The 72,089-nt window shown below is 37.9% G+C and overlaps 1 protein-coding gene across 1 annotated transcript; it reads left to right on the top strand.

Annotated features, from left to right (window-relative positions):
• Positions 1–24,167: 24,167 nt before the first annotated feature.
• Positions 24,168–66,438, top strand: triqk (triple QxxK/R motif containing). Its single transcript, NM_001171803.1, is given in 4 exon segments — positions 24,168–24,269; positions 37,504–37,574; positions 46,653–46,738; positions 65,841–66,438. Coding segments are annotated over 3 exon segments (255 nt in total). The 5' UTR covers positions 24,168–24,269; positions 37,504–37,513; the 3' UTR covers positions 65,949–66,438.
• The last annotated feature ends 5,651 nt before the right edge of the window (positions 66,439–72,089 follow it).

Below are 72,089 nucleotides of genomic sequence, written 5' to 3'. Positions count from 1 at the left end.
TACCTATATTGTTTGCGTTGGTATCACATCGAGATACTCTGGCTACAAATTGCTGCGGTGGAGGAGCATTGCCAAGTAAAGCACACAGACATCTGTCTCAGCCGCATATGAAAATCGTGTTAAAGGTTGTCTGCACCTGTGTAAACAACAAAAAAAAAAACTTTATTTCCAAGAAGAATCGGCGCAGCTGGGATCCATTTCAGAATCTGCCAGATAAAACGTTCGTATTAAACTATGTGACTTAAAAAAAAACACAACTTTTTATTTGCTATTAATGCATTTATACTCATTTTTTATTTATAGGGAAATGCAGCCCTTTGCTGTACGTATCCAAGTATAACATGGATCGAGAGAAAAAAAAACTATGTCTTTGGATGGAGTCCAACAGCATCTAACAAACATTTGGCAAAAAAAAAAAAAAGATACTTTAAAATAGATGTTAGGCTTCCACTCATAATGTGCAATTACATTTTGCAGTAAAACTTTTATATTTGATAACATTAAAGTGTAGTTAGATTTTATGGTAGTTTAAAGGCCTTCATATATTTCACTTTTTTTTTTTTTAGTTTGCAACGATCATAATGTTTTGCTACTTTACATTGTTGTTTCTCTTCTGGATAATTAGCACAGCTCCTTTTTAAAGGGAAACTGTTGTTATATCAGTGTATATTGTGCTCGTTGCCTACCTTGCCAAATTAGCCATGAGCGAGGTATCTGCAATGATTTAACTGCTGGAGACTGGAACCTCACAGCCAGCCAGTTTCTCTTATGGAACAAGGCTAAATGAGTGTCAGCCAAAATATGTGCTGATGCAGCAAGATGCAACTTTGTGCCAGTTGCGGGCAGATTATATTCTCCTGAGGTGCCTCTTCCAAGCACAGAGCTACAGCACAGACACATGTATCTATAACTGACACATCTATCTATCTATCTATCTATCTATCTATCTATCTATCTATCAATCTATCAATCATCTATCTGTCTCTCTATCCATCCATATCTATCAATCTATCTATCATCTACAGTGGCTTGCAAAAGTATTCGGCCCCCTTGAACTTTTCCACATTTTGTCACATTACAGCCACAAACATGAATCAATTTTATTGGAATTCCACGTGAAAGACCAATACAAAGTGGTGTACACGTGAGAAGTGGAACAAAATCATACATGATTCCAAACATTTTTTACAAATAAATAACTGCAAAGTGGGGTGTGCGTAATTATTCAGCCCCCTGAGTCAATACTTTGTAGAACCACCTTTTGCTGCAATTCCAGCTGCCAGTCTTTTAGGGTATGTCTCTACCAGCTTTGCACATCTACACACTGAAATCCTTGCCCATTCTTCTTTGCAAAACAGCTCCAGCTCAGTCAGATTAGATGGACAGCGTTTGGGAACAGCAGTTTTCAGATCTTGCCACAGATTCTCCATTGGATTTAGATCTGGACTTTGACTGGGCCATGGATAACACATGGATATGTTTTGTTTTAAACCATTCCATTGTTGCCCTGGCTTTATGTTTAGGGTCGTTGTCCTGCTGGAAGGTGAACCTCCGCCCCAGTCTCAAGTCTTTTGCAGACTCCAAGAGGTTTTCTTCCAAGATTGCCCTGTATTTGGCTCCATCCATCTTCCCATCAACTCTGACCAGCTTCCCTGTCCCTGCTGAAGAGAAGCCCCCCCAGAGCATGATGCTGCCCCCCCATATGTGACAGTGGGGACGGTGGGTTCAGAGTGATGTGCAGTGTTAGTTTTCCGCCACACATAACGTTTTGCATTTTGGCCAAAAAGTTCCATTTTGGTCTCATCTGACCAGAGCACCTTCTTCCACATGTTTGCTGTGTCCCCCACATGGCTTGTGGCAAACTGCAAATGGGACTTCTTATGGTTTTCTGTTAACAATGGCTTTCTTCTTGCCACTCTTCCATAAAGGCCAACTTTGTGCAGTGCACGACTAATAGTTGTCCTATGGACAGATTCCCCCACCTGAGCTGTAGATCTCTGCAGCTCCCCCAGAGTCACCATGGGCCTCTTGGCTGCATTTCTGATCAGCGCTCTCCTTGTTCGGCCTGTGAGTTTAGGTGGACGGCCTTGTCTTGGTAGGTTTACAGTTGTGCCATACTCCTTCCATTTCTGAATGATCGCTTGAACAGTGCTCCGTGGGATGTTCAAGGCTTTGGAAATCTTTTTGTAGCCTAAGCCTGCTGTAAATTTCTCAATAACTTTATCCCTGACCTGTCTGGTGTGTCTTTGGACTTCATGGCGTTTTTGCTCCCAATATTCTCTTAGACAACCTCTGAGGCCATCACAGAGCAGCTGTATTTGTACTGACATTAGATTACACACAGGGGCACTCTATTTAGTCATTAGCACTCATCAGGCAATGTCTATGGGCAACTGACTGCACTCAGACCAAAGGGGGCTGAATAATTAAAAATGTTTGGAATCATGTATGATTTTGTTCCACTTCTCACGTGTACACCACTTTGTATTGGTCTTTCACGTGGAATTCCAATAAAATTGATTCATGTTTGTGGCTGTAATGTGACAAAATGTGGAAAAGTTCAAGGGGGCCAAATACTTTTGCAAGCCACTGTATCTGTCTCTCTATCCACCCATATCTATCTATCTATCTATCTATCTATCTATCTATCTATCTATCTATCTATCTATCATCTATCTGTCTCTCTATCCATCCATATCTATCTATCTATCTATCTATCTATCATCTATCTATCTATCTATCTATCTATCTATCTATCTATCTATCTATCTATCTATCTATCATCTATCTATCTATCATTTATTTATCTATCTATCTATCTATCTATCTATCTATCTATCTATCTCTCTAACTCTACAGCTACATCACAGACATATATATCAACAACTGGCACTCACAGCTTCAGAGCCAATCGCTATCTATCTATCTATCATCTATCTCTATCCCTCCATCCATCCATCCATCCATCCATCCATCTCTCTCTCTCTCTCTCTCTCATCTATCTATCTACAGTATCATTTGTCTATTATATATCTATCTTATTACTAACTATCTATCTATCTCTATCCTTCCGTCTATCCATTTCTCTCTTTCTCTCTATCTATCATCTGGCTATCGTATATACAAGATAACACCTCAAATCTAATGGCTGCAATGAATTCAAGCATAAAATTCCCTTGAAGTTGTAGTAACACCTCAAATTGGCTAAATAGTTAAAAATTTTAACTAGGGAAGTTCACATTGACTTTTACAAGCTTTTAGAGGCCAAAGTTTTACATTCACTTTTTTGTGTTTTTTTTGCTTAATACATATAGAACATTTGTGTTTTTTTAATGATTATTCAGTTTTCACACAAAAACATTAACGTTAATAAATCTGCTCCAGAAAATATAAATATAGATAATTTGGAATTGCTTGGCTTTCTGCACAAAATAAAAAAACAGGGGGTAGAAAAATTCTCCCAAAAGGACTGATGTAGTGCACCTTGCCGTATTATTAGTGTTCCAGGTAATGCAACACAAGCGTCCCTGTGTAGCACTGTCCCTGCCTAAGGAAATAAAGTGGCATAGTTCTTGCACCACACATTGCCTTGGAGCCCCAGCTCACTAATTATTTGCAATCGTGTATTGGCCTCGCGAGGCATTTTCGGCGATTTGCCGAAATCGCCTGCGCAGCGTGTGCCATCCCACCGGCGACTTACATTTTTGCCGGTGGGATGGTAGTTCGCGGAGATTAGTCGCCCATGACAAGGGAGATTTGTTGCGGGTGACTAATCTCCCCGTGTGCCAGAGCCCTAAAGGGAACTTAAAAACTGAACGAAAGAAAGATCTATGAATTCAAATGTATGGAGTTATTTAACACATTAAGACAGGGCCTTAATTTGGGGTCAGGTTTCATGTCACACTATCTGACCTGACTGAATCCAGACCCCTGGACTATTTATAACCCACCCTAATAAACCTTAATTACTTTTATTATCTTCACAAGTTATCTCTATCTATCTGTAACTTCCTAACTTATTGCTTATGAACACTTCTCTCTGATCTAACAGTATAAATGTTGTGCCATTCCAGTTCTCATTTGTATTTTGCCTGATGAAGGGGCCTTAGAGCTCCGAAAGCTTGCAATGTATTTTTATTGTTAGCCAATATAGGTATCATTTCTACAATACTCTTGTATTTGTGTTTTAATTATTATTAAAGGCCCATTTGGAAATTCTAAAAAAGCCCTAGATCACTGTGTTAGTACCACAAGTGCAAGTGCCTTTTTAGAACTCATGGGGCACAGAGTCTCTGTACTGACTGAACTAACACAGCAGCCTGGTATTTTTTTGTCAGAATTTCTGAAATGTAAACCATTTAAAGCCTTTTAAATTACTTAGAAGATAACTGGTTATGCTCAGTGTGGCAGGTACACTCATCCTGCATGTCCGTATATTTAGACTCCTAGCCATAAAGCAATAGGGATGTAGCGAACCTCAAAAAAAAAGTTCGCGAACCTGTTCGCGAACTTCCGCCGAAAATTGCGAATATTCGCGAACTTTGCGAACCCCATAGACTTCAATGGGAAGGCGAACTTTAAAACCTAGAAAACCCATTTCTGCCCAGAAAACTGATTTTAAAGTTGTTTAAAGGGTGCCACGACCTGGACAGTGACATGCAGGAGGGGGATCAAGGGCAAAAACCTCTGAAAAATTGACACACGCCGTTTTTCGAAATGATCGGTAATTTTGCGACTTTTTCGTATTTTCCGGCGCTTTCGTAAAGTTATCGTAAGTTTTGCGACTTTTTCGGAGCTTTCGTAACGTTATCGTAAGTTTTGCGACTTTTTCGGATCATTCGTAACGTTATCGTAAGTTTTGCGACTTTTTCGGAGCATTCGTACCGTTATCGTAAGTTTTGCGTTTTTTTCGGTGCCGGCGAACCCAAATTGCGAACATCATGAAAAGTTCGCGAATTTGCGGACTTGCGAACACCCGATGTTCACGCGAATTAGTTCGCCGGCGAACAGTTCGCTACATCTCTATAAAGCAAGGCAAGACTGCTGCATTTTGCCTATAATGTTGGAAGTACAGTATAAGAAGGAATATACATGAGGGCATGTTGTGCAGGAATGGTACTGTCTGGAACCGGCCCTAAAACACAAGATTAGTGCTATTAATACAGGACCCCAAGAGGTTGTCTGATAAATGCTTTGTGTAGTTACCTACAGTTTTGTGTAGTAAACCGCTGTTTTGAATAGTTACCTGCAGTTTTGTGTAGTTACTTGGAGTTTTGTGTAGTTACTTGGAGTTTTGTATAGTTACTTGCAATTTTGTGTAGTTACTTGCAGTTTTGTATAGTTACTTGCAGTTTTGTGTAGTTACTTGCAGTTTTGTGTAGTTACCCGTAGTTTTGTGTAGTTACCTGCAGTTTTGTGTAGTTACCTGCAGTTTTGTGTAGTTACCCACAGTGGGCTTTCCGAAGATACGCAAAGGGTGTGACAGAAGAGAAATCCAGGGAGTGAATCTTCTCATACTCTCTGCTCTGTCTTTGAAATACATCAGTGCCGATAGCCAATCAGAGCTGATCACTGTCTTAAGGAGTGCATTTTAGCAACATTCTATCTAAATTCTTAGTGGCTGTGGGCACAAAAATGATCAATGATGTCCTTTAAAAAAAATTTGCAAAAGAAAACAGAATGAAATTCATAATAATATGAAATATAAACCTTAAATAGAGTATATGAAATCAGATCCTTTAGAATAAATAATGGCTATCCAGTCTCTAATGTATACATGAACTGTATACACAGAAGAACATTACAAAAAATGGACAGTAACTGAGAAACAATGATATTTTACACAAACAGTAAATGGTTGCATTTATATTCACATCCCATGTACAAAATGGTTTTCTTAAGAAAAGCAGGTGCTCGTAAAAGATCTATCATAAACTGTAAACATAACATCATTTTCTGCATTTCGAGATACACAGTAGCATTGGCAACATTTATATCAGTCCACAACTCAAAGCAACAGCACTTAGCTTTTATCTGCCCAGGGCAGTTATAATAATAAAAGGAAACCTCTTATTGGATACCATAAGCTTCAGTACTTTGTCCCCTATTTTCTTAGCAGGGAAGAAAACCCTACTACTCATATAGGACAAAAAGCTCTAGGAGACCAAAATTCAAGCTGACCTTACTGTGTTAATATTTTAGTGTAATATTTGTAAATATTACACAAGTTTACAGATTTTGAATCCTATATATTCTAATATATCTTTTGCATCAGGATGAGCCATTTTTTTGAAAGGGTGCTGCATTTTTACTGTGGGCACAATATGGCGCACTATGAATATGTCTCCAGCTCATGTCATTTATCATTCTGTTGTCATGTAACAATCCTGTGCTGAAATTCAAAGGAATGGAGCAACATCAATCCCGTTATTGATCGGAAAGAAACATCTGCAGAGTGCTAAGCAAGAATAAGCTTCCATTGCCTTAGGAAAAGGAATAATATTAGCAGAAAGGGAATTTTCCCCCACATGCCGAGTATTTCACTTGAGTAATGATTACGCTATGGTGTGATGGTGCCTACAACAAATTAATGTGTAAGTGTATCATTTCGGTTCCACACACATCTTACAGTTACACTTTGCAGGGCTTGGGCACTCAGTGGGTTGTAAGGAGTAAAGAAAAAATGGAGGGGGGGGAGGTTTGGAGGTGTCCTACGTTCTTAATCAGTCAAGACTCATCCAAAGTGCACCCAAATGGCTTTGTTTGTTTTTACAGTGAGATATATATGTTTTAGTAGTAGTTCTTCCTTAATCCAACACTTTTCTTCAGCAAATAGTATAACCATGATACTTGGTAACTGCTTATTCCCAATTTATGCTAGAATAACTTGTTAGGAACAGTCACCACAGATTAATGGATTTCTTTTATAACATTATATTACAGTTGCTTGCATTACTTCTGACCAACCATAAACCCCTAAAGGTAGTCATTTAAGATGACATTTTGGGCCCTTCAGACTGATTTGTAAGCTTATCTAAACGTATATGGGGCCCAACCAATATCTGGCCAAAAATCCTCCAGGTGTAAATTGGGCAGGTTTGATTATCCTGTTGGATTGAGGACCACATCAGCTCATTGATGCAGTCCATGCTACGGTGACTTGTTTTCCTGTTGTTGTAATCCAATCGTTAGCCCAATATTGCCTGGCTTAGGTAAACATATTAGGAAAGATCAGCTTGTTTGGCAACCTTGCCAAATGAGTGGATGTTATAGTTTATGGCCAGCTTAACAACTACCTGTTTATCACCTTACATAGACAGAGGTGGGGATATTGCATATGACCTAGAGATCCTAGAAATCTGCCAGTGTGTGTGGCAGTAGAGATGGAATGAATCTAAATTTTGGAAAATCCTCACATATTTTGCAGGATTCAGCTGAATTTTGATTCGAGTTTGATTCGGCTAAATCCAAAACCATGGCAACAAATCTGGATTTTTCTCTGTCTCATTTTTTTTGTCGACTGCAGTCATGAAAGAATAAAAATCTTGCCACCTAAAATCTACTGAGATGCATGTTTTAGAAATCAGGTCAAACACAAGAAGCAAAATTTAATTGGCAAAAGGCAGTCATGAACATTAATAAACCAGCCCCTTAAAGTCAAGTGAAACATTTTTTGTAGATAGATTATTATAATTTTTTTTTTAACTATCTCAAATTAAATTAGGTAATTAGAGTTTGGATTTGATTCTGTATTTGGCCAAATGTTTTGTGAATCATTCAGTAGCCGACTAAATCCAAAATGTATGGATTCTGGGCATCCCTAGTGCAACACTGTAATAGATTTAGTGGCTTATTTATCTAAGCATCCATTCTGGGACTCAAGCTTTGCAGAGTTACAAGACACAAAATTGTGACTATATTTTAGTTTTTAGTATTACTAAAAATTGTGTCCCTAGGTATCTGTCAGTAGCAGAATTTGGGTAGCAATTGTCGTCCTAGTCCTATGCTAAGCTTGTCATTGTGCCAAGGAACAATAACATAGACACATCTTATCTCTCCTTTTACTCCAATGAAAGCAAGAAAATGAGATATAGTGTACTATAACCCAGCCTTATTCTAAAATATATAAACCAGCTGGTGCCCCAGATCTGAAGAGTAGCACAGCTGTGCCAAAATGTTCTTTATTTGACTATTGTCACTTCTTGAAATGAAAAACAGATGATAGCTGCAAGGTCACCCAAAGAAGATCCAGTCCTCGTCAAGTTCATCCTTGGCAACCAAGAAAAATTGAGAAATAAAATGCATAAAATGATGTTGCAATCTCTGTAAGAAATAAAAAACCATGAATTAGGAATAAAAGAGAAACGCCATTGATCGCTGCAGAATGCTATCATAATGCTTCTCACAGCTCCGTGTTTCCGTGCGGCATTTTACAGTAAACGTTGACTGCAGGAAATGCTCGCGTACAGCAAAAAAGGTTACTGAATAAAGTCAATAACAGTCTTGGAGGTTAGCTAGTTGAAGCACCTGTGGTTATGAAATTAATCAGTTTCTTCCTATTACAGAAAATTGGAGGGGAACGTATTGACACGTCTTCATCTGCATGTCTCATCAGCGTTGTCCGTGCCATTTAGTTACAAAACCCTGGAGGCTCTCCTCTGCACAGATTCTTATAATACTTCAATTAAGGGACACCAAGCTGCCAGACAGACAGCAGAGCATTTATTTCTTGACGATTCCTTAAGTTGTGCCACAGGCCTATCATTAAGAGAATATTTTTCACAGCAGGCTGCGAAGATTCTCATGCCATTAAATGGAATTGAAAAAGCATCAATTTGTTGTTTCCACCTAACACAGATATTTTTCATTGCTAGAACAGCCATTAAAAACAATCTGTTTTATTGCAACCCAGAAAAGATCAGATGAAGTACAAACCGTGATTTATAGGAAGTATAATAAGTATTAAACCTCTTATGAAAAAGAAGCAGCTGGAATAAATATTTAGGCAAAGTAATAAAATAATCTTCCTTTTTATACCTGCATTTGGCGGATTGGCTCAGGCAAATCCGTTGACCGTACTCACCCCCCCCCCCAAAAAAAATGATAAATCCAATTAAACAAAAGGCAAATATAAAAATAAATCAGGTCTATTTGAAATGCGTAGGACGCCAGAAAATTGCAAAAGGCTGACGAGTATTAGAACAAGAAGAAGTGGGGGCTTATTATATTTGCCACTCTTGCTTTTCAGCAGTTAACAAACAGCAGCGTGAAAATCTGATTCAAAATATAAATCTCAGCAGCCATAATGATACGCAGAAAGAAAGCAGCAGGTTATTGACCTAAAGGAAACTAACACTGCAAAGGAAGCTATGGGTTCCAATTGTTGTGGAACAACAACAACCAACAATGACGTAAAATTCTGCAAAATCAGGAGATGATCAGCCCCTAAAGTTGTAACATTATTTAATTTTTACCTCTTGTGTCTCTGAAATTTACAAATTTGTAGACAAAAATAATGTCTATCTATCTATGGTCGGTCACTGTGCTACCCAGTGCATATGTAGTGACTTTTTCTTAGGCCTGGCTGTACACACTCTTTATGTGCTGCCCGCGACAGGCACCATGGGGCTGATTTGTCAATCTTCGAATTTAAATTTTGACGCAATTTGAATTTTTTTTTTGCACTAAAACTCCCAAATTCAAATTGCAGTTTCCAAAACTCGAATGATCAATATTTATTAGATGCAAAAAATTTGAAAACTTGAACCTGAAAGCATAGCATCTAAAAGCTTGTAAGTTCATAAAAAAGCCATAGGAAATTATCCGCAGCAAAATGTAAGCATTTTTTTTAGTTTTTTTTTTTTTTTATATTTTTTTAATTTTTTGAGTTTGTAGACCAATTGAAAAAGATGCTACAAATTTGATGCATTTTCATTTTTTTCATGGTTTTATTCAATTGAGTTTATTCAAATTAAAAATATATATTTATTTTAATAAACAAGCCTCTACGTTTTGCCCTGTTCTCCCATAGGGGAAAACAGAACCCCCAAAAGTAGTTTCTATGGCAATGTCTTGCTGGTACTTCCATGTCAGCATTGTATATTTTTACAATCTATGACACTAAAAGGGACAAGGAGGAATAAAAACCCTTATGTTGTATAGAACATTTAACATATTTAATATATATTATATTTAATTCCCAGACTCCTTCAACCTAATATTTATTTCTCTAGTGAAATCTACTAACCCAGTGATGTCACTGATGACTAGTTGACCTCCGACAGTATAAGACAGTTGGTTGAAGCAGTGCAATAAATCAATAAATGTCAGTTTGAGGGAGCACGCTAATAAAACAATATTTATATACAGGTATGGGATCCGTTATCTGGAAACCCATTATCCAGAAAGTTCAGAATTACAGAAAGGCCATCTCCCATAGACTCCAATATAAGCAAATAATTCTAATTTTTAAAAATGATTTCCTTTTTTTCTGTAATAATAAAACAGTACCTTGTACTTGATCCCAACTAAGTTATAATTGATCCTTATTGGATTTTTAATTATTTTTTATTAGGCCTAAGGTATGGAGATCCAAATTACAGAAAGATCCCTTATCCAGAAAACCCCAGATCCCTAGCATTCTGGATAATGGGTCCCATACCTGTACTGTATATATCTATAAAAGACTATATGATGGCATAGATTTGAAGATTTTACACAATTTCATACACAAATGAAAGTGGACTGAGGCTGCAGGACAAGGGTCTGCAAATCCTCAGTGAAATCTAATATCCTTACATTTAATAGCATTGCTGCATTATCTGATAATGCATGTTACTCTGGATGCTTCCATGTAAAGGGCAGAATGGTGTTGGAGGTACAGGTGCTGGAGGGTTACCCTATTTATCTCTGGGAAGTATTACTTAAAATAATCTCCTTATCAAGGACAGGAATGACTGTCTCGGAGTGGTTTGTAGTCTGTTTATAATAGTTTTATAAAAACTCACATTAAGCTGTGCAAAATGATTTATATTGGAAAGTTGGTGTAAAAAGTGGTGTTAAATAAACATCATATGAAAAAGGCTGTGTATTCTGGGCATCATAAGCTCTAAAATTCAACATTAAAGAGAATGTATTATGGCATTTCCAGTGGTGTTTATTTTCTTTTGTTTCTGTCAAAACACAATGGGCTCTTTATCCAAATTCAAATTTGTGAGGTTTCAGAGTCTTTCTTTCTTTGAATATACTCAAAAAAAAAAACTCATATGTTTACTTACTTATTAAAAAAAACTTGACTGAATAAAATCATTGAAAAAACTCAGATCTCGAATATGTGAGTTTACAAGCTCAAAAAAACGTCAGCAACTCAAATTGAATAAATAGTTTAAATCTTGCCCAGGACAGCTCCCATTGACTTCTAGACGACCTTTTAGTTGACAAAGTTTGTGAGTTTAAGCACAAAAAAAGCATTGATAAATCAGCTCCCTGACTTTTGAAAGTTCATGTGGCAACAAAATGTGGGGGGGTACAAAATTCCGTAACAAAATAGTGTTAGCAAAAGGCATATTTTTGAAAAAGCGTTTTTATACACTGAATTTTATGCTGTAATGTCTGGAGTTCAGATGCTGATGTGCAATGGATTCATACCCTGTTTTTACACAGGTTTATAATATGCTGCTATGTTATTTATTAGTAAATATGGATGCTCTTCAGCAAAGCAGCCTCAAGTCTGATTGCCCCATGCAAAGCACACAGGCAACTGACTAGCTTGTCTATCAATAAAATTGCCATTCGGTTAGAAGTCTTCAGTACAGATTTTTTTGTGGTGAGATAAGCAGCAGTGAATACATATCATTAAGTGACAAATATAAAAACATACATACTGTACATTTAAAGCTCTCTCTTTGAGATGATAGCCTTCATAGGATTTAGATATAATTTAAAAAAAAAAATGGTTTATTGTACAAAATTTCTGTGTTCCCCAGGACCTTTGTGTATATATGCATATTTAGGTCTCAGGCCTACAGCACCAACTGGTGCAGCTTCGCTCTACCATAAAATGTGGAACCCAGACTGCAGCACTGCAGCACTTGAAAAAGTGGCTTCTTCAGTTGAATTCATTTTGCTTTACACTTATTTCCAATTTAAAGAATGTGAATATTTGCTTGAGTGTTCCTTGGTTTTAATATTCACCCTCATAAGGGGCATATAATAAATGTATGTATGTATGTATAACTTTATTTATAAAGCGCCATAAGGGTACGCAGCGCTGTACAATCTTACAATATTCACAATTACACACAGGGAGGACAAGTGTATAAGTATAAATGTATAAGTATAAATACAAAGGCAATAAGTGCCATGTGGTATGAGACACTGTAGGAAGGAGGACCCTGCCCCGTAGAGCTTACAATCTAAGTGGTTGGGTAACAGGCACAAATTGGAAGGTAAGAGTGCATCAGGTATGGGCATTTGCCCTTAAGCGCAGGACTGGGCAAAATAGTCTTTTAGTGCTCCAGAAGATAACAGCTGACTTTTTCTTAAAGAGAGTGGGTGAGTGTTCCCTACGGAGGGATTCAGGAATAAAGTTCCAGAGGTAAGTGGCAGCAAAAATAGAAAGATTTAAGACGACAGAGCACAGTGGGTGTGGATGGTGTAAAAAGACAGAGGCTCTGAGAGGAGCGGAGGAGACGACCAGGAATGTGCAGGGAGACCAGTGAAGAAATGTAGTGAGGAGCAGAGGAGTGAAGGGCTTTGAATGTTAGCAGAAGGATTTTGTAAGCTATCCTTTGCTTAACAGGCAGCCATGCTAGAGAGCAGGTTCCCTCTTAGGAGAGAGCAGGATGATCCTGGCAGCAGAGTTTAAGATTAATTGCAGGGGAGAGAGGTGGGAGTCTGGGAGGCCGGTTAGTAGGAGACTGCAATAATCTAAGCGGGAAAGGATAAGGGCATGGATTAGTGTTTTAGCTGTTACTTGTGAAAGGAAGGGGCGTATCTTGGCAATATTGCGGAGGAAATATCGGCAGGTTTTGGCAGTGTTATTAATTTAAATATATTTATAATGCTACCATCAACAACAAAAATTCATATGTAACCAGCAAGTAGGTTGCTAAAGGTAGGTGGGTGGGAGAATAGGCCATTCTACTTTTCATTATTTTATCTTTACAGCACCTTGATGTCATTTTGGCACCTTTTCTAGTTATAGTATAGTTATCTAAAGGCTGTATAGTGTTTTTCAATATAAAAAGGAGTGTTGGTCCTTGGATGAAAACTTAGAGCTATATATCCTGAGAAGGTCTGAGTTCAGACTGAAACGTTGAGCACACAGTAAATTTTTAAAATGTTTTCTAAGTTCCTATGAGTCCTGGTCGTTTTTTCTTGATCTACAATTCAGCACCCAAGTGATTGTATTTTGGTTGGAGCGTGCCTTTTTGATTATGATTTTGGAACTATATACAAACATATAGATGCATATTTATATATATATATATATATATATATATATATATACAGGTATGGAATCCCTTATCCGGAAACCCCTTATCCAGAAATTTCCGAAGTAAGGAAAAGCCATCTCCCATAGACTTCCGGCTTTAAATGCAAATTATAATAGTGGATTAGATTAAGAAAGAGAATCTATAAGTTATATCCCACTGATAGGTCCTGAATCAATATATGAACAAATAACAACATATTTCAGTGAAATAATAGAGCACCCAGTGGTGCAAGGCGCGTTGGGAGAGTGGGTGCCATGAGGCACTGGGATGCACCTATCCATTGTTTGGTATAGTGTGTTTACTGCTTATTTTTGAATTGTTTGTTTAATTTTGAGCCAATAAATAGTTTATTTATTTCACTGAAATATGTTGTTATTTGTTCATCTGCCATCGACTCAATTATAAGCAAATTATTCTAATTTTTAAAACTGATTTCCTTTTTCTCTGTAATAATAAAACAGCCCATTGTACTTGATCCCAACTAAGGTATTATTAATCCTTACTGGAGGAAAAACAAGCCTATTGGGTTTATTTAATGTTTAAATGATTTTTAGCAGACTTAAGTTATAGAGATCCGAATTACGGAAAGATCCCTTAAGTGGAAAACCCCAGGTCCCGAGCATTCTGGATAATAGGTCCCATACCTGTATACCAGTTGGGGAAATATTGACCATATTTTGATATTTTTTTTTCATGCTGCACTGAATCTAGGATTTGGCTATAATATCGGGTGCATCTCAGAAATTTTTGCAGGGTGAAAGACTTTTGGGCTTTTTTATCAGTTTTCGATTTTGTGAATTTGAGTTTGTTTTTCTAAATTGAATAAACATGCACACCGAATTGACACTTATTTACCAATAAGGAAAACTTGCTCAAATAAAAAACTCAAATATCTTTAATTTCTTGAGTTTATGAGTTCTAAAAACTCAAGAAATTCAAGTTTGAGAATAAGGCTTGACTTTGCCCATGACAACTCCCATTGACTTCTATAGAAACTCACAAACTTTTACATGAAGTTTTATATTTGATTTTTTTCGACACTTGAGTTTTATGAACCATAACTCGAATTCGAGTTTTTTAAGTGCAAAAAACTTGAATTGAGGAAGAAAATCAAACTCGACTGTTGATAAATCACCCCCTTAAATCCATGTGACTTTAAATGTCTGGACTCTGGACAAATGAACACAACAATCTTTTTGTGCAAAGATCATGCAACTTACATTTTGAATGGGCAAAACTGGATTTGAACTCAGTTTGGAATTTGGTCACATCTATTGTGGAGAACTGGGTAGATTTATAGCACTCTTCCAAAACTATTTTTTTTTCATTTATTAATCAGTTTTTTTGGTACAAATATTTAACATTAAGAGAAGTCAATACCTCAGACGCCTATAAGAACCCCATCAGTATTAGGCTATGGGCAATATCTATGAACAAAATAGCTTGGTTTTTGGCACAAATAAACACTTTTTGCCACTAGCCAGAGTGCTGCAGTGTCAATCTTTTAGGCTATGGGCAATATTGTACACAGTATTTTTTTAAATAAATGAACACAGTCAGAACTGCTTTTTGTCACAGGTTGTTTTGAATCATGAGAACAATCTGGGCCCAGGCTAGAGTGAGTTTCTTGGCTAACATTTTGGAAGCAGTCATTTTTATCAGTGGAAAATATACAGTAAGCTGTACAAGTGACACATTTTCACAATGGATGATGCTGCCTCAGGCCAAGTCTCCCATATTCACAAATGCAGACAGTGGCTTACTTATGCAATTACACGCTGTAACAAATGTCGTGTTGCAGCCACCTCAGTAATGGTAAATTACATTTTCTCATTTGGAACAATATAATAGATTTCTCGGTACAGTGATTTATCATGTTTCAATTAAGAGCCTTAGGGAAAGAGATGACCATTTTACTTATCAGCATGTTTCAATAAACTGTTAATGTGACCCTAATGTCTACAAACACTTGTACATAATCAGATTCAGAATTATGAATGCACTGACATTAATCGCTATAGCATTAATCATTGCTTCTCAGGCACTGTATTTTTATTGAATTGAATCATATTATTTTCCAACAACCAACTGAACATTAAAAAACATATTTGAAACAAAATAGGTCTGGCAACAGCCAACGAACAATAGCCGATAAAGAGTTTCTTACTGGCCCCTAGTATTGAACATTGGTAATATTGTAACCAATCAGCTAATACTTTTTAACATTGTATAACAGAATACTAAAATAGACCTCTCGTTGGTTACAGCACTGTTTGCACTGAAAAATATATCATGTATTACTAGGCAAAGTAAGTAATAAAAAAAGTAAGTAAAGTTAGCATCCATATTAGTACATGTATGGGATCCGTTATCCAGAAAACTGTTATCCAAAAAGTTTCTAATTATAGGAAGGCCATCTCCCATAGACTCCATTAAAGCAAATAATTCTAATTTTTAAAAATGATTTCCTTTTTCACTGTAATAATAAATCAGTACCTTGTACTTAATCCCTTCTAAGATATAATTAATCCTTTTTAGAGGCAAAACAATCTTATTGGGTTTAAATTATCTTTATTCTGATTATTTTTTAGCAGACTTAAGGTAAAGAGATCCAAATTACTGTAAGACCCCTTATCTGGAGAATCCAATGTCCCCAGCATTTGGGATAACAGGTTCCATACCTATACTACTTTACAGGGGGCTGCAATAACAATTGAAGTCTGTGATATAACACTGTATTCTGGATATAAAACATTGTGATCAATGGTTATTTGTGCATGTTGATCTTGCATGCTGAAAATACTGGGCTGATAAATACATATTTAACTATCAATATCAGCCTGAACACCCAACTTTTTCCCAGATTGTTTGAACCATGTTCTAAAACTATTCACTCTGATCTAAATCATAGATGTTACAGTTCAGCAACAGACTAAATGCAACCAGTTAGTCTAGCTGATCCTGCACCATATTGCATAATATCAAATGTACCTTAGTACCCAAAAATCAATCACCCATTATCTATTACTGGTAGAGGGGAGTTAGAATAAAAAAAATACATTTTAGGGGATATGATAGTTATGATAGTCAACGCCAAAATAGGGGCATATTTTATGCATTTTACACCTTGGTCTTCTGTGAGTACGTGGGGGCACAGGATTGGAATGGAGCTCAAGAACCTGCACTTTCTAAATCAGGGATCCCCAACCTTTCTCAATCGTGAGCCACAATCAAATGTAAAAAGGCTTGGAGAGCAACACTAGCACCGTAAAAGTCCATGGAGGTGCCAAATAAGGGCTAACATTGGCTATAAGGCAGCCTCTATGCACACTATCAGCTTACAGGAGATTTTATTTGGTAGCACATCTTGTTTTTATTCAACCAAAACTTGCCAACAAGTCAGGAATTCAAAAATAACTCCCTGGTTTGGGGGCACTGAGAGCAACATCCAAGGGGTTGGTGAGCAACGTGTTGCCCCTGAGCCACTGGTTGGGGATCACTGATATAAATGAATACAGAGGTACCTGCATTCGGCAGTATTGTAGCCAAGAGTAGATGCATGTAGACATCCATATCCTGCCCTCCACCCACTCCCTAATTTGCACATTCAGAGCACCACCAGTTAAAAGTTCTGTCCTGGTAACACAGGCATGCCTTGTGCCGGATAGAACTGCTATCTGTGTCTTGCACTAGATTTGTAAGTCGCTGTGAGCAGGTCGGACTGGGATTCAAAATAGGCCATGGCACTTCATGTACACAGAGGCCCAAACAGCCTCCCACCAGCACAATAAATAGTGACTGTCTGCCTTCTGGCATTTGCCAGAACCCAGATTAATAGTCCCGGCCTGGCTGTGAGATGCAGAACAAACCCAGAAGCAAGTTCTGGATAAATTACATTTTAGGGGCCACAATTTTGCACTCCTTAGTCTTCTAATTTGCATATGGGGCATATTATAATGATCCTTCTTGGCTGACGTAGGTTAATGGATTAAACTTTGCCAAAATGACTAAACCCAAGGCTGCTCATTTCTGTACCCCTAGTCACATTTGTGGGTCTATCAACATTTTTGGATAGAAACTGCTTATTGTCACATAACCAACCAACCAGTTTATTCTGAGCTTGTAATAAGATAATATAATATTTTGTCTTTTAGGTAATGTTAAAAAACCCTAAATAGTATGTCAATATGTTTCTTCAAAACTTAATCATATGTATAAAAAATTGCAGATTTTGAAAAGGCCAAACCTATAACTTCTGTACTGGAGGCTATGGGATTTTATATATGAGATTATATTGTAACCGGCAAGTTTAAAAGTATTTGAAAAAATTTGCCTATGTACATCACTAAAATGCCCAAATTCCCTACAGAATCAAGAAAATCATTTTAGCTTTCAATAACCAAGTCAATTATTGCTCTGGGTAATACAAAAAGGAATGCAATTACCTAAAGTGAATTTAGCAGCCTGAGAAATGAAATACACATTTCTCTCTCTCTCTCTCTTAAAATAAATGTAGCATTTCCTCATCACAGGCTCCTGTATAGTATTAAAATGTCTTTTAGATGGCGAATTGTCTGCACAACCTATTTGAGATGTGAAATATATGTGATTAAAGCCTATAACAATTACATTTTATGGAAGCACTTTCATGTTCCGGACAAAAATAGCATGTTAAGAGCAATTAGACTGAAGGAAATTTTTACAGGGTTAATTTTATCCACGTAAACTTCTTGCACTACAGAATAAACTATAAAATGCTGATGTTAGTAGTACAGTTTCAACATTTTAGTTTTAAGTTCAGTATATGACTGTTTCTACTCCTGATCAGAAAAACAAAGGTATGGAATGATCACTATCCTGTTATCATAAATATTAAATACGGCAAGCTATCGACATTGCTGCAACAGGGAGGTATATGAAAGTCTCCAGAATTTTCATTTACCAAAATGTTTGACAAGGGTTTCAACTTTCATATTCACTGAATAGGTTTAAATTTACACCCAAAGCAACTAATCAGAATTGAGTTTAAAGGGACATATTGTGAAAAAAAACAAGAATGTGCCAATGCACTATTCTCTATCAAATACAGAAGGAATGTGCTTAAAAAGAGAGTAGTCTTTAAGGCTGACTGAAAATTTCAGAAAACCCTACTAGTCCAACCCATTTGTTCCACTTCCTGCTTTTCCCTTTCCCAGGCTGTGCAGGGGGGCCGGCAGCATGCAGCCCACTTCATTATAGAATGGGAACCAATCAGCAGCTAGGTTGATCTAATAGGGAACTAAAGCCTGTCTTTGCTTGTGGAAATGCAGGACTGTAACAGGCTATCCTTCTCCTCCTAGCTGCTCACACTGGCCCCGGGAATGAAGGATTTTTTTCTGAGAGAGGAAGTCAGATACCCAAGAACATGTTTAAAAAAAAGGAGACAAGAAATCCTGTATTTCTTTTGATAGAGGACTCAATGCAGGGTTTCTGTGAGAGCTTATGGCTGTATTTATATAGACCTTTCTGATAAAGCTTACTTGGTGTTTTCTCCTTTAAAGGAGAAGGAAAGTCATTTTGGCATTTTACTGGCAATAGATTTGCCACATTAGTGCCACCTAGAAAGCTATATTTATTCAGCAGAATGCTTTACTATCCTATACTGAGTAAAGAGCCCAAGAAGCTCCCTCTGATAGCAGCTGCTATTTTAGCTTGGTCTTGGTAGCTTCCTGCTGCAGTTATAGCCTTTGGAAACTCAGATCACACATTCCTAAGAGAGAGAGGGGGAGTGAGTTCTTATGCATTCTTATGGGAGGGGGGAGCAGGAGAGGGGAGGGAGAGTGGAGAGAACTGAGCAGACTCGTGCTCCAAACCTGAAGGAGCCTTAAAAGATAGGAAGTCTGATACCGAAGAAGATGTTCACAAAAAAGGAGAAAAGAAACCCTGCGTTTCTTTTGATAGAGGACTCTTAGTTTTTACCTTACCTTCTCCTTTAAGTTAATGGCATGGGGCCGGTTTCATCCTGCTGATAACGTTATTGTATCTGACTACTGAATGTAAATCTGGCTTCTAGCTGATACTGGACTGCTCCCAAACAGTTTTAGAACTAACCACAACCATGTCACTAAGATCTTATTAAAGAAACAAAACCAAAACTCTTTCATGCCAATAAGCCACAGACCTTAAAGTCTGACATCTGTTTGGGGAAGCTGTTTGAAGTTAATGTCATAGAAGACAACATCACACGCAGTAGTCAGAACTATTTCATGAGATCAGATTTTGTCAAATTTAGTTATTGTTTATGATGCTGCAAGAAAATTAGACAATACTTGTTTTGAAAAAGCTTTTTAAATACTGCCTAAAGTATGGTTATTGGATCTTCCAAGTGTATGGAGAGAAATCTGAGTAAAAGATTGATTACAGAGTAGTTATCAATGGAAAGTCCTCTTAATGCACTGAACTGATAAATGGCTAACCACAATGTCCTGTATCAGTGCTACTTTAATTTTAGTAATGAGATTGGTGGTTTGGGATTATTCAAGGTTTGATGGAATTTAGTATAGAGAAATGCAGTGGGATTTCAAAAATGTACATTTTATTTTTATCTTTAATGAGATTTTGCTAAGTGAATCCTTGATGGAACTTGATCGGAGCATTGTAAGTAAGAGGTTTAACAGCCTTAGTGAGCTAGGCCTAACTGCATCAACCAAGACCAACAAAAATCTGTTTATTAACCCTTATTTTGAATATGCAGTGCAGGTCTGATCCATTCCACTTAGAATAAAGCATTATGGAACCATGAAGAATCTGGAGAAAGGCAAATAATTAATACTTCAAACAAAGGATTTGGTGAGAAAGATCAGATGGCCACGCTAATATTGTTTTATAAAAAGGACAAATTCCTTCATAAAGATGAAAGTCATCCTTTCTAGTGGTCCTAAGAATAATAAGAATTATTTTATTCATGTTTTTTTAGGCTGGCGAATACCTGCCCTTGTACACACCTATATCTGGATTGTGTGTGATTGAGCACTGGAGAATTATAAGTAACATTCATCATGTTGCTCACTCCATATATAGTTAAGGAATAATGCATCACTATCTGATGCCATGGGAGTCTCAGGTTGATACAAGCTTCAACTTCAGTCTACTACAAAAATGCTGCCAGGAGTATATCTGGGGTATGTATGTATGTATGAACAAAGTTGTATATCTTTATTTATAAAGCACTTTATTACGCAGCGCTGTACAGTAGAATACATTAATACAAACAGGGGGTATTAAGATAATAATAGATAAATACAAAGTATAACAATAAATAAAAGACACCAAAAAATGAAAGTGTATCAAAGTAGTAAATATATTATGTACTATTACCCTGCACTGGTAAAAGCTGTGTGTTTGCTTCAGAAACCCTATAGTTTATTACAAAGCTGCTGTGTAGTCATGGGGCCAGCCATTAAAGCTGGAAAAAAGGCACAGGTTACATAACATAACTCTGTAGATTCCCATTGTTATCTACAGAGCTTTTCGGTTATGTGTTATAAATGGCTGCCCTCGATGCTAAACAACAGCTTTGTTTATATAAACTATAGTAGTCTTCTGAAGCAAATTCATACTTTTACCAGTGCAGTGCAACAGTACATAATATTTTAATTACTTTAAAACACTTTCATAGTTACATAGTTACATAGGGTTGAAAAAAGACCAGAGTCCATCAAGTTCAACCCATCCAAGTAAACCCAGCACACACAACCTATACTTACCAATCTATACACTAATACTAACTGTAGATATTAGTATCACAATAGCCTTGGATATTCTGCTTGTTCAAAAACTTATCCAGGCCCCTCTTAAAGGCGTTAACAGAATCTGCCATTACCACATCACTAGGAAGGGCATTCCATAACCTCACTGCCCTCACCGTGAAAAACCACCTATGCTGCTTCAAATGGAAGCTCCGTTCCTCTAATCTAAAGGGGTGAGTTGATTGTTTTTATGGGAAAAAAGAACATCCCGCATCTGCCTATAATCCCCTCTAATGTACTTATACAGAGTAATCATGTCCCCTCGCAAGCGCCTCTTTTCCAGAGAAAACAACCCCAACCTCGACAGTCTAACCTCATAGTTTAACCCTTCCATCCCCTTTACCAGTTTAGTTGCAGTCTCTGCACTCTCTCCAGCTCATTAATATCCTTCTTAAGGACTGGAGCCCAAAACTGCACCGCATACTCAAGGTGAGGCCTTACCAGGGACCTATAAAGGGACAAAATTATGTTTTCATCCCTTGAGTCAAAGCCCCTTTTTATACAAGACAGCACTTTATTTGCTTTAGTAGCCACAGAATGACACTGCCTGGAATTAGACAACTTGTTATCTACAAAAACCCCTAGATCCTTCTCCATTAAGGATTCCCCAACACACTAGATTCACATTCAGTAGATAGTTTGCGTTTATATTATTTCTACCAAAGTGCATAACTTTGCACTTGTCAACATTGAACCTCATTTCCCAGTTTGCTGCCCAGTTTTCCAGTTTTGTCAAATCGCTCTGCAAAGGGGCAGCATTCTGCATGGAACTTTTAGTTTTGAACAATTTAGTGTCATCAGCAAAAATAGATACAGTACTCTCTATGCCCACCTCCAGGTCATTAATAAACAAGTTAAAAAGCAAAGGACCAAGGACTGACCCCTGTGGTACTCCACTAACCACACTGGTCCAATTAGAAAATGTTCCATTTACCACCACTCTTTGTACTCTATCCTTCAGCCAGTTCTCTATCCAATTACAAATATTATGTTCTAGGCCAATATTCCTCAATTTGATCATTAACCTTCTGTGAGGTACAGTATCAAATGCTTTAGCAAAGTCCAAGTAGACGACATCAACTGCCATTCCAGCATCAAGGTTCCTGCTCACCTCCTCATAAAAGGCGACTAAATTAGTCTGGCAAGATCTGTTATGCATAAAATCATGCTGGCACAAACTAATAGTATTGTGAACTGCAATGTATTCAAGTACCCTATCCCTTATTACCCCTTCCAAAATATTTCCTACTACTGACGTCAGACTAACAGGCCTATAGTTTTCAGGCTGAGAACGGCATCCCTTTTTAAATAACGGCACCACATTAGCAATCCGCCAGTCTCTCGGCACCTTGCCAGACCTCAACAAATCCTGAAAAATTAAGTGAAGAGGCTTGGCAATCACAGCGCTCAGCTCATTTAATACCCTGGGATGAATCCCATCCGGTCCTGGACCTTTGTTTACCTTTACATGTTCAAGTCTCTTTTGAATTTCCTCTCGAGTGACCCATGCGTCAGTAGCTAAATTACTAGAATTGGGTATATTAAAAGGGAAGCCTTCATTAGCTGGCTCCTCAGATGTATAGACAGATGAAAAATAAGGGTTTAAAATTTCTGCTATTTCCATTCTCATCAACCAACTTACCCTCCCTCCCCCCGTGATAATAAGGTTCCCACCCCTTCTTGCTTAATTTTTTTACTGTTCACATAATTAAAAAATAATATTGGATTCTTTTTACTCCTAGCTGCAATATCCCTTTCCATTTCTATTTTAGCTTGCCTGATAGCTTTTTTGCATGCTTTATTTGCTTCCTTGTACCTGATGAAAGTTTCTGCTGTCCCAGCTAAGTTGAATGCATTAAAAGCACGTTTTTTCTTACCAACCTCGGCACTAACACCTTTATTCAGCCATAAAGGTTTTGCTTCATTTTTCATTGTTACTGTTCCTTTCTGCTCATTAACCATTTTCAGTAGAGATGCACCAAATTCTGGCCTTTTTCAAAAGATCCAAGTGCCTGGCTGAACTGAATCCGTAAAACCATGTGACCTATAGTCACACAAAAAAAACCTCTGTATTTTATTTCCACACATTTTTAAACCTTCCTTACCCTAATTTACACATGCAGTTAGGGTTCGTTTTTGCCACACCAAAATAGTGGATTTTTGCATCCCTAATTTTCCGTAGCAATTATACAGGCACATTTGGATGTTTTAGCAGAATAGGTGTGGTATTTAGAGGCACCTCTACAAATGGTCAAAACGTCCCCCATGTTATGCAGATCTTTTTATCTCTTTCTAATTTTCAAATGTTGGGAAGTATGTGTTGGCCCTGGGAACCAACGAGAACGGCTTCTTTCCATAGTTTAAGCCACTGTTATCTGTATGTATGTATGTATAACTTTATTTATAAAGCGATACAAGGATACGCAGCGCTGTACAGTCTTACAAAACACAAAATTCCACACAGGGAGGACAAGTGTTGTAATAAATAAGTAAATACACAGGGAGTAAGTGCTTTGTGGTATGAGACACAGTAGGAAGGAGGTCCCTGCCTGCTTACAATCTGCAGGTTTTGCTGTAACTTTCATTGCACAGTTTTTACACAAAACACGTAATTGCCAGTGTAAAGCACAACACATTTTATGTCATTAATATCAAGTAAACACCATATCACATCCACTGTTTGCCCCTTCAATGCTAATATCTGTTGCAGTGATTACTCCGCAAGTTTTACTGAAGAGTCCGGTTTAGAGTTAGCCGCCCACTCTGGACAGCGCAAAATCCATAGGTTCCTTCGCTTGTCTATCATTACTGACCGGATGTGGGGCATGCTAAACGTGGCAGAATACGCGGAACAGGGGCTGAAGAAGACGGAAGTGGGGCAGCGCTGAGTGCCAGCACGGCGGCTCTCTGTGAGATTGAGTTAGAAATATGCGTTCTGGTTGAATATCATATAATTTTAATTTTTCTCCAAGAAACAGTCAGAAAAGTGAGTGATATTTTTTTGTATAATGTGTGTTACCTGTGTCAGTGTGTTGTGTAACTAATAACCTGCCTGGTGTTTTTCTCCCCATGTCAGTAGAACCTTTGCAGGCATAGTTTTAGTATTTGCCATTCATTTTATCTTAATACTCTGGTCTTTGCCCCCTGATGCAACTTTAATTTAGGCAATGCATGTATTGGGTATAATGCTGGCGTGTCTGTAATGGAATGCTGGGAATACAGTCAAAGTATGGGATCTTTTATCTGCAGCACTTAGTATTCTGGATAGGGGATCTTTCCATAATCTGGATCACCATACCTTAAGTTTATTAAAATACATTTTAACATTAAACAGACCCAGTAGGATTGTTTTGCTATCAATAGGGAATCATGTTTCTGCTTAGTTACCATCAAGTACAAGTTAATGTTTTATTATTACAGAGAAAAAGGTTATCCTTAAAAATAAAGATTGTATGTTTAAATAGAGCTCTATGAAACATGACATTCCCAGTATTTTGGAGCTTTCTGGATAAAAGGTTTTTTAAATAATAGATCACATGAGTATGCCTTATTCATGTTACACCTGCTCCTGAATATTTGTTAGACGTTACTCTTGTACATATATATGTATCAGGAAATCATGCAATAAATAAATGGTTAAATGTTCTTATTCATGGGTTGTTTAGGGTACAGGGATTGTACAGGGCTCCAATTTAGGTAAGTGTCATGTAAATTGTTTGTATGAATAAATGATGCTGTTGACTCATTACATGACACCTGGCAGTGCAACATGATACCCATTGCAGGGAATAGTGTTCCTCTGCACACGTTGCACCACGTTGAGCCTAATGCTGCTCCTTTTGTATGAAGGAAGCCCTGTTTTGAGCACATAATAAGCTATAGCTTAACAGTCTACTGTTACCTGAAATAAATAAATCACTGCTTATAAATTAGCAATAAACCCCTACTAAATGATTGTATCAAATGGCCAAAATACAAGATGATGATATAATGAATGACAATAACAGTTTTGGTGTATGGGAATGTTCAGTAGTTGGACATTCTGGTTGAATGTTTTGTAGTTTTTTTATGTTTAATGTTTTAAAGCTTTAGTTTTTTAACACATCGCAGTAACCCATAGGTACTAAACGGCAATTATCATTTGATCAGTATAAATAATGAAAGCAAATTTCTGGTTTCTTTTTCTTAGTTGTGCAGGGGCAAATCTGTCCAGTATCAGTAAATGAACCCCTATGGATCACACTCACTGGAATAGGAAGCAAAGGCAGCAACCTACAGCGGCTATGAGCAGTTCCTTGGTGGTTGCTTAGTGCTTAGGTGGTTTATTTTAACGTTTTAGGACTCATTTTGCTTTCCTTGTGCTGTACATCAGGGATTCTTAACTATGGATAAGGATCTAAAATCTGATCCCTGAGCTTTTACAACAGGAATTATTAATGAAAACAAGATGCGTAACTGGCACTCAACCAACTGATGGATTGCAAAGCAGATTTGCCTGAATTACCAAGAGAAAATGTATAATAGTATTTTGTGCAGATTTATTAACATAGGGACTAATTTGCACCTTTGCTCTTCCTCAGCAGCCAGTCAGATCTCTGTGATTATTTTCCAAAAGGGAAAATCTGTACATTTTGGGTTTGGTCGAATAACAAATTTTCCACAACTGCTTTGGCCGAATAATGAATTTAAGCTAAACCCTGATTTTTTAAAACTGTAACAAATGCATCTATTTCACACAAAATCATGGAATGCATGAAATATCCACCGCAGGGGGACATGGGAAACACACATGTACACATTAGAGCCCTTGAAGGAAAGTTTCACTTACCGGGGCACCCACCCCCCCCCCCCAGTGATTGTAATTACTTTCCTGATACTTGGGCCTTTCCTTTTAGCAGGAGCTAAAAGGGGGTTGTGGAGCTATATGGAAGTGACATCACATGCTCCCTGCATGTGATGTCACTTCCGTGATGTCATGCATGTGATGTCACATGCACGCTGCATGTGATGTCACGCATACGATGTAGGGGTCTATTTAGGTCCAGTGCCTGGGCGTCACTGGAACTAAATACACCGCTGGCTTTTATCAGAAAACTGCATCAGCCCAGGATACATGCCAGCTAGTGATCCTCTTCTTCCCTTCTTTCTTCAAAATCCCTGTGTTTGGGGTTTTGCACAGTAGAGTGACAACGCTGGCTTTTTTGGGCGGGGGTATTTGGTGCATAAATAAGCCCCTCTTAAAGGAGAAGGAAAGTCTGCCAATAGATTTGCCACATTAGTGCCACTTAGAACAAAATATTCTGCAGAAACCATTGCCATACCTGAGTAAACCGTTCTAGAAGCTTTCTCTGTTTGCTTAAGGCAGCAGCAGCTGCCATTTTAAGTAGCTTCCTGCTGCAGCTCTAGCCGTTATACCTCAGATCACACATTCCTAAGGGAGGGTGGAGGGACTTTTTCGCATTCTCGTGGGAGGGGGGAGCAGGGAGAGAACTGTGCAGACTCTGGCCACAGGAATTAAGGCTGTTTCTGAGAGAGGAAGTCAGACACTGGAACATCATGTTTACAAAAAAAGAGACAAGAAGTCCTGTGTTTCTTTTGATAGAGGATTAATGTGAGTGCTTATGGCTGTATTTACATAGACCTTTCTGATAAAGCTTACTTAGTTTTCTTAAAAAGCAGAGTTGCGGAGCAGGGTTGGTGGGCACCATCTGTTACTGCTTAATTTTCTCTTGAAAGAGATCAGCAAAATTGAGAATGTGCAGTTGAAGGTGGGTCCTGCCAACACTCCTATGCTGCTTTTGGAAAAAGGGTAGGGCATTTAGTTAGTTAGTACCTTAGCACTATTAATACATTCCCTTGCCTTTGCAGCATAGGGCAGAACAGGGAGCATGACAATGGGACATGGAGGGCTGTAATGGGTTTGGCCTGAAATATAAATGCTCTGTGTAAGTGAACTGAACACAATTTCTTCTGGATAAATAGCCATAGTATTATGCATTACTGGTTTGGTACCTGGTATCCAGAATGCCCGGGACCTGGGGTTTTCTGGATAAGAAGCCTTTCCTTAATTTGGATCTCCATACTTTAAATCTGCTAAAAAATAATTTAACATGAAATAAACCCAATAGGATTGTTTTGCCTCCAATAAGGATTCATTATATCTTAGTTGGGATCAAGCACAAGGTACTGTTTTATTATTACAGAGAAAGAAGAAACAGTTCTTAAAAATGTGAATTATTTTCTTAAAATGGGGTCTATGGGAGGTGTCCTTCCCATTATTTGGAGCTCTCTGGATAACTGGTTTGTGGATAACTGATCCCATACCTGTATTTAGTAAGTAAAACAAAAAGGGAAGAAAAAACCCTGAACATATCCGAATCATTTTTTTTTTTCTGTTTTGGCTCATTTTTAAATGATGTATTTTGTTAACCCATACAGTAATTGTTAGTTAAGGCGATTCTGTTGTCTGTTTTCTATATATCGCAGTGTAGCATTTATGATGCAATGAACCCAATTCATCTATAGAATTCTGTAGAATGTAAAATACATTTTTTATTTGTGAACATTTTATTGCATATGAAAACCATTTACTGTGTTTAAAACCTGGTGCTGTTCTGTTAGGTTTATAAACTAAAGTGCACTTGTTTTATATGAACATGGAGGCAACACTGGTATAATAGATTCAAATTGTATTTTCAAAGCAGAACAATGGCAAATATCAGACACTTCAGCTGGCTGGCGTTTTATTGCCGCTCGTAACAGCATGACTGGAACATATTACAGTGATGTCTGTCTTTTAAATATACAATGACTATTTAAATCCATTTGTAATCTTGCGCTCCGCCTGAATATATGTTAAACACCTTATTCTCTTTATCCTATTTAACCTCAAATGATTCTATATTGGTATAGATTCCTTAAGCAATATTGTGTATTCTTTTGATGTTTACACGTGGCCCTGGAAATGATGATGTGAAGGCAGGTGTGAGGCATAAACATAGCCATATATGCAGAACTGCACAAAGGGTCCAAGAATGTAAAACACTTCCATTTTCCCATTGAATATACACTGCCTGCATGGGATATTTAGACTCCAGCTGTGCTTCTTTACCATAGATGGACTGTATACACTACAGGCTGCATTTGTGCTACCCTACAGGGAGGCTGAGCAGCCCATTGTCTCGTCACAAAGCGAGATGTTTAGGCACATGGAAGAATTGCAGGTTATTACACATGGGGGGATTTTTACTGAGATTACCGAGACCTCACAAACTCATTGGCCCTTGCCGGAATATAATGTACCTCCTGTATTTATAAATGTTTCCGTATATTATATACAGTAGAATATCCATGATGAATTACACATCTTACTAATAATGTGCCTTGGTGCTTAAGCTCATAATTATTATTGATGATGCTTTAGGGTGAAGACACACAGAGCTACTAGTAGCATCTACTTGTCACGGCTACAGATATAGACGATGCCGATCATTTACTGATAACTGTCTCTACGTAAGTATTGTTTATGGTAGTGTATTTTCTGGCGTTTAGTAGCTGTGACAAATAGCTCTGTGTGTCTTCGCCACCAAGTTCAAAAACAATTACCTGGTTTGGGGGCACTAAGAGCAACACCCAAGGGGTTGGGGAGCAACATGATGCTCACGAGCCACTGGTTGGGGATCACTGCTTTACATGGACATCTATTCATGTGTTCTTATGCAGTGATTTTTCTATGCGTTCCAGTGTGCAGGAGTGCATGAGTTAGTAGCGCCCATTCTTCCCTACGTCCCTACGCTGCCTGTACTCACAGCCTAGGCCTGACACCGGTAAGATCCTGCATGTTGTGTTTGACCTATTAATGTGGTGCTGCTGGTACCATAAAAAAGAATGGGCTTTGTTAACGCATAAAAATTCCGCCTCCCAGGAATGCATGTAATAAATGCCCATGTGTGAGGGCCCTGAGACCACATGTTAAACTGGCCATTCACTGAAAGATGCGCTTGTTTGTGTTTGGCGAGGTCAAAATAGCTGATCTTTACCTGATATGCTCACCTTGAGGTGGGTGATATTGGGCAAACGACCAAATCATAATGATGGGCTGTAACTAGGGCCGCAAGCGGTCATGGCTTCAACTAGATTTATAAACCAGTCCAATCAATATCTGGATAATTCTCGCCCAGATATCTGTTGGGTAGGTCTGTCTGAGTGCCCCATACATGGGCAGATAAGCTGCTGAATTTTGGGCTAGGGCGCTGCTGCTCCTGGTTTGTCTGCACCTTTAATTTAACAGTTATGATTACATGCCATGCATGGACTCCGCAATATTAATATAACTGGGTATTTAAAATGTTTTTGAGCTGTCATAATTTAGCGGTTCTATAGTAAAAGTTATGTTTTCATTTAAAGTGCACTAAACTCTTTTCTGTGACTGGGTAATATCAAGCTGGATTGTAGCCTTGTGCACAAAGATGTCAATCTTGGCTTAACTGGATATACCAGCAGCTAAAATCTGCCTGTCTTTGGCCTCTTTATACTGGTTACTAGTCAGCACTGGTGGTTATGGAGCCACACAGTGCACATATGATTTTTGCTTTAATGGTATAGGGTTTACAGATGCCTTTGAAGCCAACAGTGCAATCCAATGTGCAAAATGTAAAAGCCTTTATTAGTTAAAAATAGCCAGTAACCCAACTTAGATATAAATAATCATTATTGGATGCAAAACAATCCTGTTGGGTTTAATTAATGTTTTATTGATTTTTTAGTAGACTTAAGGTATGGAGATCCAAATTACGGAAAGATCCCTTATCCGGAAAATACCCTTGGCCCCGAGAATTCTGCATAATGGGTCCTATACCTGTACTCCACTTGCTGTTAAAAATGACTATGCTAGAAGCCACCTATTTCATGACATGTATAAAGATATTCAGCCTGCGACCCCATGCACTTATATTGAAATGGAACTTCCAGTTCCCATACATATAATGCATTGGGTAGATTATCTCTAATATATGTGCCCATCTTCAGTTTTGCTTTTTGCTTTTTTTCTTTTTTAACAAGGATTTGTCTCTTTCCCTGAGGTTGGATTTGTCTAAATGGAGCCATGGATTTTCCAACACACCTTTTGGGCCTCAGGGTTAATCATTTCCATTTTCATCTGTACAGCTGCCCACGGAACCAACAGTTGGGATGAGGATGTGATCCTCCAGAAACACTAATTAATCTCACCCTAGAGACTGCACAAGTTACCTCTGTAGCAGACAAGGGCTCAGCTGGCGTGTTAAAATAGAATTTCAACATGGAGATTATGCTTGGACTATTAGGAATCAATGTCCTTCAGGTTGCGAGGTAGCTAAGCCCATGAGAGCCATAACATATTGATGAGCTGATCAGCAGTTTTAGAAGACTGTTTATTCCTTAAGCTAATGGAAGTACAGCAGAAAGTCAAATTTTCACCCTATATACTTTTTGCATTGCTGTAATCTGTATTGTTATCCTCTTATCATAAATGCATACTAATGAAAGGATTGTAAAGCAGTAGCAAGACAAAAGATAATAACATAACAAAGCGGGTAAGAGAAACAAACCTTTTTTTGACCTTACTCATGAGAATATTTAAAAGTGGTTCTATTAATATTCTTCAAACCTACCAGTCTCTGGCATGCAACTTACTGCTGGTAAGCCTGTGACCCCACCTCCTGATTCTCCACCAACCCCCGCCCTCCCAGTGGGGGGAATCCATAATTCTTGGATGCTCATCCTCAGTCTAAGAACCATTCCTTTGTCCTTACTCTGTCTGACTATATATTTTTATGTTTAATCCATTTATCTGTTAGTTCCTGGCGTATTTTAACCCATTTTAATAAGTTTCTCTTACTTAATCGATCACCTTCTATGGAGTAATTAGTTAACCATGGACTGTTGGGGTGCTGGACTATAGTCCTCAAACTACCCCCCCGCTGCGTCTTCAAACTACGGCCTGCTCCAGCTTCCTGCTGTATCCTCGAACTACGGCCCACTCCCGCTGCCTGCTTCCCTCTCCCTGCTATGTCCTCAAACTACAGCCCACTCCTGCATCCACCGCTCCCCGCTGTGTCCTCTCCCAACTGCGTCCTCCCGCTTCCTTCTGCGTCCTTGCACCATGTCACCGTGATCGGGCAGACAGGTAGTAACTAGGAGTGAGGATGCATCCGGGGCCAGGTAAATAACCTTGGAGGGCCTGTGGGCCGTAGTTTGAGGATCCCTGCCATAGATGCTGCTTAATTACTGCTGCTATTCGTAATCAATAACCAAAGGTTACAAAACACTGTATTGTATCTAGCGATTATACAACCAACCAATACTACAGTTTGCTAAGTGATCAAAAAGGAGTATTGTAGGTACAGCATCTTTTATTACTGCTAATGTGACCTGCCTTTTTTGCCTTTCCGACTCTTTAGTCTTTGCTGCTGTGTGCATTTTGGTGCAATCAGTAGTTGATCTATCAAAAAAAAATAAAAAAATTAAATAATAATAATTATAAAAGCTAAATGTCTGGTTTCTCCTTTGCAAATGAGTATTTAGAAATTCATAAATATTTAGAATTTATGGACCTTTGTAGATATGGAAATATAGGGGCAGATTTACTAAAACTCAAATTTATCTCCTTTTATTTTTTTTGAAAGCGCAAATAAATTTGTTTCCATGGATATCAGACATTTATCAAAAAATCCAAAGAGAAAAAGAATGTGCGGGAAAAAGTTGAGAAAAGCGTGTCCACAAGTGCCAATTGATTTAAAACTGCCTTAAAAAAAAAAGCACGATAAACTCAAATCATTGCATTTTTTTCACAAATGAAGTGTCCGAAAAATCCAAAGACCTCTAATAATCTTAAAAATCTGCTGGTTGAGTTTGGGTATAAATGTATATTTAGAAATCATTGCAGTATAAATTTAGTATCTAGTAAAGCAACCTCTTAACTAAATGTTCTTTTGGTTCTACTTTTTTACCATTGTTTAGGCTGATGTTTTTACGCTGCATATTTTCTAATTCTCTCGGCGGCTGAAAAACGCACGATATCATCATCCATAGAAATAACTTAAACAGGCTCGATGGAAAACACACTATGCGTAAATACGCTAGAAAACACATTACCATGGACTTTTCATGCGTTTGCCGAAATACGCCGTTATTTGCACAGCAACTTATTCCTATGTATACACAAAGGCAGCTGCCAGACCTTGCCGAAATACGCAGCATTTTTTACTATTTCACATTATTGGCTATGGGAAACGGGATTTGCTTTGTCACAAGTACTAGGCTGAAAAACACCATAGTCAGGGGCTGTGTGGGTTGTGCAGAGTTTTTAGGCGGAGAAAATACGCAGCGTAAAAACGCCACGTCTGGCATTAGCCTTAAGGATGCCTCAGCTGGTTATGTTTAATAATGCTGGAGCAACTACAGTTGCTAGTAGTAACCAGTCAGCATATAGCTTTGAACAGTCTATTGCAAGTTTAAAAAATAAAGTAACATTCTGGTTAGTTGCTACATGTAAGGGGACATTTATTAATGTTTGGATTTTTTGAGCGCCAAAATTGAAAAAATCAAGGTTGCAACTTTTTCGAGATTTAGTATGCGTCAAAATGGCTAGAAATCTGAATCTGACAATTGGCTTGCTAAATCCTGTTGGAAGTCATTTAGAGGTTAATGGTAAATGTTCCTTTCCTTTCCTTCCCCTGAAGATTCTTCTTTGTTTCAAAATTATAGAGGTAAATAGATAGATAGATAGAAGATAAATTCCAGTTTTAGTAAATCTGCCCTGTAAAATTTCTTCACAAAGGAAGCAACCTGTGTGAGGTCAAGGGCATAATACGGCATTGAGAGAAGAGATGCAATGATACATGCTAGGTGGCAGGATAGGAGCCCTAGTAGGGGTTAAACATCTAAAGTATCAAAATTAAATTGTATATTATTCTGACAACTAACCAAGTTTGCATTATGTTTCAGTTAAATATTAATGCACAATGCTTTGATGATAGTTTGCCCTGGTATCAGTGATTTTCTTGCTGCTCAAGCCCTTTGCTAGCATGAAAGCCGCCTGCCATATTGCTCAGTAGGACATGTTTACCTTCAAAAGTGCCAGATACACACCTACTCCATTTCCCAGCCCAGCTGAGCAGCGAGAGATCATCAGCAAAATGATTTTTAAGATTTTTGTAAGAGATATGTATTGGAGAGCTGTTTCTTTAGAAGTTAGAATAATAAGTACAGATTTTATTTCCCGAAGCTTTAGATCCTCTTTCAGCATTGTCTGCTTTCTGTAGCTCCCGCCCCAGCCCTGTCTGAGTACCTGTAGAGTAGCTCATTATTATTCTGCCTACATTTACTTTCTAGTCAAATTGTTCACGTGACAAGAAATCAAAGACTGTAAAAATAATAAAAGATGTGTTTTTAATTCCTCCTGTCACATCTGCTCACAGCAGGGCCAGTAGGCCTGCAAAAAAAACCCCCCGAAGACTCCATTCAAACACGGCGCTACCTACAGAGCCTCAAACTCTATTGAACATTATTAAAATAGACATAGCAGGCACGGCGCGTTGCAAGGGAAATTACTTTACAAAACGGAATGCCGAACTTATTTAAAAGGTTATTGTTCAATACTGTAAATAAGTGTTTTTCAGGCACGTGAGAGTAAAAGGTCTGAACGGATTTTGTGTTTGACATACTTGAATTGTTTGCCTCTTTGTTCAGAGCCAGAGCCCTTGTGTAGTTGCTATACTTCCATCAGTTATCAGATCAATATATACATTATATACTAATTGAGGTTTCACTGTAATTAATTGTCCCTTTCAGTCTATGGGGCAGAATTATTAACAGTCAAGTGTTTTCCCCAGGATTTGAGTTTTTTTTTGCTGCAAAAAAATAGTAAACTTGATTTTGAGGTTCAGAAACTCGAACGTTCAAGATCTATTAAAGGAAAACTATACCCCCGAACAGTGTAACAGTGTATATCACAGCTCATATGTAAAACTCTGCTTTATCTAAATAAACCATTTTCATAAAAATATAATTTTTAGTAGCATGTGCCATTGGGTAATCCTAAATAGAAATAGAAAATTGCCATTTTAAAAATAAAGAGCTGGGATCATAGGATTCATGGTGTACATAAATGTGTTGGGTCACATCAACCAATTAATGGACAGAGTTCTGCCTTTTACGCCCATGCTTCTTTATGTTACAGTTAAAACTGCATTATTTCTCATCATGTGATCTCTGTGAGAGCTTACAAACCATCACAAAATGGTGGCTCAAGGTAAAATATGTATAAGGGCAATATTTACTGATGTTATATATATTCCAGCCTGATTCCAGATACTATAGGTCACTTAATATGGTATAAACTATCTGTTGGTTAAATATTCATTCGGTTGGTATAGTTTTCTACAAAAAAGTGCAAAACAACTCGGCTATAAAGTTTTTCATCTAAAAGCTTGCGAGTTCATGTAGAAGTCAATGGTTGGTGTATTAGCAGAATTCAAGCGATTTTTCAATTCAAGTTTTAAACATTTATTCAAGGTTTGGCAGACTCATTACAAAATGATGGATGGAGTATGGTTTCACTGCGTTCAAGGTGTTTTTTTTTTTTTTACGATATATAGAATTGTACTGTATACACGATATAAGTGTCTAACGCCTAAGCAACTGTCCATTATACATTAATGAAACCTTGGCTTGTTTGTGTGCACTGTGAATCCCAGGAGGCGGTCCTTCATTCTTAAAATGGCAATTTTTCTATTTAGGATTACTCAATTGCATGTACTACTAAAAACAGGGGTTTACATAACTTGTTTGGGGGTATAATTTTCCTTTTACAACTTGTGATTTGGCCCAAACATGAAAAATTAGAATTAAAAACCATTACTTTCAAGGATTTTCATTTGTTTTGGGTTTTTTTTCATCATTTGACTCCCCTAATACGGAACCTTAAAAATCTTGGCATGCCACTCCAAGCAGATCAAAACAGAACTTCCAGCTTCCTTCCCTTTTGAAGTAGAATATAATAATGTAATTCACAGCCTCTCTAACATGAGGATTAATAAGTAATAAACAACATCTCTGCCTAATCCATATTCTAGTTTAACCGTCGGTGACAGGCTCCCTCCGTGGGGATGCGCACATTCTTTCGGAGGTTAGATGATGAGCCACGTTCCCCTAGGAACAGAATAGTGAAAACAATCTTGATGTTGTACATGCTAATCAAGGCTCCGTTGTGCGCATATCACGGCACGCTGGAAATTGGGGCTGATCTTTTATGCAAATGGCTGGCTTATTAGGCATTGTGGCTGCGTGCGTGTCTGTGTGCTAACGTCTCCGTGGGATTCTTTGGAGATTTTTAATCCCGTCGTCAAAGCTGTAGAAATGAATGATGATTACCACATAGCTTTGAAGAACAAAGAGAAGTTGCAGCGTTTTTATTGCCTTTAAATGTTTTAGATCCTGACAGCGTGATCCCTGCAGATGAACAAGGCCATTATCTTTTGGGTCGCTAGTGTAAGAGATAATATATATATATATATATATATATATAGGTTTTTTTTTTTACCTAATACAAGATTTGCTGTCATCGCCCACTTGGAAATGTTTTATTGGCAGGACTGAAATTATAGTCTGGAAATCTTTCACCAGCGACATTTTTGTAATAAACGGTTATCAGGCTATAGCAGTGGCAGCTAATGGGATTATTCAGCAGGCAATGTGAGCAATGATCTGAATCTCAGAAGAGCCACTCAAATCCTCTGTATTTAACCTCGTGCTGTACTATTATAATTCTCTTCAGTTCAGTGGTGCTTTATAATAGCAGCGCATAAATTCACCATAATAAACAATTTATTCTTGTTGGGGGGAACATGCTTCTTGCAATGCAGGTGCGGGACTCGACAGAGGCTTATGTATGTTGAAAGGTTTAGTAGGAAAGTGCAAAGTGTTTTATAGTACAGGTATGGGACCTATTATTCAGAATGCTCAGAACCTGGGGTTTTCCAGATAAGGGATCTTTCCCTAATTTGGATTTCCATACCGTAAAAAGTAATTTAAACATTAAATAAATCCAGCAGGGTTGTTTTGTCTCCAACTAGAATTAATTACATCTTAGCTGGCATCAAGTACAAGGTACTGCTTTATTATTACAGAGAAAAGGAAATCATTTTTTACCACATTTTGACACTGCCAAGGTGGATATGACACACAATGCCAGGACTAGACAGTTATCATTTAAAGGCAAAAAATATGTGGCATCACACAATTAACCCTTTCCATCACCCTATTTTTGCACATGCATTAATAATATGTAATCTTTTGTAACATTAGAGGCTCAGATTTCATATATTTCCATATTACTTCACTGGTGCATTTACCCATGGGCCTATGCGAGGGATATCTAGTCTAAAATCAGGCAGATGTCAATTGGGCAGGTTTGTATTTCCTGTCTGATTGAGGACTGCATGTGCGCATTGATGCAGCCCTCGATCTGACTGCCTGCATAGTGGCGAGTCTGATTCGTTCATTGGCATATCGGGGAATATTAGTGAAAGGATTTTTACATTTACTCCCAGATTTACTCTTCCTTTTTTTTTTAAACCAGTGATTTGTTCCAAATCTAGATTTTGACGCTAATTCTCTAACCATCTCCATTAATGACTGCTGTAATTGGTTAGAATCTGGCAAGTGTATTAGGGCATCATATGTTCATAAAGAGACGGGTTCTTAAAAACAGATTATGCCACAGAGCCCTGGAGATGTTCACATCATGATCACCAATGGCTCAGTTGCCAGATCGATTAATCCAGGGGATAGGAGACAGATTTGTCTTGTTCCTATGCATAATGTGAATGGGACAGATGTATCTAAGTATGGATCCTTGGTATGTCAACTGGAGCCACATCTGCTTCATAAGGAAACATTGGAGTTTAGCTTTATGGCATGTCACAGTTTTTGTTCTGTATCTGGGTTTGGTTATCAGCCTTATGGCATTGATTCATCATTAATGAATTCTAAAAAAAAGTTAAAATTAAAGACCATAAGCAGAATTATCCAGACTTATCGCCTGTATAGTTCTGCTTATGTCCTTCATTATTAACTTTTTTTGAATTCAATAATGATCTTCATTGATGAGCTGCTATTCTTTATCTACATTTTACTGTTTTTTATTACAACTAAAACAAGTATATTTTATTTTTATACAGTAGAAAAAAAATGGGTAAAAAAGACGCTTCCACCTCCAGAATACCAGTAGACCAATACCGTAAACAAATAGGTAAGTAAAATAATTACCCGAAATATCTTCTTTAGTGTCAATAAGAAATTTATATAGAGAAAGAGAGATATATTTAATGCAGGAGCTGAAAGAGAATTAAGTTGTTATGTTTCCTTAGCCCAGCACTGGGGCTAAACACATGAAAGCTGCAGACTCAAAACAAAAAAACAGATTATGCAGTCATTTTTCCGTTTCAGAATCTCTTATTTATATGACTTGCAGCTTTGCCTAAATCTTCAAACAATTCTCTTGGGGCCTAGACGAATCTCTGAAGCCCCGTAAGAATTCTCTTTGTTCAAGCCACAAAATTGCGAGCTAGAAAGAAAGTATAAAGAAACTAACGCGGCACTAAAGGAATGCTCAATAAATAAGGTCAGAAAATGCCACGGCAAAAAAACTACTACTGGTAAATCAGATGGGGATTTTCTATACATCAGAAATATTTCACACTGGTAAACCAGCTTATGACTTATTGTTCCGTGATATTTTATTGAATATATATTACAGAACTTTATTAAAGGAGATAGAAAGTCAAAAACTTTGCAATACTTCCCATTTAAGTAAAATATATTGAAATTCCTTGTTTCAGTAACACCAGTGAGTTAGAATATGGATACACTAGGTAACATAAAGAAATAAACATAGGGCTCATTTGTACAAGTTATAAGGTCATTTAAGTTGCCTAGGTTAGCTATGTCTGCAGATGGAAACCAGAGGGCCACTTCCCCTACAAGCTTCTTGTAAAGGCATAGCTCGATAAGAAAATGATGACAGGCCATAAGGAAGGTTGTGGCTGAAAGGGCAGCCATAAGGGGAGATAGAGTGGTACAGGTGTAGACAGCACACACAGTGTAACTTTTGGGGCCCCATTCTATAACAGTTATATTGCCCCCATTTGGGAAAAAGCTGCAGTAACTTAATGAAAAGGAAAATGCTAATTAAATATAATTACAGGTGAGGGAGCTGTTATTAGAATGCTCGGGACCTGGGGTTTTCAGTATAAGGGGTCTTTCTTTTATTTGGATCTTCATTACTAAGCATTTAAATATTAAATAAACCCAATAGGATTGCTTTGCATCCAATAAGCATTAATTATATCTTAGTTGGGATCAAGTACAGGTACTGTTTTATTATTACAGAGAAAAGGAAATCGTTTTGTTGAAAATTTTAATTATTTGATTAAAATGAGGCTATGGGAAATGGCCTTTCCATAATTCAGAGCTTTCTAGATTACAGGTTTTTGGATAATGGATCCCATATCTGTGCCATTCAACTCTTTTTATTTTCATTAGATATATATAAAGTAAAGGAAAGTTATATCGATTCCTAATTACAAGTTCTGATTAAACTGATTGGTAGCAATGGAACCCAAAAGATGTAGGGGACTTACTGGATCTGAAAGTAGGGACACTTATGACTGACTAATGCCTATAGCACATGGTTCTCCACCCCACCAGCAGAGAAAACACTGATTCGGCCCCTCCCTGCTCCCTATCTGTGCGGAACTGGAATGCACCTGTCACTGCTTACATGGAGCAGATTTTGGCCAGAAAACTGAGTAGAGTTTGGCCATGATAGTCTCCCTCTGAATCGAGCTAAGAGGGTCATTTTACCCCTCTCAGCACCATGTTAATTTCATATATCTATATGTTTCTTATGGCTCGCCATACCATAAAACAAAGTCTAGTAAGATAAAATCTATTTGTGTTTTATGTATTAAAAGAAGATATGGAATCATGAAGCATGCTTTGAAATATTTCTTGCTTTGCTTCCTGCTGGCAGAGATCTGTCAGATACCATAGTTATCATAATAAATTCTGCTTTGGATTGTAACCAGCATGAAGTGCAGTAACGTTATTTAAGAGAATGATAAATGAGCACTAACTTAACACTTTCTGACCTCAGGTTTCCTTCCTGTGGATATTAATTTCTTTTTCATATGTCACTTGTATGACCTGCTTCAGATGTGATTTTCTAAGCTATGCCAAGAGCTTGTAGATATTAACAACAGCTATTGTATTTATGCCTGTTAGATTAAGCCTCTTGTAATAGGCCTCATACACACTTACATTTTGTGCCGTTGGGATCCCACCATTGAACACCGTCATCGTTTTTAATTTAGGTGAATCTGTGATTGACGTTGCTCAAAATTTCAAATGGGTACTAGTCTTTTAGCCACACATCCACAATTCCAGATTCTTTACACTTCACCAATCATGTCTTCTATATTGGATTGTTTTCCAGAATCTAGAAAAAATAGCTTGAAAGTGAGCATGAGTTTATAAGATTTTATATATATATATATTCAGAGCTTTCTGGATAACGATGGATCCCATACCTATTTATATATACATATAAAAATTAGAATTATTTGCTTATAATGAAGTCTATAGGAGATGGTTTTTCCAAAATTCAGAACTTTCTGGATAATGGGTTTCCGGATAAGGGATCCCATACCTGTACTTGATTCCAACTAAGATGTGTAAATAATAACCTGGTGCTAGCTCAAAGTCAGTATTCAGTCCTAAACAAGCAACACTCCAAGGGCTTTAAATATAAGGCAAAAATGTGTTTCAGTCACTTTCAGGAAACCTAATTCAAGACATGATATATAGGGGCACATTCATTAAAGAACGAATCCCGAAATCTGATAGTTTCTGATGTTTGCAAAAGTCATGAAAATTCTGTTCGTTTGAATATGAAGATTTCGTACTTACAATCCGAAAGTTCCCAAATTTTCCTATTGAGATGATCGTTTGTGAATGGCGATCGGATAGTCACAAAATTTTTATATCCGAACGATCGTAAATGGCAGGAAAACCTTTCTGACTTTGAACCTTCTGTGCATGATTTTGGAAGCCTCCCATAGGATATAATGGCACTCTGCAGCTCCAACCCGGCCCAAGGAAAGTCTCCCATAGGGCTCAATGGCACTCTGCAGCTTCAACCTGGCCCAAGGAAAGTCTCCCATAGGGCTCAATGGCACTCTGCAGCTCCAACCCGGCCCAAGGAAAGTCTCCCATAGGGCTCAATGGCACTCTGCAGCTCCAACCCGGCCCAAGGAAAGTCTCCCATAGGGCTCAATGGCACTCTGCAGCTCCAACCCGGCCCAAGGAAAGTCTCCCATAGGGCTCAATGGCACTCTGCAGCTCCAACCCGGCCCAAGGAAAGTCTCCCATAGGGCTCAATGGCACTCTGCAGCTCCAACCCGGCCCAAGGAAAGTCTCCCATAGGACTCCATGGCACTCTGCAGCTCCAACCCGGCCCAAGGAAAGTCTCCCATAGGGCTCAATGGCACTCTGCAGCTCCAACCCGGCCCAAGGAAAGTCACGCTAACGAAGCTTTAATGAATCCGAAACTGTAGTACTCGTTGCGACAAATAAGATTTTGTTGCACAAAAGTATGAAAAAGTTGCGCAAATTAACAAAAATATCGCAGAAAATACGCAAAAGTTGTAAACTTTAGAAAAAACAGAATTTTTTTTATTCGGACCTATCGTTTAATGACTGTGCCCCATAATGTTAAAGTTTAGAGCCTCTTGTAACCCATAAACAAATGTTGTTCTTAAGTTCTAAGGGAGCAATTTATCTTTGTTCTGTATTTTTTACCAAGCAATAGAAATGTTTTTTTTTGTAATGGTTCCAGTGTGGGGAAAAAGAGACCCCCATTCCCTCGTGAACTAACACCAGGAGCTAAGCTCTAACATCTCATAGCACATAATGGTGTTCCACTGTTCAGAAGCTGTAAAACACTCTGCCTAACTGACACATTTGTTTGTTTTTCTAAATGTGTTCAATTTTAAAAATGATGAAAATATCAAAGTGTTGGGAATCCTTATTCTTGCCATATAATAGAGCTGAATGCAGGCTCCAGGCTTGTGTCCCTTGAAATAATTGTTATAGCTGTTATTGTTTAGCTGTTAAATGTTAAGTGATGTTAATTGTTGAATCGAATGTGTGGAATCCTGTCCCTTTCATTGGTTTCTTCCATTTTTGATAGCAAATAATTGTGTTCATACCATGGCAAATTGATCACCAGTCAATAAAAGTAGAACCTCAGGGGGTTGGCATATGGGGTATAATCTCCAACTGCATAGAAACTGACACTGCTGTATCCCATTCACTTTTCAGTCACGTTTTACAGTCAAATTTAGTTCCTGCAATTCCGTTTTTTATATCAGTGTCCCTAGGATACAACCATATAACGATCAGGTTGATGCACTTGGGCCCATTTCAGTTCAGATTAAATAGATCCCCCCCTTTTTTTATTTCAGGTTAAGGCAAATTAAAGATACGCTAACAAAAAAAGGGCCCAAAATGCCAGGCAATCGTATATGAACAAGTCCATTTGCAGGTGAAAAGATGCGCTTTTCATGCCGAAGCAGCTGTATTTTCATTGAAAGAACAACAGTTGAGAAAGCTTTTCCTGCATGTGTCTGTTTGATAGCATAATGCGCTTATAAGCAGCTTAAGCAGTATTCAGAAAATAGCAATGCATTAATTTTTAAAGCAGAAAATGCAGGCAGAAAGCGGCACTGCCACATGATGATAATAAGGGAGGATATTGTAAAGTCTGCTGAGGAAAAGCAGAGGAGTGCTTTGAAATATGAACATTCATAAAACAATAACTAGATATTCACATGATAATGAGCCAGGGCAGCAATATAAAGGAATGGTAAATAGGCAGCAAGCCTCTGGTGGGAGCTGATAAATTGCAAGACACAGGCACCCACTGGTTGTTAGGACTCCATCCTTTTTTGCTTTTAAATTGTATACTAAAATATGTTGCATTAAATAAAACCCATGGGTTATCTGGAGTTAAATATATAAGGGATAATACACCCTCTAATCTGTAATAAAAGGATATCGGAAGATGCCCAGGAGTTCCATAACCATATGGTGGCCTAAGCCGGGAGGTCAAGTGGCGTTATATAGGTCACGGAGCTCTGAGGTGATTTCTGATATCCTTTTTATTTGCCGCAGGGGGGTGCATTATCCTTATAACAAGATTTTCTGGTCTGTGTCATGCGATAGCTGTATGACTAGTCAGAGGGGCTTCCCAGTTTATATGTCGGTGAAATATACCAGAACTAAGCTCTGTATTATGGGCAAAGGCTGTCTAATCCGCAGAGGTTTGTGATCTGTTTATGTTTAAATAAAAGCCATTGGTTTGGGCCCATCTCTGTGCAATTTATTGCTACTGTGGCCTTTAGCTTGCTTGCCTTATATTCTCCACCTAATCAACGGTGTGTGGAAAATCACTGTACACCCACTGTTGAATTGCCCATCCGCCCGTTAAATGTGATGTGAGGCCTAATGTTCGGCAGAGATGGCTGTGTAGAGGGTGAAGCATTAATGAAATACAGGTATGGAATCCAGAATGCCTGGGGGCTTCCAGATAAGGTACGGTGATCCAAATTACAGAAAAAAAACCCATTAAAACATGAAATAAACCAAATAGAATTGTTTTGCTCCCAATATTCATGCAGCTTAGTTACCATCAAGTACAAACTACTGTTTCATTACTGGAAAACATTTTTTAAAAAAAATTTAATTATACGTATGGGGCCTGTTATCCAGAATTCTTGGGACCTGGAGTTCTCCCAGTAAGGGGTCTTACCGTAATTTGGATCTCCGTACCTTACATCAACTAAAAAATCATTTAAATATTAAATAAACCCGATAGGATTGTTTTACATCCAATAAGGGGTAATTATATCTTAGTTGGGATCAAGTACAGGTACTGTTTTATTATTACAGAGAAAAGGGAATCATTTAACCATTAAATAAACCCAATAGGGCTGTTCTGCCCCCAATAAGGGGTAATTATATCTTAGTTGGGATCAAGTACAGGTACTGTTTTATTATTACAGAGAAAAGGGAATCATTTAACCATTAAATAAACCCAATAGGGCTGTTCTGCCCCCAATAAGGGGTAATTATATCTTAGTTGGGATCAAGTACAGGTACTGTTTTATTATTACAGAGAAAGGGAAATCATTTAACCATTAAATAAACCCAATAGGGCTGTTCTGCCCCCAATAAGGGGTAATTATATCTTAGTTGGGATCAAGTACAGGTACTGTTTTATTATTACAGAGAAAAGGGAATCATTTAACCATTAAATAAACCCAATAGGACTGTTCTGCCCCCAATAAGGGGTAATTATATCTTAGTTGGGATCAAGTACAAGGTACTGTTTTATTATTACAGAGAAAAGGGAATCATTTAACCATGAAATAAACCCAATAGGGCTGTTCTGCCCCCAATAAGGGGTAATTATATCTTAGTTGGGATCAAGTACAAGGTACTGTTTTATTATTTCAGAGAAAAAGGAAATACAATGTAACCTCAATTTTACATACCCTGATTTAACGTTTTCCCACATTTTACACTGTTTTTCTGTGCTCCCACCAATATATAATGCATTTCCCTAATCCCTTTCCTTCCATTTTCCTGAATTTTATAACATGTAATTTTTAAAATTCAAATTATTTGATTAAAATGAAATCTATGAGTGATTCATAATTCTGAGCTTTCCGGATAATGGATCTCATACCTGTATTATCTAAAAAAGGAACCCTATGGGAGATGGCCTTCCCGTAATTCAGAGCTTTTTGGATATCGGGCTTCTGGATAAAAATTTCAATTATTTGACTCTATGAACTCTGAATATTGGGTTTCAGGATAAGAGATCCCAAACCAGTATACATTAATTATGTCACAAAATCGTAGTATCACTGATATCCTGTGTCCTTGTCCTTCTCACAAGTGGTGACTGAAACATGGGAATACTTTTTAAAGCTTTTTTCCTAACTTGAAAAGTCCTGCTGAGAGCTGTACTGATTTTCATTTTGTATGCTGCATTTACTAGCACACAGGCACTTATTCATTTCCTGGTCTGTGCTCTCTTCGGGACTAAATATATTCTATTTTTATTTTAAATGACAATATTGCTTATATTCTGTGGGCTGGTCAAAGGTAGCTGCAGATTAGGTTACCAGACTAAGATGGACTTTGCCAATTACTGTTTATTATTAAAATTTGTGTTTAATGTACAAGGGTTCTTCTAGCAGCTGGTCAGCCCCATAGTGTGGGTTAGACCAAGCATTCATACAAGGGTGCTTCTAGCAGCTGGTCAGCCCCATAGTGTGGGTTAGACCAAGCGTTCATACAAGGGTTCTTCTAGCAGCTGGTCAGCCCCATAGTGTGGGTTAGACCAAGCATTCATACAAGGGTGCTTCTAGCAGCTGGTCAGCCCCATAGTGTGGGTTAGACCAAGCGTTCACACAAGGGTTCTTCTAGCAGCTGGTCAGCCCCATAGTGTGGGTTAGACCAAGCGTTCATACAAGGGTTCTTCTAGCAGCTGGTCAGCCCCATAGTGTGGGTTAGACCAAGCGTTCATACAAGGGTGCTTCTAGCAGCTGGTCAGCGCCAAGCGCTGGTACAAGGGTGCTTCTAGCAGTTGGTCAGCGCCGTAATGTGGCTTAGACCAAACGCTCGTACAAGGGTGGTTCTAGCAGCTGGTCAGCGCCAACGTGTGAGTTAGACCAAGTGCTGGTACAAGGGTGCTTCTAGCAGCTGGTCTGCACCATAGTATGGGTTAGACCAAGCGCTGGTAAAAAGGGTGCTTCTAGCAGCTGGTCCGCGACATTGTACAGTATATGTAACGTTCCTGCCATAAAGCAAGGCATTGGCTTTACTAGTAAGAAAACTTATGGTTAAGGAAAGCATGATACCCAGGGAATGGATTTCTCCATTAAAGTATTGCAAGTTCCATTAATATTTTCCACCCCCAGACTTACGGCTTTATACAACACTGCTGTTGTTTTCAGGCAAAATAAAAACTAATGAGTTCATATTTTTCTCTACCTCCAATGAATGTAAGTAAAGGCACACCCTAGTACCTGTCTTGGTTGGGGGCTTACAGTCATCCACACAAGTATGAATCCATATCCAGAAACCTGTTTTCCAGAAAGCTTTGGAATATCAGAATCTGAGAATTGCAATGTCTGCATCATACAGAAGTTAATTTAAAGGTGAACTACCCATTAATAGCAAGGTGCTCTACATTAGAAAAAAAAGAAATTCCCAGGTCCCAGGCATTCCAGATCATAGATCTAAACGTGCATATGCAAAGTCAGTGCCATGTTAAGATATCGGCAGGGCAGGGACAAAGTCCCATGCAAGTGTGTGGTACAGGTATGGGATTTGTTATCCAGAAAGCTCCGAATTATGGAAAGCCCGTCCATTTTAATCAAATAATTCAGATTTTTAAAATTGATCTCCCTTTTCTCTGTAGTAATAAAACAGTGCCTTGTACTTGATCCCAACTAAGATATAATTACCCCTTATTGGGGGCAGAACAGCCCTATTGGGTTTATTTCATGGTTAAATGATTCCCTTTTCTCTGTAATAATAAAACAGTACCTGTACTTGATCCCAACTAAGATATAATTACACCTTATTGGGGGCAGAACAGCCCTATTGGGTTTATTTAATGGTTAAATGATTCCCTTTTCTCTGTAATAATAAAACAGTACCTGTACTTGATACCAACTAAGATATAATTAATCCTTTATTGGATGCAAAACAATCCTATTGGGTTTAATTAATGTTTTTGTAGCTGTTTAGTGTGTTGTTCTGGTCAGTATAGCCTATTTAAAGTATTTGATGGACACATCCATTTAATTCATCATGTTCTGAGCAAAGGCCTAGAAGTTAGCACCAATCTATCTCAGTGCTGGGAGCTGCACGACCCAAGAGACAACTATTGGGATCAGTATTTTGACCTTGATAACAGACATAAGTGCCAAAGCCTACCAACATTGCACATCTTCTGCAAACAAAAGTAGCGTTTTAATATTTTCACAGTTGTCAAGAAACATCACCTTTTATTCTATTACAGTTCTGCTCACTAGCAAAATCAAAGAAAATCCAAGAGGCTCCGTGCAGCCGTCACACTTGCAGCAATATTTAAAGTACAAAAAAAAAATAAGTCGAAAAGAAAAATCAATAATGCTAAAATAATTATGAGTATACATTTCTTCATGAATAATTTGTGATTGTTCTACTTTAGGAAGACAAGACTACAAGAAAAACAAGCCTGTATTAAAAGCAACAAGATTAAAAGCCGAAGCCAAGAAAACAGCAATAGGGATAAAGGTAGACATCTATTTGATAGCTTACATTAAGTTTCTATGCATGTCTGCTTCCTTCTCCCCCAGGATGTGCTGTGTGAATATTGATTTTTGAGAGAGATTGCTTATGACACTTCAAAACTGAGTAGAATGCAAAGACCTGAAATATTTATCACGAGTTGCTTTTACTTAAGGCATCAATTAACCCTCTGATTGCTTTTTAAAAGACAACTGTAACCTTCAGGGTTCCAGAAATGTCTCACATTCGGGGAATGTTTTTAATTTGAACATGTTAGGTTGATGATATGTGATTTCTAAAGGCTAAGCCACTGCCATAGAAGTAAGGTATATTTTAGTGGAAAGTAGTGAAAGTCATGTAATTGTGGTGCAAAGCACAGTACAGGTGTGGGACCTGCTATCCAGAATGCTAGAGGCATGGGGTTTTCCAGATAAGGGGCCTTGCCATAATTTAGAATTCCATACTTAAAAAAAAAAAAAAAAAAATCATTTAAACATTAAATAAACCCAATAGGATTGTTTTGCCTCCAGTAAGGATTAATTATATCTGAGTTGGGATGAAGTACAAAGTTCTGAATTATTATTACAGAGAATTTTAATTGATTATAGTGGACTCAATAAGAGATGTCCTTCCCAAAATTCCGAACTTTCTGGATAGCAGGTTTCTGGATAATGGATCCCATACCCGTACTGGCTATATAACCTGGGTTGACAAGAGAAAAATACATTGAAAAAACTTGCAGAACATACAGAAAAGTTAATTGGTTCCTGATGATTGACCATGATGTCTGGGAGAGGGTTCATAGATTGTAAGCTCCATTGCAGCAGAAACTCTGCAAGATCTCTGTAAAACACTGGGATAATAATAATAAAAGAAGAATTGCTCTTGTTTGGCCACAAGAACATACAATTTACTGCCACTTTTCCCACTGGTAAGTGCTTAAATGCCAGAACTGAAATGAACCAATCTCTCCAGGTAGCCAAAAACTTATATTAGTGATTTTAGCCATTCTTTGCAGTCAGCAAACACTGTCATGTAATCAATTTTCTATTGAAACTAATAGTCTTGTTGAGTAACTCATTTCATATGGACTTTCCATTTCCCCTGGTACTAATGGACATTTTGGCTGGTGGTCAAACAGACCAACATGTCTGCACAGTTGTACTTATTCATTTTCTTTTTTTCAAGATATTAAAAAATGTGCTTCCTTATACTTGGCAACTGAAAATTATTTTTTCTTTACAAATAATATGTAAGTAGCATTTGCCAAAGTATCGCTAGCAAGCTGTAACAGCTGTTCATTTGCCAGATGATATATTTGGGCTCTTTCCAGTATTTGCTGTTATAATCATGAAACGGTGCTTTCTTTACCTCCTGATTGCAGATCTTGATCAAGCATTGCCATACGATGCTCCGTGTTCCACAACATAATCTCTGCAGTTAGTGCTGAGTGTCATGATTAAATGAGCATGAAGGAAATTGGCCTTTTTTTTCTTTGAAAGATTGATCATCATCATCATCATCAGTATTTCTGAATGTGTTTAAGAAATATTTGTTACTAGATAGAGAAATGTAAGACAGTAGGAAAAGAAGAGTAGTTACAGGAGTTGTTTTTGTATGATAGGAAGTGTAATATTCCAAGACGATTTGCAGTCTTATTTGTGGGTAAGTTATTGTACTTTTTGTTCAGCAACTCTCCAGTTTAAAATGTTAGTAGTTATCTGGTTGCTAGCGTTCTAATTACCTTAGCATCTTGGGAGCAGATTGAATGAGAGACTGGTATATGAATAAGAGAGGACCTAAATAGAACTATGGTAATAACAACAATAGAATTGTAGCCTCACAAAGCAGTAGATTTTTGTCTGCTGGGAGCAGTGACCCCTATTTGAAAGTTGGAAAGGTTAAAATGAAAAAACTGTAAAAAAATATAAATAAAGAAGACCAATTTCAATTGCTTAGAATTAGCCATTCTAAAACATACTAAAAGTTAACTTAAATGTGAACCATCCCTATAAAGTGCCATGTTTGTTTGCACCTAGATAAAGGCAGCATAGTTATTAATGCTGTTGTAAAGATGGAAATTAGGACCACGTTTTAGCGGGTAACTCATGCTACTTACTTGTCAGTAGGATAAATGATACATGATTTGCAAGTAATTAATTTAAATAAATGACCATATAAAAGCTACAGAGTTTATGTTCTCCATAACCTATAACATTGGTTTTTTTTTTTTTAGCATATTGGTCCCCATGCTGCTTAGGGAGGTATCTATGACCCCCATTAATAATGTGACATTTCTGCCTACAATAGAAAACAGTAGTTAAAATGAAATACATACATGGGTTATAAAGCAATTTTGGGGGGTGAACAGCTGATTCACAGAAATTCTTCTGAAAAAAGGGGTTTAGGAACGCTGCTTAACTGGACCCTTGCAAGTCAATTATATTATGTATATATTGTTGATGCCAATAAACAATGTTGCTGTGAAATATTGGGCTAAAGAACGGACTACTCATTTTTAGTTTGCCATCCGCTGTTTAATTTAGATAGATACAAGGTTTAATTATTACACAGGTCAGTGTGTGCTTCATACATTATTTACACAAGGTAGTAAAGTACATTGTGATCAATCTGTGTACCACTTTTGACATTCATGACAACATTCCGATGCACTGAGTGTATTTCCCTTCCACTACCCTCTAATTTCCAGCACAAGTATGTAAAAAATGTAAGGGGGGGTGCTAGCAAGATTATCTATACAACTATTCGAAAATAGTCTCTAAAATTAACCCCAGAATAACGTACCTTTTTCCCTGCATCCAGATGTAATTTATTTCTCTATTGCAGCCAGTTCAACTATAGCTCTTTTACTGACTTCCTTGTCTAGCATGAATCTCTGCCTCTCTCTTGCTTTTTGAGCATTCCTCTCTTTCCAACTAAGATGCATTTCTGATTTTAATTGGAGCAGAGGCAGCAAGCATGAGTATTGGCACCTCTTTGAGGTCTTCATAGTCAGAGAGAGGTAAGAAGTGTACAGAAAGCAAAAGGGGCTGGAGCTTTACAAGAGACAAGGAAGTCGGTAAAAGAGCTGCAGTTTAGCTGCTTGTAATAGAGATCAAAATACATTCCATTCTGGGCTGAAATTGTGCCCTGTGTAGGTAGATACATATATATATATATATATATATATATATATATATATATATAGGTACAGATGTGGGAGCATACCTCAGAATAGTAAATGGGAAAAGTAGAGTGTTAGTCTACGGAACTTAAGAATGTAACCCCAAAAAGTGTGAAAATCATTGCATACTTTCTGGACCTATACTTTACCAGTAATTATATTCTCTCCAGTAGCTAAATGTATTTATTGTTTTGTTTAGTTTGTTACAAAATTATCATCATAAATGCAAAGCCACCATGCTGTTCCAAGATAAAGCCATATGGTGGTCCTGTATTTCTCTGGTCTCCAGGGTAGCTCCCTGCTTGGTTACATTTGAATTTATTAAACTCTTTCATCGTGCCCAGACATCAAGGAGAAATCCTTTCCCTGGGCCAAGAAAAAAAAAAAGTTTTTGCTTTTATTTAAGACTGTAAAGTCTCGGATAAGGATCATCTATCCGTATCTTATCCTTACTGCATGTATGCGTCAAAGTTAGTAGTCTGCTAGCAGGGCAAATGGCTATGCCACCTGGTTTTGCTCTACCCTGACTCATTCATTATAGGAATCCACAGAAACCGTAATTTTTCAATTCCCCTGAACAATATATTCATCACAAAAGGTTTCTCCAAATACCAACCGAAACCAAACCCTCATACAGTATGCATATTCTGAGTTTAGATCCCAAATGTATATCACCTTTACACAAGTTACAGAACTTTAAAGTCACATGACCTTAGGGGCATATTTATTACCTGTTGAGGGTTGTGTTTAGGAGATATAATATAAGAAAACAAGAGTGACTGTAACTAGCTTTCGTTTTTTTTACAGGAACCCTGATTGGGTTTTTTTGTTTTTTTTTAAATAAAAAGATCACCATGTTTTAGGTGTAGGGTAATTCTTTTAATATGAAGCATAAAAAAGTTGTGTAAAGGTAATACCTTACCTTTATTAGTTTATTAAGATGATAATCAACATGCTTTTAGAACATTTTTGAAAACTGATTACAACAAAGCAATGTTGGCTCTGATATGATATATATAAATATATGTATATACATATATATACATGTATACAGAATTTTGAACCAAAAAAGAAAAAAAAAAAAGCATAATTTGCAGCAGACAGACATATGGGGAGGTGGGTTAGGCAAAGGGGATCGAGACCAGGCAGGAATTAGGCCTAAAATGCACATTAGATTATACTTACAGTGTACACAGTGTAAGTAATTAGCCATCAGTTCTATCTCCAGACTATTAAACGTTTTCTTAAATTGGTATTCCCACACTTTTCTTTCATTTTCTGTTTTAAAATTGCTTTTGACAAAACAGATTTTAAAAATCATCCAGGCTGTGGTTGGGGTCATTAAAATGTTCTCCTACTGGCTTCTCCAGATTTTATTGTTTATGATGGTGGTGGTGAGTGGCCTTTTTTCTGAGGCTTTGTCCAGTTTCTCCAATGTCTGTACATTCTCTTGGACCCTTAGGGGCAGATTTACTAATCCATGAACGGACCGAAAGCGTCCGAACGCATTTTTTTGTAATGATTTTTTCGTCGTCGTCGCGAAAAAAATCGGAAACAAAACAAAATCGCGCAAAATGCGAAAAAAATCGTGACGGTGACAAAGTCGCAAAATTTTTGTTTCCAATCCGATTTTTTCCCATTCGGGATTCGGATTTGTGGATTAGTAAATGTGCCCCTCAGTGCAGCTCATTGTATAGGCCACATAGGTGGATGAGCAGGTGTAGTGGCCATGGATATTGTATTCCTCTAGTATGCTAGGAATTGGCATTTTATCTCTGAGGAGAGAACGTGTGGGCAAGTCTTACATCTCTTGCTTACTACTTTTTATATTAAGTCTCCTTAGGTTTAAAGGTTGCCTCTGAACATAACCTCTCGACAGGTAATAAATATGCCCCAAGGTTTTTAGCTGAACCAACTTTGAACACAAAAGTGCTAACATTTGGTCAAATCTTAAACAGAATGATGAAGTTGGTACATCCCTATTAATACATCTAACATATAGTATCGGTGAAAAATGTTAATATTTTTGAATGCATTAGATCCAATTAAAGAAGCTCCATCCAAGCAAATAATGTTGCAGAAAGCACTCAACCCTCTTCCCTTGGAGGTTACACATATACTAATTATGCAGTTCAGTTTAAGACACTATTTAAAATAACAGAGGTTCTATGAAATGTTGGGTTTAATTTCCCTAAAGAGCACTACAGCGATGATTATGTAGCTCAGATAAAAGCAAATTAGTACCAAGAAATAAAATTCTTTGTACAAATGCAAAAATACTTGGATTTAAAATTATTTGCAGTAATATTTATTAAAATTAACTGTTTTTCAGTAGCTGCTGCTGTTTTCGTTTTGTAAAAATCAATTTTCCGACACCGCTGGGGGCCTATTTATGAAGGCATAACACTGAAATTCTGTTTGCAAAGATCATATTTTTATCTAGGAAACAGCCTGGTGTTATTGTCTGGAAATACAAGAGAGAACTTCATATAAAACTATACATAAAACTGACCGTTTGCAACACAAATATCACACCATGCCTTAAACAAACCCTCTTTATTTTGATAATGTCATTGATGCTGTGAGGTCATCTGGCTTTAACCTTTAGATTGTAAGCCTTTGTGAACAGAGCACTCGTATCTTATATTCTGTAACCAGTTTTTATTTAGTCATTAATTAGAATGATGGAGGGCACTCCAGGCTAAGATATACTTAAAAAAAAAAAATAGGTATAGGTGCTAAGGTTTCAAAATCCCCCCAATAGAGGATTATATAAACAATAAAACGCCACATACAGGTATAGGACCCGTTATCCAGAATGCTCGGGACCAAGGGTATTCTGGATAAAGAGTCTTTACTTAATTTGGATCTCCATACCTTAAGTCTGCTAAAAAATCAATAAAACATTAATTAAACCCAATAGGATTGTTTTGTGTCCAATAAGGATTATTTATATTTTAGTTGGGATCAGTTACAAGGTTCTGTTTTATTACTACAGAGAAAAAGGGAATCCATTTTAAAATTCTGAATTATTTGATTAAAATGGAGTCCATGGGAGACAGGCTTTCTGTAATTCGGAGCTTTCCGGATAACAGGTTTCCGGATAAGGGGTCCGATACCTGTTTAAACCTTGCACACTATAAAAAACCATACCAGGGTGGTACTGCAATTAAAAAACTTAAAAAGATTATTGTGTAACGCAATGTTCATCAGTGAGCAAACAAATATGTACCACCCAGCAATAAGCAGAAAAAAGGATAAGGGCAGATACTCTGGATGAGAGAATACCCCAACGTTTCAGCCCAAACACCTCTGTCAAGGGGACTCTAGTGTGCAAGGTTTATATGTGGCTTTTCATTCAGTCATTGTAAGATCCCTGTTGGTATACATTTTTGTAAAGAGCTGTGTAACTTGCACTTGCTATTTCAGTAAATGATGATTTGTGATGAACAGCTTTGTTGCGTGCCTGTGTGTGGCTTTGCACATGGACAACTGTAAGTATGTATCACTTTCCCCAGTAAGATTTAAGCATCGTACGTTTGAAGCAATGTTTGTGTGTATTATGGAGGCCACTCTTGCCCTCTGATGCATATGGACCGTTGACAGACTTGTAATTGAAATCACTGAAGCATAGAAATATTGAACCACTTGACCCACTAAGTCTGCTTATGGAATGATTTACTCACTGATAAGGCATTCTTATGCCTAGAGCAGATGTTCCTTACATCACTTGGGGAGAATTTGCAAAAAATAGCATGTGATTATACAAAGTAAAATTGTTTTGTCTTAGTTAATTTCTAAAAGACAAATGTTAATGCAGCAAAACTGCAGCAAACCCAACAGTTTATTCTTATGCTGGTTAAAGAACATGGGACCTTTTAAATATGGGCCTCATTTAATAAGTGCATGTAAGTACAAAGTGCAAAAATTGGCATCATTCTTTTTTTTATATTTTACTCTGCACAGCAGGGCCAGAATCCCAATGTCACTGGACCTGTCATGTTGGTTTTTGGGGTCATTTTGGCTTCAAAGACATTCTGTCAAATCTGCATTTTGATGGAGAAAAAAATAGGCAGGACCTCTGCCACAAGTCTGACCAACTAGTCCCTTCACCTGTGCCCTTTTGGGGCTATGGGACTTTCTGCTGTGAAATCTGGACAACCAGAAGCCAAGATTGGGCAATGAACGAATGACTCAATAAGGGATTTAAAGGAGAAGGAAATGTAAAAACTAAGTAAGCTTTATCAGAAAGGTCTATGTAAATACAGCCATAAGCACTCACAGAAACGCTCTGTCAAAAGATTTGTAGTCTCTTTGTTTCCCTGTGCCAGAGACACGCAGCTCTCTTCCCTCTCCTGCTCCCCCCTTCCTCAAGAATGCTAAGAACGCCTCCCCCCCCCCCTTAGGAATGTGGATCTGAGACAATCGGCAGAAAGTTTCCTCATAGTCTTACTAACTGAGCATGAATAGGGTCTTGGTCTTGGTGCAGGAGTGAGGCATTATGGGAAGTTTCTTTACAGAGCTTAGGCTTTTTTTCCCCTATGAGGTTTCTGATCATCTGAACGGGAGAAATATGGGGAGACTTAAGAGCACTATTGAGAGAACTGAAGGTATGCCTGCAGCTTGATATTAACTCTTTATTAGCCTTTCCTTCTCTTTTAAATGGCGTTTTGAAACCAAAACAGAGGAAAAAAAAAGATGATCTAAACTGAAAGCTGCAGCGTGTCTAACACCCACTACCTAACGGAAACCCAGTATGTAAAGCCTGATTTGTAGCAAGGAGGTGCTATACCTGGCACACCATTTTTAACATTAGGGGGCTCATTTACCAGGGAAACCCTAGTTGCGGTTGTGCAATTTTTTTCCACAGTTGTTGCCCAAAAAAACCCCCATTTTTTTAAAGATACTTGCGTCAAAAGGCACTCTTTGCAGTCCAGTCAGCCTGTTAATTGCTGCAGCCCATGCGGTCCTTGGTAATTGGGTGCACGCATTTTTGGCAGTGCTGGACAGAATCTGAAATTGCATTGGCGATTGCATCAGGTGAAAAGAACACTGCTTTGTGGGTAGCTAATTGTATTGAAATTAAAAAGCAATAAGCCCTTATCTTTTCCAATATTGCCCCTAGTAGGGTTTTATTGGAAAATTGGCAGTGTTTGAGGACAAAGGTGCTGATATTTTATCGGAGAAGAAACTGAGCTTGATCGATTGATTTATTATAAGATAGGACAGCTGGCAGCCATTAGTGGAGTCCCTCACTTACAGCCTTTTCTCATTTTGTTCTGTTCAGCAGCTGTTTGGTGGAACTGTATGGCGAGAAGCTAATAATTATTGTAAATATAGTGCGTCTCTGTGCATTACAGCAAAGGAGAAATAAATCGCACCCGAGAGACCAAAACAAATATGTTTTACACATTTTAGAAATTAAAATCACAACTTGCTGTAGATTGGGATTTCCTCATTGGTGGGAGTGTTCTCCATACATCAGTAGTGGTACTTATTGCTTGCAAATGAATAATCCCTGGCAGTTTTCCTATGGATATTACACTAGCGCTTTAACTCTAACATATCTCCCATTATGTGTCAGCATTATATTTTTTTATTGTGTTCATTTATAACTTGGCAGTGGCAGCAAGACTTGGCGCAGAGCACAGGGCTGTACAACTTGTGTTCTCTAAACATTTCCTAAATCCATTTATAGTTAAGGGGCCACAGGTTGGGCATCTCTGTTACAGTGTGTTCATAATTTATTACATAATTTAATTCCTAGACATTTTCTGATAATGTGTATAATGGGGGAGGTTATCTACTGGTGACACATACTGGTAGATATGGTTTAGTTTAAGCACTGGTGTAATATCCAGGAAAGCTGCCAATGATTATTCTCAAGATCTGCAGGTGTATTGTAGCATTACTTTTGGACACCACTGCCTTAAAATAATATAACTATCTGCAAGTATCTGTCATATATCGACAATAAAAAAAATCAGCAAAAGATCTCTATCATAAAACAGTGTTACAGTTATATTTCTTTTATTGAATAATACCTAAAATTGGCCGATTTGGTAGCTTATCTGCCTTTGTATGGGGCCTACCTGAAAATCATCCAGATGTCAATTGGGCAGGTTTAATATTCTCCTCAGATTGAGAACTGCATTGGCTCGTTGATGCTTCCTTGCCCCAACAGCCGGTATCCCTATTGCTGTGATTCTAGGGCCCAACGATCGGATTAGCACAATATCACCCACCTTAGGTGGGCATAGAGAGGAAAGATCCGCTTGTTTAGTGACCTCTCCAAACGAGTGGATCCAGCTTTAGCCTAGGAAATCAACATGGTAACTATCTCATGATTTGTTAATGAAATGGGTATCCTGGTGCACACCCCTGTAACCTAGCGATACATGTTTATGTATTTTTATGGATTTTGATTTAAAAAAAAAAAAAAATAATAATAATTAAAAAACTAGATACTGGGCTCTTTTCCTTATATCCCTATGAATGGAAGATAATTATTTCATGTTCAAAATGTTTTCAGAGTGTAGGACTTGAATACGAAATGAATATTTATTTTCAAATGAAACAGCTTATTTGGTGACCTCTCCAAACTAGGGGATCCAATAAAGAGCAGCCAGCTTACGCCTAGAAAATCAACATGGCTACTGTGTCATTATTTGTAAAGGAAATGGTTACCCTGGTTATCCACTATAAACCACCGCTCTTATTTATTGTCTAATAAGGGATAAATAGAATATGAAACCTAGTTATTACAGGACATGTAAACCACCCACAAAAAAATGTAATCAGTTAACAGCCTCTTAGAAATCTTTAAATTCCTGTTGTTCAAAGGTTAATAGTAAGGCTACAGCATCCCCTTAATCACTTAGAATTCCTTCTCCTCCTGTAACCCACTCAGCCCCCTCCTTCAGGAATTTGCTTTGGCTCTTGGCTTACTGAGCATGCTCAGTTCTTGTCAACTCAGTTTACCAAGCACATCCTCCAGTCTAGCAGCCAATGTAGAGATGCACTGCTGGTTTCCGTAGAATCTCTGCTCTAGCTGTGCACTTTGCTGGATAAACATGTGTTTTTTTCCTAACCTTCTGTCCTGAGGGCACAATCCAAGCAGGACTTTTTATCAGTAAGTTCTGCCTGTGTAAGCCTGCATTCTTCATTGCATGAACTTTACAGCGCATATGTGCTGTTTGCAGATGTGAATGTCACTGATGACAAGGAGGGAAAATGGCTGCCAGGTGAAAACTGCTATTTGTTTGAGGCAAACCAAGGTGATATATGCAATATAAATGGTGTGGTGTGGGTGGGGGGAGATGTGCCCGACTTATATACATGGTGGGACAATGTATGGTTTACATGTCCTTTATTAGGCTATATTTCCCATTGACATATTTAATATCACACATTCTCAGCTGTTCAGTGCTGAATATGCTTTCTCAGCTATTCTTCCATTAATCTTCTATTAATTCTTCACTGTTAATGAATATAGAGATGAGGTAATTTCTGCACCTAACACTGGGATTGTGAAACCTCATTCCAAAATGAAGGCTTTTCTGTTTACATATGTCTAAAACATATCGGGTTGATTTTTTGGAATAGGAGAAAGTCGTTTGCACCTAGCGAACATTTGCATTTTCAAAGCAATCAGACAGTGTTGTTATCTTTTTTTTTTTTTTTTTCCACCTCCTTAATGACTGTTGCTCTGGGAGACCCTGTGGCTTGTCTCCAAAATCACGTCCGATCCAAGTTTGTGTATTTTGGGGATAGAAAAAGAATTGAGATTGATTACTATCATCAACCAGTATGTGCCATTATAGCATTTCCCCTGTGGGTGTATTGGCATCAGAAGCTCAGATATCAGAGCAGCAGGTTGCCTGGCATCACAAGTGGCAGAATCACGGCTGGAGCATCTGCAGGCTTTCAGTGTACACAAGAAGAAATGATTCCTATTGCAACTCCCTGCAGTTGCCGTTGCCTCTGGCTGCTTTAGTGTGTTACTAAAGACATCATATGTTTTTCTCTACGCTGAGTGATAAACATTACGATTATGAAGGAGGAGCAGTAGTTAAATCGTATGCCACAAATTACTTCTAATTGGATTATGGAGTGCTTTCGAGTTTGGACAGAGCTTTCAAAAATCATTTTCAGTACTCTTTTTGCTTTAGGCCTTGTTCATACAAGACATTGACCAAATGAATTATCAGGCTGACATTTCATTTACATGGTTTAAATACATACTTAAAGAAACTGTACCCCTTAAACAATGTAGGTCTCTATAAAAATATATTGCATAAACAAGCTCATATGTAAAACCCTGCTTCATCTAAATAAACCATTTTCATAAAAATATACTTTTTTAGTAGTACAGGTATGGGATCCCTTATCCGGAAACCCGTTATCCAGAAAGCTCCGAATTACGGAAAGCCCATCTCCCATAGACTCCGTTTTAATCAAATAACTCAGAATTTTAAAACTGATTTACTTTTTCTCTGTAATAATAAAACAGTACCTTGTACTTGATCCCAACTAAGATATAATTACCCCTTATTTGGGGCAGAACAGCCCTATTGGGTTTATTTCATGGTTAAATGATTCCCTTTTCTCTGTAATAATAAAACAGTACCTGTACTTGATCCCAACTAAGATATAATTACCCCTTATTGGGGGCAGAACAGCCCTATTGGGTTTATTTAATGGTTAAATGATTCCCTTTTCTCTGTAATAATAAAACAGTACCTGTACTTGATCCCAACTAAGATATAATTACCCCTTATTGGGGGCAGAACAGTCCTATTGGGTTTATTTAATGGTTAAATGATTCCCTTTTCTCTGTAATAATAAAACAGTACCTGTACTTGATCCCAACTAAGATATAATTACCCCTTATTGGGGGCAGAACAGCCCTATTGGGTTTATTTAATGGTTAAATGATTCCTTTTTCTCTGTAATAATAAAACAGTACCTGTACTTGATCCCAACTAAGATATAATTACCCCTTATTGGGGGCAGAACAGCCCTATTGGGTTTATTTCATGGTTAAATGATTCCCTTTTCTCTGTAATAATAAAACAGTACCTTGTACTTGATCCCAACTAAGATATAAATAATCCTTATTGGATGCAAAACAATCCTATTGGGTTTAATTAATGTTTTATAAATTTTTTAGTAGACCTAAGGTATGGAGATCCAAATTACGGAAAGACCCCTTATCCAGAATACCCTTGGTCCCAAGCATCCTGGATAAGGGGTCCTATACCTGTATGTGCTATCGGATAATCCTAAATAGAAAACTGCCATTTTAAATACTAAGTGCAGTCCCCCTTGGATCATAGGATTCACAGTGCACACAAACAAGCCAAGGCACACATACATGCTAGGCCCCATCAGCCAATGAATGGGTAGCGTTCTGCCTTTTGCTCCCACACTACTTCCTGTTACAGTTAGAGCCGCATTATCAATGGAGGTGGCCTTTGGGCACCGAAATTGTAAATCTGGTGTTGTTTCTACCTGGCTTAAAGGGGTGGTTCACCCCCAATAACTTTTAGTATGTTCTAGAATGGCCTCTTCTTAGCAACTTTTCTTTTTTATATAGTTTTTTTCCATTTCTTTGCCTTCCTCTTCTGACCAACTTTTAAATGGGGGTTACTGGCCCCAGCAGCCAAAGACTATTGCCCTGGGAGGCTTATCTTTCTACAGTATTTAGGCCCCTTCTGTTCATATTCCTGTCTCAAACCACTGCCTGGTTGTTGGTTAAACTGAACCCTAGCAACCAGATAGCTGAAATTCCAAACTGAAAGCTGCTGAACAAAAAGCTAAATAATTTAGAAAAAAATGAGAAGAAACTGCTAATGTTCTCAAAATAGGGTATTCTACATAATACTAAAAGTTAATTCAAGGGTGAACAAGTCCTTTAGTTGTTTTCCTCTTGTTTTCTGCACTGCCCTTAGAAATAAATTCATTACACTTTTTATGTTGAACCAGTGCTTAACCAGGTGCAGACATTTGTTATGGATTGTGAATTAAGAAATTAGATACTGTGCTCTTTTCCTCTTATCCCTATGAATGAATAATAAACATTTAATGTTCAACATGTTTCAGCATATAGGACTTGGCTAAAATATGAATAAGAGTTTATTTTCAAATGGAACAGTGTGCAGTTAACTATATTTCTTCCAAAGGTAAAAATGGGCTCTGTATAACTGCTGCCTTCAATTGTTTCCTTACTTTGCCTTTGTTGTTTAAACCGAACCAATACTAGGCAGAAGATTTCTCAGAGGGTTTGCTGTGACGTGGGTCGTAGGTTGTAAGTTAATTTTCTTGTAGTTTAGGGTATGTCTCATACAGTATTCTACTCCTAAAGGGAACCTGCCACCCAGACATGTTAACTGTATGTCCTTTTTAATTGAAGTGGCAAAAAAATCCAGTAGCACACTGAAGATGCAAGCCGTGAAAAAATTGTGTTTTATTTGCCCAAGTACATATAAACAAGCAAAGAGCAACGTTTTGGGACCCTCCGGACCCTTTCTCAAGCTTGAGAAGCTTTTTCACGGCTTGCATCTTCAGTGTGCTACTGGATTTTTTTGCTGTTGGATATTGACCCCCATGCAAGGTGAGGTTCTTCCAGTATTTGCACCTGATACCCGTTTGGGTAAGTTAACAGAGGGTTGAGCTCCCCAATACTGCTATTGCTTTTTAATTGAAATGTGAAACCCAAATTCTCCTTTTTATTAACATATCCATAACTGTTATAAAGACTCTTTAAAATCCAAGCTGTCAATCATATATTACCGTGCCTTAGAAATAGAGGCAGGGCATACAGTTACTTTCACTTCCCATTCAGCACTTGGACATAGATGTCACTGAACTCCTCACTTTATCCCTCTCTCCTCACCATCTAATTGTGTAGCCAGTGCATGGCCTTGTGTATCGGGTCAATCATTCTGACACATAAACAAGATTTTTTGCATTATACAAAACTTTTGTGTACACAAAATGGCACCTTCCTGCTTTCTGTGACTGTAAATTCCAAGACTGAAGGACACATAATTAAGTCATTTCTATAGTGTAAGTGAAGTTTATTTTGTTTGCCAAACACACTAGAAAATAATTTGGAATTATTCCTTAGGGTGATGGGTGACCTTTAATGAGTCCCTTAAGCAGCAGGAAGACCGTTTTGGTTCCAGTGTGCAAATATACTGGTGTGATAGGTTTGGGCAAGCGGAATCAAAACATGAGTATTGGATCAAACTGCCTTTTGTATGTAGTGTGTATGCTGTGTTCCACTCATGTTATCATGCATCTGCACCAGATTAAGTATCAAGTGGGTGTATAACAAGTGTGTACATTAAGCAGCACCTATGGTCATATGTAGTTACATGGAACCCCTAAAATATTTTTTACAAGGTGTGCAGAATAAAGGCTGAAAGTTTTTAACCTTTCCCCAGCAGTGGTACCTTGGCGCGTGCTTTACTGATTACATTACCCATTCTGGCAGAGAGAATTACATTTGCTCAGGTCATTACAGGGAAGTTTAAAGTCATGTAATAAGAGTTAATGAACATTTTAAAATATTTCTGTGGAATAGGCAGAACACCTAATCAGAACCTGTACACAGAGGGCAAACAGCAATACATCTTTATTGATTGTACATTTCTTCCTGGAGACAGAGAATACTCTTTAAACGTGTGCTGGCTGCTGAAAAGATTGGCGTTCAAGTATCCTGGCATAACATTATGTTTAATACTGGGAAAAGAGCAATTCATTACATTAGATGCTATGAAAACAGCTAATGTAGTGTACATAAAGGAGAGCAAGGGCTGGCATTTAGCTGCATGCTATAGTTCTGTGCCCCCTATGTCATGGCTGGAATTTACCACTGCCAGGTAGTCACTTGGCGGTCTGGCAGTTGTAATTGGAGCAGGTTGGAGAGTACGGAGATCCAAAGGTTGGAAGACAAGCCATGTTTCAGTAATAAATTGATTCACAGAAATCTATAAAGCAATCATTGCTGCTGGTGCAGAATCTAGCTATGGCTGAAAGCAATGCTCTTTTCATTTTCTAATAATGCTGTGGATCAATTTTTTTACTGTGATCCTGGCGTCTGTAAAGTCACTGCCATGTTGCTCTTTCTTTCTATACACCCCACTGTAAGGCTCAGGACCACAGGGCGAGTTAGGTACCCGCAATAGATCGCTGCTACCGTGGGTGACTGCTCCAAAATGCCTTTTTACCAGCAACAATAGGAGTCACCAGTGGAAAGGGCGACACAACACTTTGGCTATGTGCCAAAGCGATGCCGGTGGAAATGCATTTCAAACTGGTTAGGTCGCTGCTACCGCAGGCAACTAACTTACTCTGTGGGTCCATCACCTAAACATTAAAAACCATTATTTACCTAGAAGAATGGAGTTTAGAGAAAGGGAAAAAAGGTTCGGACATTTTAGGTGTTGGGCTAAGGTACAAGTGAAAAATGGGAGAAAGGGGAAAAAATGGTACTTGAAGCAAGGAAAACAGATTTTGTTACTATTTAAAGCTGTGCAAGGAATGAAATGAATTTGTACAGGTATGGGACCTGGGGTTTTCCGGGTAAGGGGTCTTTCCATTATTTTAGCCTCCATACCTTATGTCTACTAACACATAATTTAGACCTTAATTAAACCCAATAGAATTTGTTTTGCCCCCAATAAGGATTTATTATATCTTAGTTGGGATCAAGTACAATGTACTGTTTTATTATTACTGAGAATATAATGGATGATGGCCTTCCCGTAGTTTAGAATATTCTGGGTAACAGGCTTCTGGATAACGGATCCCATACATGTATCTACATTATGTAACTGGCACATGCTGAAAATCTGTTTATTTACAAGAATGTCTTTAGAAATGAGTTCTAAGGGGTCTGCTTGCGTTTGTAGTCTGAGTAGCCCCATAACTGTTAATTAGAAGTTAGCAGAAGTTAAATATACAGTGTACAAAAAATTTGATTTTTCCAGAACAATTCTGCTATGGAGTGTCTTGGAAGTTGACCTGAAGATGGGGCGAGCTTCATTGGGTGTATTTCCCCTTAATTAACAAGCAAACACATCTGTATGCCCTGTATCTGTAGCCCTGTATCATGTAGCCGGGCTGACATGCAATATGGGCAGTGACAAAAGTGGCTGCACTGTGGCGGCCTGTAGCCATTCTCTGAAGCAGATGGTTGTTGCAGTTGTGTGTCACTTTCTCATTACATCCTCTTAAGATTAGTAGCTGTGTGTCCAGATGGGCCGGGAAGCACAGCTGTGGAAGAAAGGAAAATAAAGAAACCTGCGTGATGTTATTTATTTATTTATTTTACAGAAACCCAATGTGTCGCCACTGCATTCAATTACCTCCGCTCCCTTGTCTCAATGCTGCCTACTTGTTCTGCATCATTTTTATTTATTTATTTTTTAAAATCAGCTAAATTTTTATAATCTGTTTCTCTTACATGAGTGTGTTTATTTCACACAAGTGCCTTATAAATATCTGCGGAATTCCATAAAGTTGTCACAAGACGGTGCCGCCGAGAAATGTGTGTTACACTCTGAATGCTATGAACAAATTTATGCCATTAGCCCTCAGCCGCGAGCAGCCAGGTACAATTCCCAGCGGAACATAAACAAATGCAATGAATTATTCATGGCCGGGGTTTTATTAAGCTGCAAATGGTGAACTGAAGGTTATTCAATTTCTCCCCCAAATTGTCAAAAGTTGTTTCTTAATAAAGCATCTTTGTGTGGAATTGTATGCTGTAAAATGTAACCAATGGTACGTCTGGATTCATTTACATTTTTCTACTATAAATTTGCAGGGAGATATAGATTTATATTAAATTATTTCTTTAATTCAGCATGTTTTATTTTGTATAAATGACTTTCATTATCATTCTTTGCAACTATACAGATGATACCAGAAAATGTACATGCTCTATATGTTCTATTATTTAATGCAGAAAGGGTTTCATTTAGGGTATCATTTATATCCTCGCCCCACAAACCCGTTATCCAAATTACGCATTGGCCATCTCCCATAGACTCCACTTAAAACAAATCATTTTGATTTTTAAAAACAATTCCCTTTTTCTCTGTAGTAATAAAGCAGCACCTTGATCCTAAGTAAACATATTGGAGGCAAAACAATCTTATTGGGTTTATTTCATGTTTAAATGATTTTTAGAAGACTAAAAGTAGGGAGATCCAAATTAAATCTGGAAAACCCCAGCTACTGAGCATTCTGGATAACAGGTCCCATACCTGTATATCGTTTTCGATAAGTGGCTGCACGGAATCCAGGATTTGTTTCAGGATTCAGCTAAAATTCTGCCTTTTACAGCAGGATTCGGTCCTGGCTGAACCGAATCCTTAAAATAAAGGGACTTTTTGTCACATAAACATGGAATTTGAAATTTTTTTGCGCTGTTCTCCTTCGCCCTTCCTTGTGTTGATATGGGACCTGTTATCCAGAATGCTTGGGGCCTTAGGTTTTAAAGATAAGGGGTCTTTCTGTAATTTGGATCACTACTAAAAATCATTTATATATGTATATGACTCGTTATCCAGAATGCTCGGGACCAAGGGTTTTCCGGATAAGGGGTCTTTCTGTAATTTGGATCTCCATACCTTAAGTCTACTGAAAAACAAATAAAACATTAAATTAACCCAATAGGATTGTTTTGCCTCCAATAAGGGTTATTTATATCTTAGTTGGGATCAAGTACAGGTACTGTTTTATTATTACAGAGAAAAGGGAATCATTTAACCATTAAATAAACCCAATAGGGCTGTTCTGCCCCCAATAAGGGGTAATTATATCTTAGTTGGGATCAAGTACAGGTACTGTTTTATTATTACAGAGAAAAAGGGAATCATTTAACCATTAAATAAACCCAATAGGACTGTTCTGCCCCCAATAAGGGGTAATTATATCTTAGTTGGGATCAAGTACAGGTACTGTTTTATTATTACAGAGAAAAAGGGAATCATTTAACCATGAAATAAACCCAATAGGGCTGTTCTGCCCCCAATAAGGGGTAATTATATCTTAGTTGGGATCAAGTACAGGTACTGTTTTATTATTACAGAGAAAAAGGAATCATTTAACCATTAAATAAACCCAATAGGGCTGTTCTGCCCCCAATAAGGGGTAATTATATCTTAGTTGGGATCAAATAAAAGGTACAGTTTTATTATTACAGAGAAAAAGGAAATCAATTTTAAAAATCTGAATTACTTGATTAAAACGGAGTCTATGGGAGACAGGCTTTCCATAATTTGGAGCTTTCTGGATAATGGGTTTCCGAATAAGGGGTCCGATACCTGTATTTAAAAAAAAAAAAAAATGATTGTTTTACCTCTAATAAGGATTAATTGTATCTTAGTTGGGATCAAGTACAGGTACTGTTTTATTATTACAGAGAAAAGGGAATCATTTAACCATTAAATAAACCCAATAGGGCTGTTCTGCCCCCAATAAGGGGTAATTATATCTTAGTTGGGATCAAGTACAGGTACTGTTTTATTATTACAGAGAAAAGGGAAATCATTTTTAAAATTGTTAATTATTTGATTAAAATGGAGCCTGTGACATATGGCCTTCCTTTAATTTTTAACTTTCTGGATGATGGGTTTCCGGAAAACAGATCCCATACCTGTAGTATGAATTTACACAATTACCAGACTCAAATAGCGGGATATTGAATTAATTGCTTATCTTTAACATGTTGGCTTGTAGAGTGTATATTTGGCTGCAGCACTACCCAGACAGAGCTTTGGGCTCTAAGTAAAGTGAAACTGGCTGATACAAAAGTTTAAAAAAAATAATAATTATTTCTATGTACATTGAAGTAGCTTCCCTTCTACCTGAATGTAATCTTGTTTTCATTCATTAATGTCCCCCTAGGAGGTGATCCTGATTACCATTGCCATCTTGGTGTTCCTGTTTGCATTCTACGCCTTCTTCTTCCTTAACTGGACCAAGACGGACTTTGATGAAGAGTCAAGTAACTAGAACCATTTCTCAGTGCATTTTATACAGAATCAGTGAACGGTTATAAAATCAATGCGTTACAATGTTTTTGCAGGATGTAGATATGCATTGCACTGTCCCAACGATGTGTATATAATCCTTGCTGAAATTATTCCACTTTTGGGTGTCTGATCACTTTAATTTGCTGTATGCAGAAATCTTAATGCAAAAACCACTCTACATTCCATTTTAATTAGAAATCTGAGAATATTTTTTCACATTTGCTTTTTTAATTGTAATTGTTCTGATAATTAATGATTTAAGGAATGTTTCAAATGCCTTACAGATCAGTTTTTAATCTCATGTTTTCAGTATATTCTCATGCATTTCTTTAGAATCTTTTCATGGATACTGATGTGAATGCATCAATGCTCTACTGTAAATTTGACTTTATTACATAATGAAATCTAGAATATTGGGAGTACGCAATTATAAAAGGTCAAATTTATCAATAAAATATACATTCCTTGAATATATCAATGATGTTTTTTTTTTATTGTTACAATAATGTATGGACTTGTTACACCGATGTACAAGATCCATGAATAACATGCAATATCTCTCCTTATAAATGGGGGTTATTGATAAAATCTATTGCAGAGTTTACGAGGCACTTACTGAATTGAAGGAGGTGGCATTAAATAGTAAATCTAAGAGGGCACATTTGCTAAAACTCTTAACACTTCTCATTTTTATTTATTTTAAAATTTGAATAAACTCGTTTCCAAACTCGTTTACTGAAAAAAATGAAATGGAAATCAGCGTGGGAAAAGTCGTGAAAATTCCTTTTCGCATGAAAACTGCAACTCTTTTGAATTGTCACACAAAAAAACAGCATAAAAAATCCCAAACCTCCAAAATGAAGGAAAAGAAGGATCCTCCAAGGAAGAGAAGGGACATCTGCCATGGACTTCTACATGATCTTGGCAACTTTTAGCTGGCAGATTGTTGGATTCAGATTTATAGCTTTTTGGATGCATCGTAAATCTCAGAAAAGTAGTGACTTTTTTCTCTGCAACTTTTAGTGCTAAAAATCTGAATCGGGGGAAGAAAATTATCTGACGGTTAGTAAATGGCCCCCCATATTGATGTAAGTGGTGATAATCCCTGCGTTTTATCTTCAGGCTGAGAGAAGTGGATTCGCTCCGTGTACCTGCACTAAAAAAGTACAGCTTCCAACTGAGTGTACACAGGGTGCAGGTACACAGGGTGCAGGTACACAGGGTGCAGGTACACAGGGTGCAGGTACACAGGGTGCAGGTACACAGGGTGCAGGTACACAGGGTGCAGGTACACAGGGTGCAGGTACACAGGGTGCAGGTACACAGAGTGCAGGTACACAGGGTGCAGGTTGGCTTAAGTATCCGAAAGCAGATGTTTTTGGGCCGCAGACACAGAAAAACCACAGGCTGAGAGAAACAGACCAAACACTCCGTGTGCTCAGGCACTAAGGGAGCCAACATTAAATGAAGCCATATCCAGTCCTATATGAATTATACATACAATATTAATGCCACTCATTCTAAGATTTATAGAGCAAGACAGGTTGGGGCTCAGCTATATACTGTAAATATTAATTTTCACATATTTGTAAAAATAGAGTACTCATCACTTAATCCAGGTTCTTTCATTTTGCTGCTTTACAAATAAATAAAAATAAAGCTCATTTACCTATGCAAGGACAGTTGTGCTCCTTGCACTGTATTTGCGCTCAGCACCACTCTGTCCTTCCTGCCTTCCGTTCCAAATTGAGCATTAATGCAGAGGAACCCTGGAGCTTCCGCCACCAGATGGTAACTTAAGGGTTCCCTTTTGTGTATCAAAAGGGGCAGCCAACTTGTGCCACGCTGAACACCAGAATTTACACCAGGCAGACGCTGCACAATTGCATCTGATTTATGATGAAATGCATGTACAGTTGTGTTAATTTTCGGCAAAACAGATGCAATTGTGGTGGGTGCAGGTGAACTCCTATGTCTGTTCTCTACATCTAGCTAGATAGTTGGGTGCTAAGGGCACATGTATCATTTAGCCACACCCTGCCTTTTTCTATAAACCTTACCATTAACCAAAATAATTTTGTATGAGTAATATATATTTTTATCTGAACAAAGATAAGTAGGATTATGATTTATATTTAACAGAGTGGCATGTTGGAACATGCTGAAGCTTCATATAGTTTTAGGTCTCCTTTTAAGCACCACATACATAAAACAGTTGACAGATACAGATTTTTTGGTGACCCTTTTCTCTACTCACACCTCGCACTCAATCTGTACCTGCCTACAGGGAAGTCAGGATGAATATTATAGGGCAGGTTTATCAAAATATGAGTTTAGGGCGGCGGTTCTCAACCTGTGGGTTGCGACTCCTTTGGGGGTCGAATGACTCTTTCACACGGGTCGCCTAAGACCATCGGAAAACATATTTCCGATGGTCTTAGGAATAATTTTATGGTTGGGGGTCACCACAACATGAGGAACTATATTAAAGGGTCGCGGCATTAGGAAGGTTGAGAACACTGGTTTAGAGCTTCATCCATAAAAACACATGGGCAAACATGGGCGAGTTTTTATGTATTAAGCATTTTGATAAATTTGCCCCTTATATCCTGGATGACAATGACTAATAAGCCAATTTTTTCCTATATCTGTAACCTTTTATAGACTTAGGGGGGTCCTGATGAAAGGTTAGACCTCCAATGGGCTCTGGAACTGAAAATATGTCTGAGAGAATCACTGCTGTGTGGTAATATCATAATCTAGTCATGTCTGTTTGATATTAATGGTCTTTAAATCAAGTTGGCCACCATACACATGGAAGGCAGAAAAGAACTTAACTAACCACATCATTAATGTCAAACATAGAAGTAAATTAGGTTTAGCGTCTGTTCAAATTCTAGATTTATTTCCAAGTTCTACTGCAGCAAAATGATTCCATCTTTACAGCTGTGCTGTTTTACAAACCCCTATGCAAAGTCCTTAGTAAGTCTTCTGTTGAGTGCAGTACATGCACAGTATATGATTTTATTTTTTTATTTATTTTGAAGGAAGCCAGGAAGGAAAAGGTTCAATTAAATATGCTTTTAATCCAGAGGCAACTTTTAACATTGACAAATCATTCTTTGGCATGTGAGACCTGGCTAGAGTAAGTATTGTACAATTTGTATAAAAATAGGAAATCTACTTGAGCCTAAATTTACTTGCTAAATATGTTCTTTTGATTGAGGCGATAATTATAATTCACTCTACTGCAATGTGGAAATTATGAGATCAGAAGTACTTAGAGTACTGCATAATGGATTTCAAGTGCAACGAAGATCTGCTGGTAACTGAGCTAAAAGAAATTTACATTCTGCTCAAAGAAATTGTACTAAAATGTGCCGGGGCAAGTGAAGAATACTTACGTAGAACAATCAGGAACAGAGGACACAACAGGTTGCTATAATTTGCACGACAGTATTATAAATATTCCCAATAAATATAATATTTGTACTGTTTTCCATTAATCTTTTGATAAACTAACGGTTTAACCTCTTAGAATTGACAGATTTAATGGATAAGTTAACGTTGGATGAAATGTGGCTCTTTCCGCATTAGCCCTGTTATCTTACTATCCAATCTAAATAATCATGTTTAAAGCTTCTGTTTTGTCTGCTTAGTGTTCATAGGTGACTTTCTTTCCCACGGCCAGGTGTGTGAGCAACTGATCCCAAGAAGACAGGGTACAAGAAGCCTGGTGGGTGTTTCCTTAGTCTAAGCCAGGTAGATTGCTGCCTCATATTGCTCATCACTGCTTCCTATGGCCTATACCAGGGATCCCCAACCTTTTATACCCATGAGCCACGTTTAAATGAAAAAAGTGTTGGGGAGAAACACAAGAATAAAAAAGGTTCCTGGGGGTGCCAATAAGAGCGATAATTGATTCCTTAATAGCCCCTATGTGCACTGGCAGCCTACGGAAGGCTCTGTTTGGCATTATACTTGGTTTTTATGCCCCTGAAACTTGCTACCAAGCCAGAAATTCAAAAATGAGCACCAGCTTTGAGGCCGCTGGGAGCAACATCCAAAGGCTTGGGGAGCAACATGTTACTTATGAGGCACTGGTTGGGGAACACTGGCCTATAGAGATCAAGGCAACAGGAAAAACCCAATAAGGTTTTTTTCAAGCTATGTCCCATATGGATCTATCTGATCATGAGGACCTCAATAACCCAAGAACTAAAGGATATGTACAATAAGAAATCTCTGTTTGAGTCTGTGCTACCCAGGTACAGTCACTTGCTTCTGTCTCAGTCACAATTCTGCACATCCCAATGTCTGTAAGCTCTTGTGAGGAGTGTTTTCGGTTCTTTAACATTGAGTCATCTTGGGGTTTTTTCTTTATCGAGTCTATAGAGGTAAAGATAATTTTCAGTGTATCCCTTGCTTGAACAGATGTCACAGCATTATTTTGTATCTTGTTTAGATGAATAAATATGTAAAACTGTGAAGTATTACATTTTACTTTTTAGCATAAAAAAATAAGGGACAATCTGCTGCTATCCTAATTGAGGTAATGTGTGGTTTGCAGATTTGGCAGTTGTAACAGTGAATTTTAAATGATTTTAACCAATAAACATCTCTTTTATATGATTGCAAAACTCCAGATTCCCATGTCTTTATACTGTCTCTGCTTGTAGCACCATTTGTTTTCTCTCCCTCGGTGCATATTGCACAGTGCTACCGAGACTACCAAGATAATGAAATATTATTAATCTTTGGTAAGGGACTGAAAGGACTCAGGATTAAGAGTCACGACACTGGCATGGAGGAATAAAAAGCAATGTATATTCTGTTTCTGCATTACAGCTTAACCAATGGGAGAGTGCAAGTTGTTTGGCCACTTGTAGCCTGGATTGGGCCTGATCACCTAAGGAAAGTGAAATTCACTGCAGGGGTAGGGGAATTAAAAGGAAGTCCCCACTAAATACAGTTACCACTCTGCCACCCTCTTGACTGCTTTTCCCAGTGATCTCTGCACAGTATCCTGTTCATTTGTTAGTCCAGGACCTGTGCAAGGAATATATGAAAACATATTACGCACCGCATGTGGGTCCCCGGGAATAGCAGTAATGTGGCGGTGCTTTGCTCAGAGGGAAAGTATCCCAGGCCAGGACTCCCCTTCTGTAAAAAGCACCCGGCCCAGGGCACTTTTAGCACTGCATCTCCATCCTGATTGCTTTTCCCTGGGGGTCATAAAGTATTCACTGGGGGTATCTGAAAAACTATCATCCCCCCCCCAGTGAGTCACATTTCCAGTATTTCCAGTGTCTTAGTATTACTATCTGCACTACCAAATGGTACCGGCAATGTAGCTGCTGGTAAATTTGTAATACCCTTAAATAAACCCTGGCCCGCCCTTGATCCACCCCACCCCAAACTTACAATCGCTCTACCTCCTTCTCGCTGGCCTTCATGCATTGTAGGCCCACCCCTTTTGTGTCATAGTCTTACCCTTTCATGTCACAAGGCTTTTATAATCTAGAAAATGCAAATATATTTAACACATATATGTAAGTGAACAATGGAAATGGCTTACAGTTTTCTGATATTACATTTCTGTAATTATATTAAAGGAGAAGGAAAGTCATTTTGGTATTTAACTTCCACTTTAGTGCCACCTAGAATGCCATATTAATTCTGCAGAAAGCTTACCATACCTGAGTAAAGAGCACTAGAAGCTCCCTCCATTTGTTTAAGACAGCAGCTGGCATTTTAGCTTGGTTTCAGTAGCTTCCTGCTGCAGCTCTAGCTGTTGGTAGTATAGATCACACATTCTGATGGGAGGCGAAGGAGAGAGAAGTGAGCTGCGCAGACTCTGGCCCCTTAGCTCCTTAAGGGCAGCGCTTCAGGGCATAGATTGGGGCATTATGTTTTCTGATAAAAACACAGAGCAGAAATGGTTGTCATTTAAAATGATATTAAATCATTACTGTTCTCAATTCATTCCATTAATAAGAAAAAGTAGAAGTGTTAAGAATCACCCTATGTGGCTTAACTCTGAGGTAAAGAAGTTAATAGGGAAAAAAAGGAAAGCTTTTAAGAAATATAAGTCAGAGGGGACAGTAGCTGCGTTTAATGA

The sequence above is a fragment of the Xenopus tropicalis genome, chromosome 6, assembly GCF_000004195.4.
Source record: "Xenopus tropicalis strain Nigerian chromosome 6, UCB_Xtro_10.0, whole genome shotgun sequence".
Taxonomy (NCBI): domain Eukaryota; kingdom Metazoa; phylum Chordata; class Amphibia; order Anura; family Pipidae; genus Xenopus; species Xenopus tropicalis.
This window is presented reverse-complemented; position numbering and strand designations above follow the sequence as displayed.